At 39.2% G+C, this 56,830-nt stretch overlaps 1 protein-coding gene across 1 annotated transcript; it reads left to right on the top strand.

Moving 5' to 3' along the window:
* Positions 1 to 895: 895 nt before the first annotated feature.
* Positions 896 to 54,249, top strand: MYRFL (myelin regulatory factor like). Its single transcript, XM_089524130.1, has 25 exons — positions 896 to 941; positions 3,680 to 3,773; positions 5,136 to 5,203; positions 5,372 to 5,561; positions 7,152 to 7,240; positions 12,570 to 12,720; positions 16,775 to 16,970; positions 18,920 to 18,996; positions 20,997 to 21,107; positions 21,833 to 21,923; positions 29,145 to 29,345; positions 30,189 to 30,297; positions 32,756 to 32,865; positions 38,725 to 38,891; positions 39,414 to 39,477; positions 39,827 to 39,915; positions 40,777 to 40,845; positions 42,496 to 42,542; positions 43,356 to 43,527; positions 45,444 to 45,502; positions 50,374 to 50,461; positions 51,358 to 51,432; positions 53,247 to 53,355; positions 53,984 to 54,058; positions 54,163 to 54,249. The coding sequence occupies exons 1-25, from the start codon at positions 896 to 898 to the stop codon at positions 54,247 to 54,249; spliced, it is 2,634 nt and encodes an 877-aa protein (XP_089380256.1).
* The last annotated feature ends 2,581 nt before the right edge of the window (positions 54,250 to 56,830 follow it).

The raw sequence follows: 56,830 nt of genomic DNA, 5'->3' as shown, positions 1-56,830 counted from the left end.
CTGTTAGTGACTTACGCAGGCATAAGTCCCAACATATGTCTGTGTAAGTCATTTTCTGGCCATTGTGGAGGCCTGAATTCTCTATCAACCTTGCACAAAGATCAGCCTCCATCCCACTGCTTAACTGCCCCCCACCCCCACCCAATGCCAATTTCTTAGGAAAATGCAGAAGAGAAATGAACTGACCTCCTCCTCCAGGACCTCTGGACACTTCTTTCCTGTTTCTGTGCTCTCCATTGTCAAGTAAATTGGCATGGAGGGTGTAAATGAGCTGAAAGTGAGAATTGTGGGAGTGAAATGGGCAACATTTAATAGTTCCAACTGTATGGAACTTTACAGTATGTCTCCTGATCAAAGATTTCATCCATTACAAATCTATGAAGATTGCATTTACATTTTACACTGTACAGGGCTTTCCCCTTCCCTCCTCCCATATATCTATCCATAACATTTCTCCAGTTGCACATAAACACATGAGAGGGCAGGGCATTAAGGAGATAAGCAACCTTTGCTGCTTTTCTAATTGCGCATGTGTTCTATTGTAAAGTGAATTTGAGGGTAAAGGTCCTTAACAAGGAAGGAAGAAAACGTTTGCTGTGGTCCACAGCCATAGTTAGGGGGCAATGCTGTGTGTAACTTTTGTTCTAAAACTGGTGGAGGATTTTAGGACAAAAATCACAAACTCTCAGAATTAGTTGGAAACTCATTTGCAAGGTACTGAATTTTCTGTGGCAGCTAGTCAGTGGTTTCCCTATGGGAATGGAGCACGGTATTTCCGGGCAGATGGGCAGTCTTTTAAAAAAGCCTACGCTGTAATAACTAGTCTGGTAGGTCTGAGTACTATAGGCGGACTGTGTGAGAAAAAGCTGGGATTTGCCTGCTTCCTTTTTTGTTCATGGACGTGGTGGATGAAAATGAGGCCTTGCAGCAGTTCTTTGCAGGTAAGAGACTGCTGGTTAAGGAAGGAGAGCTTTTGGTTGGTGCCACTGCAGTTGGTTTCCTTTTGTTTTGTCTCATTGTCTCCTTGCTCCTTCCTTCTGAAAGATGAATCAAGCTGAGCATATCTTGCCCTGCTCTTCTGCTGGTGACGTTGTTAGGCACTTGACTGGATACTAAAATACCAAATGTATGTCCTGTCTTTTTCCTTTAAGAAGAACCAGTGTGGCATAGCAGTAGAGTGTTTTACTACAACTCCAGAGACAAGGGTTTGATTGTTCACTTGACCATGGAAACCCACTGGGTGACCTTGTTCAAGTCACACACTCTCAGCCCCAGAAAACCCCATGATAGGTTTGCCTCAGGGTCGCTATAAGTAAGAAATGATGAGGGTACACAACAACAACTTCAAGGAATTTGAAAGTAACTTAGCTTTTATGTTATGGATGTTAGGGTGACACACAGACCATAGAAACAGTTTAACCTAATAAAGGCCAAAGATGAAAGTACTGGGCATTCATAAAAGTGGCTGTATTTTCTGGACATCTACACAGTGCCATCATCTATTTGTAAGCCTCACATCTTTTCTCAATGCTGCTGCTTTCCCTTTTCTTGTAGCATGAAATCCAACTTTTTAAAAGAGTAATCCAGTGTTTACAAGTATACGTGTCCTTAGCATTACTCTTTTTGAGCAGTGACGAATCAGGTAGGTGAACCTATCTTCAGCAATCTTTAGCTGTCAGCACACATTCAATATAGCCCTTTGAAGTAGGTGTCATTTTTGTCATCTCATAGGAGCTAGTGTTGTGTAGTGGTTTGACTAGGACTTTGGAGTCCAGGGTTCAAATCCTGACCCAGCCAGCAAACCCAATGGGTGTCCTTGGGCAAGTCACACTCTCACAGCCTCAGAGGAAGGCAAAGGCAACCACCCCTTTGAACAAATCTTTTCAGGAAAATCTGGTGATAGTATCTCCTTAGGGTGGTCATAATTTAGTTGCACACTTGGTAACTACAAATGTGTTCTTGTAAGTCAAGGATAAAAATGCTGAGGCAGTGCCAGATAAACCTCTTGTGGAAAATGGTATTCCAGAGCTGATGGTGTACATGCTTGTGTGGTGCAACCCTGTGAGATAGCTTTGGCTGAGACTAGGTGATTGGTGTAATGCCATCAGATGAGTTCCAGTGAATCTGACTGTCTATTCATATCTATATTTTAATCAGGATGCCTATACCTTCAAGTGATGAATTGATCCACATTTGCCATTAAAGAATAACCAAGCCTACAATAAGATATTTGCATATATTTTTTAGAAAAGCTATTATATGCAAATTATTTAAATTGACAATGTTAAAGAAGACAATAAACTTATTGTTCAGCCTGGTAAGAGAATCTACATTTCTTTTCCACAGTCTTACAACATTCCTGTTAAACATCCTGAAATTTATATACAATCTATTGTACATTAGCTTACTAACATTGGAGCTGTACTGTACAGTCAGCTTTCTGTATCCATGGATTCAAAAATTCATGGCTTGGTAAAAAAATAAATAAATCCAAAATAGCAAACCTTGATTCTGCCCTTTTATACAAGGGACATCATTTTACTATGCCAATGTATATAATGAGACATTAGCATCCACAGATTTCTGGTATCTATGTGGAATCCTGGAAGCAAAGCCAAGCAGACACCAAGGGGCCCACTGTACTTCAGTAGGCTATTTTACACTGTGGACTTGACTTCTTCTTCATCACTACCTTAAACTGGCAACGTATGCATCTTCAAAATATGATTAAGAAGATGCCAGCCACAGATGCTTGCGAAATGTCAGGAAGAAAATCTTCTAGAACGTAGCCACATAGCCCAAAATAACCCACAAAAAACTATGTGATTAAGAAAGTTCTATATCTGGGAACCCTCCTAATTTTTTACTTGTGTGTAGCCCTAAACTTCAGCACCAATTGCCCTCATGCCAAGAAGGAGTAGTGGAGAGAATGGATATGGAGTTCAAGGAAGAGGTTTGTTGTTATGAATAAGAGACCGCTAAGTCACCCTGCTATCAACAGCCCTGCTGAGGCCTTGAAAATTCAGGGTCTATCCACCTGTAATATGGGCTCCTTATCCTACTGTCTTCTACCTTGCCAAATATTATTATTTTTCTAGCGAGTGATGACTTCCCATGACATGGCCAAGGTACAACAGTCTCAGTCTCAGCAGCAATATTTCTGTGTGTGTGTGTGTGTGTGTGTGTGTGTGTGTGAGAGAGAGAGAGAGAGAGAGAGAGAGAGAGAGAGAGGCTGGTGGGGGATCTCTCAGAAACAACCGCGGTGGCACCAATTTTTGTTGTTGTGTGCCTTCCAAGTCAATTCTGACTTATGGTGAACCTAAGGCAAACCTATCATGGGGGTTTCTTGGCAAGATTTATTCAGAGGAAGTTTGCCATTGCCTTCCCTGAGGCTGAGAGTATGTAACTTGCCCAAGGTTACCCAGTGGGTTTCATGGCCAAGCTGGGAATTGAACCCTGTTTTCCAGAGTTGTTCTGGACTACTTGTGGTGTTGCCCAGGTCTGGCAAAGAGCACACCACAATATTGTACATGGCAAATTATTTCATAGTGATGTGACTTTGAAGTTAAGCAATGGTTGGCTGCCAAATGGGAAATTGTCCTTTGCCATTTTCAATTTAAAACTGAAATTTGAAACTTATATGTTCTGGGGAACTCAATTCTTAGTTTTAAATCTGAAGGGCAAGATGTGCATGGAGCTCTGGAGAATGCAATGATGGACACACACATGCTGGAAGAGTTCATAGACTGTGACCTGGAGTTATCTGGAAAACTGTAAGTATGGGATATTATTTGGAAGCCTGTAAGTAAGCACACCATCCTCCTCAGCATTTTTCTTTACTTTCAGCTATTATAATTGCATATAGGACATCCCAACATAATATCCCATTACAGGTATACGTCAGTTAACAACGCAGATATCTTCCTGTGTATTCCTTCTTTAACAGAAAATCTGGCACCAGAGGCAGAAATAACATGGTACCAGGGAAGCCTTGCCTATGTGAATAAAAACATTTGAATCTTCTAGAGAGACCCTTGATGGCTTCTTCCAAAATGCATCCAGGGATGACCTTTTCTTTGTCCAGCCTTCACTTTTCTTATGATTTCCATTTTAGTGGCCAAACCTCTAGACTCAGTGTTGCCAATCTGGTGACTTTCACACCAAAATGGGTACTTTTCAGAGCCTTTGGTGTAATTTTGGTGATTGGTTTTAATGGTAATTTTGAGAGTTGAAATAAGTATTTGGTGAGATGGGAGGGATTTGGTGAGTTTTGGCCAAACGTCTGGGGAATTATCTTCGAGGCTTGTTGGCAACACTGCTAGTGAGGCAGGTCTAGATGTTTCCTCCTTTCTCTGTTCACACAGGCTCAGTAAAGGATTATTGAGGCAGCTGCTCTTTATCTTGCATTTTCTAGGCAGGCACACTCATTTATAGTAGGCCTGGCTAGAGCGGTATCCCATTCTTTCCCAGATCAAGCTTTATTGCATTGTTTACTGTAGACACATTATTGGAACTGGACACCAAAGTCTGTATTTTTTCAGTCTTTCTTCATCATTCTCTCAGTGCTGGTGCTGCTAAAAACCTTCCAGAGGGTTCTGGTGCCATAACAAACTACAAATCCCAGGATTCCACAGGATGAAGCCATGACAATTAAAGCAGTATGAAAAGGCATTAATTCTACAGTGAGATTTGCCTATACTAAAATAAACTAACAACTTGTGCTTTTTTGAAAACATGTTTTTCAAAAAAGAGCAACTCTTTCTTAATGTCCAGGTGTTTAGTACCACAACTTCCAGCAGGTCACTAGAGTGAAAAATAGGCTCTTGTGCTTTCAATGGTTGTATAGACGAGTAAATTTTAGCAGCCGTTGCTTGTCACAAAACCAGGTAACACAACCAACCCTTGCTGAAATTCTCTCTTTTGTACAACCATTAAAGATATGAGAGCCCAAGTTAGTTTTACAAGGTCTTTAGCCTTCTCTGTCTTTTGTGACTCACAAAACTACAAATCCCAGGATTCTGTAGGAAGGAGCCATGGCAGTTGAAATGGTATCAAACTGGATTATTTCTACAATGTAAATTCACCTCTAGTTACATAACACTGCAAAAATTACATTTCTGTAACTCCACTTCCAGGCAAAACAACCTACTTGATTCCCCACCAGATTCAGGATCAGAGCCATATTCACCACCACAATCCAAAGGTTGGTTGGTTGTGTTCTAATTTCTTGGCATTTGGGGTGTGATTTATTTTAATGTTTGTATCAAATAACAAACCTGGATTCACCTCCCCCCCCCCCCCCCCCAATTCAGTTGCATCTTATGATACTTCATGCTCTACTGGTCTGTGGCATCCACTTTCTTTTTCATAGGACTGGCTAATAAGCATCCTGGCTATTTTTTGGAGGCTGCTTCTAGGATGAACCTGAATGGACAAGTCTGTCCTGCTTACCAGGACTGTACTCTGAAGACTGGAAATGCCATCACTTCCTGGGCTAACTCTACATCTGCAAACAGCCTTGGCTCACATGGTGCCTCGCTTAGAGCCCCTTTCAACCCTAGGTAATGTATAATTTTTGTTTTGTTTTAAAAGAAGAAAGAAGGTGTTGGGATTACTACTAAAAGTCGTAATATTAAAAATAGATACAATGTAAATCCCAGAAATTGGAAGCCACAGGGAGACCAAAAACAGTCATGGTGCTCTTGGCCCTCTCCAACCAGGTAGCTCCCAATGCACTGGACTACAACTCACATCATCCCAGACAGTGCAGTTGATCTTCAGGGATAATAGGAATTTTAGTCCAGAAAGCACATGGAAGGCACCATTTAGACAAGGATTAATTTACTGTGACCCTGAACTTTATTTTTGGTGGCAAGAGTCTACTTTAGCCCATGAATGATGTTAATGGACCCGAGGATGGTGTCCTGTCTCCATATCTCCACACGGTGGCAGCATTTAAATATGTAACAGCTCACTCTTATGCATGTGGCTTATTCAGAAGTAAGTTTAATTGCATTAAGTAGAACTTTCTTGCAACCAAACATAAATAATAAATAATATTTTTTAATTTATATCCTGCCTCTTTGTCCAAGACAACCGGGGCGGTTTACAAGTTAAAATTGTGCAATCCCAAATCCCAGTATCCCCGCTCCAAAATAACAATTAAACAAGAAGAAACTCTTCTAGAACATGGCCACATAGCCCGAAAAACCCACAAAAAACTATGGATGCTGGCCATGCAAGCCTTCGACTTAACAATTAAACAATTCACAATTTAAAACATACTTTAAAATAAACAACTCAATCAATGGCGATAGTAGATTGAGAGGGATAATAGGTTCCGATTTTTGGTGGCTGGTATCTATTCAGGAAAGGCCGAATTATAGTCTTTCTCACTTTTTAGGATTTAAATACAGATTGCCTTAAAAAAATATGATGCTCCATTTCCCATTTTAGGGCCTCAGTTCTATTCAAGCTGGTTGTCTATTGCTTCATCTGTCCCTTTTTCTCCAGGGTGCTGCTGCCAGCTGAGGTCTTTATTGTGGAATTACTCTGCCTCATTCACAAATTTGTAACCCTCCTGTGTTTTCCCACCATTTGCTCTTTTCCTTTAACACTGAAAATTCATTAAGGAGAGAAAGATGAGAAAATGACTGCTCATTAGGATTGACAATGAGACTCAGCATGGCATAGTGGTTTGAGAGTTGGACTACAACTCTGGAGACCAGGGTTCATTTTCCAGCTTGGCCATGGAAATCCACTGGGTGACCTTGGACAGGTTACACTCTCTCAGCCTCAGGGAAAGGCAATATCAAGCCTCCACCAGACAGATCTTGCCAAGAAAACCCCGTGATAGTGTGAAGTTGTCTAACTAAAAAGATTGCATGTACAGCACTGTGTAAATTTACAGCGCTTCATAAATAAAGGTTAATAATAATAATAATAATAATAATGATGTTAGGATTAATTTGAGTATGTTAGAGTATGTATTTTTAAAGACGTTCATTTATGTGTTATGTGTTATGAATGTTATGAACTTTTTGTGCCAAGGATGCTATGAATGATGTGTTTTTGTGACCAATAAAATTTAGATTTTTTTTGGTAAAATTGTAATCATATTTTAATAATTGATAACCATCTGTTCCCCACAGCCTTTCCTTGACATCCAAAAAGAGGAAGCACTCTGAGATGTTGGAGGACTCTCTAGAATTTCTAACGTGGTCTGGAGATGTTGGGCAAAGTAAGTAAAAATGAAGAGGAGAGAAGTCACCCTTCAGTGTTAATATACAAAATTCACCTCATTTTCCTACACAGTCAGTCCTCCATATCTATGGATTCTGCATCCATGGATTCAACCATTCATGGCTTGAAAATATGTATTTTTAATTTTTTTTAAAGACAAACCTTGTTTTTGCTATTTTATATAAGGGACACTGTTTTACTATGCTATTATATATAATAGGTCATGAACATCCATGGATTTTGGTATCCATAGGGGCTCCTGGAGCCAAACCTCAGCAGATACCAAGGGCCCACTGTATTTGATAGTTAAAAATAACAGTATAGTGGATTTAGAAGATGTCTAAAAAGCACAACACATACTGCCTTGAGGCAAGATTCTGTCTGTCTGTCTGTCTGTCTGTCTATCTCTGGATTATCATTTGCCATTGCTGAGGTACCTGTATGACCAAGCTTTGATATACAAGGTGATTAAAAAAGAATGGCACAAAATCAAATAAGAACAGCTTTACTTTCACAACATTCTTTTTGAATCACCTGGTATTTGTTGATTTAATTTTGATTTGCAATTGCTCTGTACCATTTGTTGAAAAAGAGAGTTAAATTGTCATCTGTTCTTTGTCCAAGGGACTTCTTCACCTGGCTGGCACACATAGAGCCATAAAACAGGACGTGATTAGCTTCAGTCACTTTCTTCATTGCAAACATATAATATGGAATGTCACAGTGAGAGTGATCTTGTGGTTTGAGTCATAATTGTTGCTGTGTGCCTTCAAATTGCTTCCAATTTATGGTGACCCTCTGGAACCCACTGGGTGATCCTAGGCAAATCACACTGTTTCAGCCTCAAAGAAACTTCCCAAGAAAACCCAATGATTGGTTCACCTTATGGTCACCATAAATTGGAAAGTATTTGAAGACACACACACACATACACACCCCAACAACAAGGCAATCTTATCATGGGCTTTTCTTGTTCAGAAGGGGTTTGCTTTTGCCTTTGCCTTTGCCAGAGGCCGAGAGAATGTGATTTGCCCAAGGTCACCCAATGGGTTTCCATGATCAAGCAGGGATTTGAATCCTGTTCTCCAGAGTCCTAGTTCAGTGTTCAAACCACTACACCATACCAGTTTATGACTTTAGAAGAACAGAGTTCAAATTCCCACTTGGCTACAGAAACCCACTGAGTTTGTGGTTGGGCACCAAGATATTAATTTTGGCCACCAACAACAAGCTCATCATATCTTCACAGAAGATATTTCTTGTTGGTTTGGACCATATTTCCACTCTGGTCCAAACAGATTATGCAGCAATGCTTGTTTCCCCCATTTGTGTCTTGGCTGTTCCTTTGCTGCACAGTGCCCTCGAAGCAATCTGCAGGAAAGGGAGCAGGGGAGGGAGATGCTTCATATTTCATCATTTTGCTGCTTCTCCTTTGTGTCTGGTGGCTAGCCAAACTCTTCATTTACAAACTGAACAAAGAATTTGCAATCGAAAAGAGGGTTAAAGTGGACCTTGGAAAAAGTTACTTTCCTTGACTATGACTCTCAGAGCAGTGACTGTGACCATGTTGGTTGAGGGATTCTGGGAGTTATAACTCCTCCATCTAAAATGTCCCCAAGCTCAGGGTTAAAGTGTATAGAGACGGAAACATTTTCATAGGGCAAGCAGTGGGTATTAGTATTGCCTGGTCAGGACTATCATAGGCCCTGAGATTTTAGTGCCAAAAGTTAGGTCTGAGTGTCAAAAGTTGGTTCTCATTGGGGTCACCCTCTTTAGGGTGTCACCAGGTGTGGTCCACTTGTGATGCCCTTGGCCCATGCTTGTGCTATTAAGCTTGATACTTTAAGTATCTATCAGTTTCACAGAGTATCCAATTAAAATAAATAACACTATGTCTATATATTTGACTGACTGACTGACTCATATTCCATTTTTCTCCCACAATGGGACTCAAAGAGGGTTACAATACAGTCATCCTACATATCCACAGATTCCTTATCCATCAGTTCAAAGATCCATGGCTTGAAAATAATTTTAAAGTTATAAATTTCATAAAGCAAACCTTGATTTTGCCATTTTGTTTAAGGGACACCATTTTACCACGCCATTGCATTTAATGGGATTTGAGCATTCATGAATTTTGGTATCCACGGAGGATCCTGGAACCAAACACCAGCAGATACCAAGGGCCCACTGTATATATTTAAACAAAGTACTGTATATACTCGTGTACAAATCAACCTCATGTATAAGTTGAGGGAAGGTTTCAGGGTCAAAATCATGGATTTTGATATGAGCTCATGAATAAGTCGAGGGCAAAGCTTAGGGGGCTATAATTAAGGATGGAAAGGAAAAAATACCACTTCCTCCTTCTCCTTCTCTGGACCTCTTCTGACCACCTAACAACACTTCCTAGGTGCTGGAGGAGAGGTTTTAACACGGATTGAAAAGGGAAGCAAGTGGTGTTAAATGACATATTTCTTTCATGGGAAGAAGAGGCTTGCAAATTGGACTGGGAATCTCTTACACACACACACACACAGACAGAAAAACACATGCCTTGTCAAGGGTATCTTGGACAAAGAACAGCACTTTGAACATGTCCAGTCGTACTATAAAATTAGGCTCCTAGTCCTAGGTCTTCTGGTGCCTAATCTTTGTGCCTTGTGTTGGTGTCAAATAAACTTAAATGCAAGAATGACATGAACTCCTTTGCAAACATATACAGTTGCAGTGTTTGCTGATCTCTCTGTACTTTCTGAGCTGCAGTGATGCTGTGAAGTTATTCTCTCTCCCATCTCATAATCCCTTGGGCCATGGGAAGCTTTTCAGTTTTGCTGTTCAAAGTGGACCACAATCACTGTGGATCTATCTGACGTATTTTAAAGCAATATGCCCAGAGGCCTGGCATAGTTTTCATTACAAAGTAGAGAAGGGGAACATGTGACACTCCAGAGATTTTTGGACTGCAGTTACCACCAGCTATTATAGCTAACAATGAGAGATGATGAAAGTTGCAGTCCAACAACACCTGAAGGGCCACAGTTTTCCCACCCCTAGTCTAAAGCATTATTTATTTATTTTATTTTATTTTATTTTATTTAGTTTTGATGAACAGAACATTTTAAATTCAAGGATGTGGAATGTGTGGCCCTTTAGATATTGTTGGGCTGGCTCTCTCATCCTCACTTATTGGTGATAGCTAGTACTTACAGGAGTTGCAAATCATAGTAACATACGGATGGTTGTACAATACCACATCTCTTGTTTAGACATGCAGTTTTTCATTGAGAGAAGGGCAGTCATTCTTTTGCTCACCCTCAAGTGCTGTCCATATTTGAAGAACTAGAATTTGGTATCAATTGATTATAAAACCCTGAATGTCTGTTGACTGGACAGTGGGTGCGGTTAGTGAAAGTGCAGGAGAGGGAGCTGTCAGCCTCACTATCGTTCAGGCTGCATTTGATTTTGCCTCAGTGAACACTTACTGATGCCTCTGAGGAACCTTTGACTGTGCGTTTGCCCTGTCTCTACCATGAATTTTTAATAGTGAATCCAGATGTCTCAATCTTTCATGTAATTTTCTCACTGCTTCTTCTGGCGCCTCTCTCACCTTACCTCAGAAAATCTGTTAAGGAGGGAAAGGTAGTCTAGCTGCACAATGTCTTTTAATAGTGTTTTAATCAGGGGCATCACCAGGGAGGTATGGTGATGGAGGATGCACTGGTGACATCCTAATTGGGGTGACACCACCGCTCACCAAACATTGAAGGTGTGGAATGAGGTGAAGCTCAGGGAGTGGAGAATGGAGGCACTACCTCACAGTCACCATCAGCAAGTGAGGAGAGCATGTTCTCAGCCCACTGAGCCTTGGTGGCCATGGGCTCCTTCCTTTCTTCTGCATTCCTTTTACAACTGGCCAGCATCCCTGATAGATTTAAATGAAATTGATATAGACCACATGAATGTGATATAGAGCAAATGAAATAAAAATAATCATAGTGGCACACACAGCTTGAAAATAAAGTTATAAGTGCTGTAGTTTGCTGGGAAATGTGGAGGGAAGTAGAAAGAGAGGAAGGCTGCATGTTAGATGAATGGACTTTATTAAGGAAGTCACAGGTATGAGTTTTCAGGAACTAAGCAGAACAGCGGAGGACAGGGAGTCTTGGAGATGGCTCATCCACAGGGTCGCCATGGGTTGAGATCGTCTTGAGGGTGGTTAACAACAACAAAAATTCTCTTTACCTGTACTTTATTGCTTTTGCTTTCTTTCTTTTTTAAATGAGGGCATATCAGAGTCAAATCTCAAAAGTCACATAAGGAGCAGGGCTAAATTTACTTTATAACTGTATATTTTTTAGACTGTAAGCCTGAGGGCAGGGAACCGTCTAACTAAAAGATTGTTATGTCCAGCACTGTGTAAATTTACAGCGCTTTATAAATAAAGGTTAATAATAATAATAATAATAATAATAATAATAATAATAATATACTGTATAACAAGCCATAGTTTTCTTGTCACCTTTAAAAGTTACTTTTTAAAAAAGTATTAGGAATTTTATAAATGTTATGCCGTTCTTTGATCGATTCTACACTTCATTTTAAAAAGCAAACAAAATGTAAGTGATGCAATGAGAAACCCAATTATCTACTTTTTATAAAGCACTGTATCAAGTAATAACAATTACTTTTAAATTACTCTAATGGAAACAAACTACTATTAAAAAGCAATGTTTCAAGTCTGAAAATTCCATAGATTTTCACATTCATGTGGCATGAAAAATTTTCACATTTATGTAGTCTGAAAAAATACACAAAGTTCTGATGTTCTTAAAATCTAATGTTTGCATTAAAGATCTCATTATCCTGATCCTATGTGCTGAAGATCTAGCAAAACTGTGAGGAAGAGCAGAAGCTCATTCACACGAAACAATTACACCACCCTAATTTTAGTTTATCATGGTTTGATCATGTGGAATTGTGAGGTTTGTAGTTTTGTGAGGCACTGGAGTGCTCCAGCTGAGGAGTATAAACACTCCTTTCTAAACTACCAATACCATAATTCTATAGAATGGAATCAAGGCAGTTAAAGTGGCATAACAACACTATAATTGTGTAGTGTGAATGGGCCACAGGTAGTAGTGTAAGAACAGTTCCCTCCTCCAATCTCAGCTATATTTTAACACCTTATTTGTTTAACAAGTAGCATTATACTTCTAGGCAGACTCAGTTTCAGAACCAACAAACCGGACACCACCACTTTGACAAGTGAACTTATTTCTTTGCAGTGCCTATTAAAAGTTTTTCTTCTGATTTCTTTCCAGTGCCCATTAAAGATTTTTCTTCTGACATGCAAGATTATGACTGTGATAAACAGAGTGTGGGGCCTGTTGAAAAATGCTGTCAGTCCCTCACATGGCAGCCATATCAAAAGTCTTCCTGGAGCAGCCTGTTTAATCATAGTTATGAAAAACTGTAAGTGTCAGTCAACATCTAGCTCTTTCATTTTGGTGCTCAAGTCTCTATGGAGGGATTTGGGAACAAGTCACACAATAATTTGTCTAAACAATAAAGTTGAATGTATGATGTTTCTACTATAAATTTATTCCTTTCTGGGGGTCTTGAAAACATAGAAATGAGTCAGGGAGCTAACATAGTCATAGATGGCACCCTCACAAAGGTCATGGTTCTCTGGGTCCTTTGGCGGTGTTCCCAGGTAAACAGAGCCAAAGAGATTTAGTATGGCTCTATCAATCTACTTAGTGGGCTGTCCTTTTTATATGTTCCCTGCTTGCTCACTATGGAGGAGGAATTTCTCTTCATTTTGAATGAAAAGAAAGTGGGGCCAGAATGCATTCACGTGAATTCACTAGTTCAGCGAATTTACATGAATTCGAATTGCATTTGAACTGATATCCCATTGCCCGAAAATAGCTTGCCATTGTCCGAAATTGCGTGTGGTCGTCTATCACGCAATAAGGTTAAACTCCATGATTGCATTCTGATTGCCATTGGATTATACTTCCAATTTCCCTTGTCTGATAAACTCCTATGTCTGGATACACTCCAGTATTTCACAGATGAAAATTGGGACATGTGCAACGACTTAGGGAGCTGGGGATGTTTAGCCTGGAAAAGAGAAGGCTAAGAGGTGATATGATAGCCCTGTTTAAATACTTGAAGGGATGTCATATTGAGGAGGGATCTAGCTTGTTTTCTGTTGCTTCAGAGACTAGGACCCGAAGCAACGGATGCAAGCTGCAGGAAAAGAGATTCCACCTCAACATTAGGAGGAACTTCCTGATAGTAAGGGCTGTTCGACAGTGGAACACACTTCCTCAGAGTGTAATGGAGTCTCCTTCTTTGGAGGTCTTTAAACAGAGGCTGGATGGTTATTTGCCGGGATGCTTTGATTGAGAGTTCCTGCATGGCAGGAGGTTGGACTGGATGGCCCTTGTGGTCTCTTCCAACTCTATGATTCTCTGATTCTAGGCAATATCAGAGTGTGGTCAAGATGCCAAAAGGTATTAATGAGGAAGAACAAACATGCCAGAAGAGACATCAGAAGTTTGCTTTTGCCTGAGCCTGCTGAGATGGGCAAGATTGTATCTCTTCCTCAGTTCCAGAATCTTTTGAACTTCAGCTCCACAGTCCTTTACCATTGATCATGCAGGGCAGGACTGATCAAGGTTGTAGCCCAAAATGTCTGGAGGACCTAGAATAGAACAATGTCCTTGAAGACAGAGTTTGTGTTATAAATGGGACCTGAAGCATGCCCAGCAATATCAGAGTTTGTAGCAACTTTTAGGCCAAACATTCTGCAACACTTGGGGCAAATAATCAGTACATGGCTCATAACTGCTGTGACCAAAGAGTAGATGTGCACATCATTATACACTTATGGTACTGCCTTCTTCTTCTTCTTCTTCTTCTTCTTCTTCTTCTTCTTCTTCTTCTTCTTCTTCTTCATCTGCACTGGAATGTTTTTGAGCATTTCCCTGTTGTAATTTTTGTTCATTTTTTCTTTAATATAGAGATCTTATTATAGAAAGATATGAGGCCAGGGAGGAATCACTTAAATGTAAATGTTATGGGGATATAAATGAATTAATTTAATTTAAAAAGGCAATAAAGACATTAAAAGAATTAAATATTTACAGTAATGAATACACCGTTTATACTGTCTGAAACTTTGGTGTCCAAAAGAAGACACATTTCTTCAACCGTAAACAGAATAGGACTGGAGCTTGGAAGTTATTGCTCTTTAATATAAAGAAAAAAAATCCTTGATTGTATAACTAGTTAAAAGCAGAGCTTTTTATGATGATCTACAAATTCAGACAGAAGCAAATGAAATTGCCATTTTATGAACCAGGTTTTTGTTTGGTGTACTAAACTCTCATGAAGAAAGTGGTTCTCAAAGGAACCATTGGCTGTTTATATATAATCCTGAGACACCAAAAAGTTGATATAAATCTTTCCTAAAGTCTATACATTGAACCTTTCTAAACTCTAATGTCTGATTGAAAAGATGTGTACTGAAGAGCTGCCTTTTTTGGCCTATGCAGAGAGACAGATTACCATGGTGTCCTGTGACAAGAGATCATTGTTCGTTCTTTTGATGATGAACAAAATGACTCTGTACGATGAAGACTTGAAGTGTTGTGCTACAGCTTGGGCAATGATGTATTGCTTACTCAAACAGAGAGGCATGATTGACTAGACCTCTAATTCACTGCTTCTTTTTAGGAGATCTTTGACACCTTTGCCCCGAACAGAAGAGCAGAAAATAAGCAAAGTAGACTTTGCTTCTGTTTCAAGTTTACTTATGTAATAGTAGCAATCCTCATGGCGTATTTGCAAATGTCAATAACTGGGCACATTTTTGTGCGAAAAAAGTTCTACATATATTCCTAAATCTACCATGGATGTTGGAAGAATGAATGCTCAAAGAAGCTTCCTTATTCATGTATATGTATTTATGTGACAATATTTACAATATAGCCTCTGTCATTTATGGCTGAGTGGTCATCTACTGCAGGAATGAAATGGAGTTTGCATATGCTGAGATGACTGGGGACTATTTCCCATGAGTCCCCCAGTAAACATAGGCAATACTTTATGCATTGTTTGCACTGCTGATCCATCTCTGCTATCCTGGGATTTCAATCCATGAAGTCCCTTTTTGGCACTAACCAGCTAATCTCTACTGGTTAGATTTTAAAAGCCACAAAGGCAATGTTGAAGTTCACATTTAATAGCCTGAACTTCTCTCAGCCAGTATTAGCATCCTATCAGCAGTCTGAAGTTATAATCATTCCTGACAAGCAACTGTGATCTAAGACTGGCAGAAGATCTGACCCAGAATTATATTTAATCTGAGACAGAGTTTGGACAGAAAAAAAAGCTTTTTGGATTTCTCCCAGAAGGCCAACCAGATTGGACTGTTCTGGGTGTTTTAGTCCAAAGAAGTAACTTTTCGAAGCTCTAATCTAAAATCCAAACTAAGTGATTTTGCCAGCAACATTTTGAGCAAACACCACATCTGGATTACGAGTTGACCAGACACAAAGGCTTGCTTTCTGTTCTTTTGATTTGGCCATGGTCTAAATGAAGAGGTAAGGGAATTAGACATTTTGTCCCAGTCCTAGATTCTCTCCATTGCAAAACCATATTGCCTCTACCTTTAAAACTACAGCCTTTTTACTCTGTCTCTTCAGCAAAAACTCTTCCCCAAGTCCTGGTTATCACTTGCCTTGACTACATGACTACTTCTCTTTGTTTTTTTTTTTGTTTGTTTGTTTTTTTGGTGGTCTCACCTTTGTCCACTCCACTCACATCAATCATTGTCATCACCATCATTTCCCCTTCAAATTGGTACTTCACCTCTTCTGTGCAAACTACCATGTGTGAACATTAGGGATGGAGTGAATCTGGGGTGTGTGTCCAGGGACTAATTTCTGGCCTCAAAAACACTCTGTGGGCTGCACTAGTTCTACATATTAACTCCCCCCCCCCTCAAAACTGAATGTGACCAGAAGTCCACTAATATTTTTTTTATTTTGAGGATGGGGGAGTTATGGTGATTATGGTACCAAGCCTAATCTCCAATAAATGATTTTGAGTGAATGAATTGGTGACTATAAAGGTTAAAACCAGAAACTTGAACTGAGTCCCAAAACACTTCATAGGCAATGTTTTAGAAAAGGTGTTACATGGTAACGGGACAATGTGCAGTACCATTTCAGGGAGGCACTTTAGGTAATGGGAATCCCCTTCTATGTTTTGCGGTGAATGCTGTGATCTTTACCTCTACAAGTTTAAGAAAGCAAGTATATTTGTTCCTGGGGTACTATATCTATACATTTCTCTTGGTAAGGTAAAGTAGTTCAAGATATTCAAATTTTGAGATATAATTTTTAGATATAATTAATGTCTAAATTATTTAAATAATATATAAAATAGTATTATTTGCTATATCTGAAATATTGTTCCATTCACAGATATTTCTTGGTTCTTGTCTTTGCAGCCCGGATGTGGGATATCACATTGTAACAAACAAAGGATTTAATTTTTCATCAGCAGATGATGCTTTTGTCTGTCAGAAGAAAAACCATTTTCAGATTACAGTCTATATTCGGGTGGTTGGAAATCCAGAATTTGTCAAAACTCACTTGGGGTTGAAGCCTGTGGACATGTTCCATTTAAAAGCTTTTGGTATAAAGGTCTCTGTGTGTCTGTCTTTTCCTTCAATGGTTATGGTTGCATTTGTCTGAGATGGATTCCTATGGAAATGTAGGAAAATTGTGACTTTATCTTTGTGTTAAGGGATTTATTTAAGGGATCTGTAGGATTGATATCACTGGTTAAGTGTTCCATTATATCTGTAATGGTTGCTATAGACTGCTTTGGTATTTTTTGGTTAATTATTCTATGAATTGTGGGTTTTTGAATGTTTTTATCTAACACACACACACACACACACACACACACACACACACAGTATTAATTTTAGTTATAAATATAGTTACCAGTGATCCATTAACATTTGTTTGTTTGTTTGTTTAAACCCTCTTCAGAAATGCTGTCAGAGCGGCCTAAAATTATATAAATTGCACAAATAATAAGTTCCTATATTTCCTTTGACTCTCCAACGATCAGTGAATCTCAGCCTTGCAATAATATTTTAGTATGTTATTCATATTAGTTTTTAAGGGAAGGGGACATAGATCATACATAAGCACTGTTAAAGTCATAGACCAATCTCTGTAGTTGGAAGGAAAACAACTGCAAAGTAATAAATGCCAGTTGCAGATGCACACAGTAACAAAAAACAACAAGAACTGTTTTCAGTGGTATGTCAGTGGTAGAAATGGTTTGGGTTTTTTTAAAGCTAAAGGTTCTAAGTCCAACCTCTGGCATTTCTAGATATGATTGGGAACATCTTTGCTTGGAATCCTAGAGAGCAATTGCCAATCACTGTAGACACAAGGGTGGCAAGGGTGGCCCATGTGGGCCTCCAGGGCTTTTTAAAAGCACCCCCCTCCACGTGCCATCAAAATTTTGTGATGAATTTGGGTGGAAACCACTGGAGGCCATTTAAAACAACAGAACATGCTCCATTCAAAGAAATTTCCACAGTTTACTGATGAAATGCGGCAATGTGGTGGAAAGGATACAGCTCATAGTGGTTTCTAGAGAGACAAAATTGGCCCTCAGACCTGCTGAACACACCTGGGAATAAAAAACACTGAGCTAGACATTGGCTTTGGTGTAAGTCAACTTCCTGTGTTCCTTCCAAATGCATAGATGCTAATACAACGGTTCTCAAACTTGTCTCCATCTTTAAATCTACATGTGCATGTTGACCCCCCCCCCCCCCCCGCTCGAGGTAGTATATAGGATTTTGGCTTTGGAAAAAGCAAAGAAAAAGGATAGGGAGTTTAACTTTGCTCCTTCCAAAAACAGATGAGGGATTTCCCCTTTAGAAAGAGCAAAAGGAAAGGAAAGGAAAGGAAAGGAAAGGAAAGGAAAGGAAAGGAAAGGAAAGGAAAGGGGTTTAATTTTGCTCCTTCCAAAGACAGAAATCTCCAAAGCCACAAGGATTTGCTTGGAAATAGCAAACAGAAAGGAAAGGAGTAACTTTGCTCCAAAACCCCACCAGCTGTGGGATTTTCCCTTTGGAATGAGCAAAAAGGGTTTTAATTTTGCTCCTTCCAAAATGAGAGATGAGGGATTTTGCCTTTGGAAAGAGCAAAAGGAAAGGAAAGGAGTTTAACTTTGCTGTTTTCAAAAACAGAAACCTCACCAGCCATAGGTTTTTGGAAAGAGCAAAGAGAAAGAAGGAGGAACATTGTTCTACCCCTTCCCAAACTGCCAACACACACACACAACTCCCAGCTTCCAAACCCCATCCTAATATTCACTTTCTTCTCTTCCTTTCATTCCCTGCCACTAGTCTGAGCTGAAGGGGATGCTGAAAAAGCATTACAAAGACCTCCCCTCTCTGGAGGGGCAGCAAATCCATGTCTGAATTTGGAACACTCCTTGAGAATGCCATGGTCTCCTGGGGAGGACTGCCCATAGGAGCTAAGGGATAAGCTTCAGGTCTGGACATCTTTTTATACTTAAAAATTCTGTCTGAAAATATTTTTGTTTTTTATTACATGTATAGGTGGATGCTCCCAATCAAGTAATTATTATTGAACAATCTCAGTCTGACCGAAGCAAAAAAAACCTTTCTCCTGTTAAGTAAGTGAAAAAGCATACCATTTCCTTAGCAAATCTGTATGTACATGCCTACATTTCCCCCAGGTTTAAAAAATAAATAGGAATGATGTAAAGGAAAATACAAGAGTAAAAAAGAACAGACTAGACAAAACCATAAATCCTCTCAAAAAAGCTCAGACTTGCTGCAGGTAAGATTCACTCTCAAACCCTCTGTTCATTTGCTGAAATGTATGTTCTGTAAATAACAAGTATGTGCACGAATCAAACCAAACACTTTTTCTCCTGGAAGGCGAGAGTGATTTCCACCCTGGGCCATTTTTTAGTCCCTGACCTCCCAACTTTGCCATCATAAATATCTGACTAACCGTGGACCCTCAGATTCATTCTCATCAACAGCTAGCTCTTTCTGTTTCTAATTTTTACCAACACACAGATGAAACGTTTGCATTTGCCACAGTCTGAGTGAAAATTCAATGGCCTATATTGTGTTGTTAGTCCTAACTAGACTAGAACAATTGAATTGGTGGAATTTTTCTACATGTTGACTCATCATTCAACAGTTGATTGAATAGGTCTATTCTGATTGGGTCCAATCAACACAATACCAGAAAATGTATGCTCCCATAAATGATGTGATGAAGTTGAGATAAATGCAATGATTGGTTCAATTTTTAGTCTTGTTTCATTGTTCACGTTCAGCTCAGCTTTGATTTGACCTTTCCTGATGATAGCTGTAACCCAACACAGATTTTGGTGAGCTAAATTTTTATGATGAATAGTTCCCAATAATGTTTCCTTTCTTAGTAAAAGGTACATATTAACTGTTTATTGAAACTTATAAGTTTATCGCATGGGGCTTGGAGAACGGGAAAGGAGCAGAACGGAAAGGGAATGGAATGGAATGGGGAAAACACCGCTGATGCCGCTGGGAGTCCCCAGTCCGTTCCCCATCTGTCCCAAAGCAGCTAATTTTGAAGAACGATTCTGAACAGTTTTTCAAAACTGGCTGCTCTGGGATGGATGGGGAACAGATTGGGGACTCCCAGCAGCATCAGCGGCATTCTCCCCTTCGATAACATGCGTTTCTCCCCCGTTCCATTCCTTTCCATTCCCTCCTGTTCTGCTCCATTCCCATTCTTCAAGCCCCATGTGATAAACTTATATATTACTATCATAAATTGTTATCTTGATTTTTGAGGAATCTATGCTATTGTTTACATTTTGTTATGCTACTCCTAGTTGAGTTGAGAAATTCTGTTCAGTATATGGATATTGGGATTGTACTTTGGAAAAACCACCTTCCCTATACTGCCTGAAACTTTGAGGCACCTTGTTGTGTTTTTATGATCTTCCTTTCAGAACATGGTGCATGCTCCCTGTACATCTTATTCACAGACAGATTCATTCTTCTATGATACTTCTAGGAGTGTAAATCTAGTAGTAAACAAGCCAGGTGGTGAGTGCTACTTTGGTCAAAGCAAAACAGCACTTTAAAAAGGAAAACACTAAACTTCTGGCCAACAGATTTGAGTGAATAATTGGAAGGCATATACAACAGGGTTCAAAAATGGATGCAGGGGCTTCAAATGGATGCATGTTGTTCAGATTGTAATTAGAGTGTTTTTATAATGATAAAATAGAGTGGCTACTGTTCCAAGCCATAGTGTGGAATGAAATAAACTTTCCTCCTCAGGAGCATTTAAGGTGTGGAAGATGTCAACTGGGTGATGGAAACCAAGAGATAAGGAATTGAGAAAATGAGGTGCAGGCATAGAAGATTTAGGAGTACAATCAATTACAAATGGAAACACAAATTATGAAAATAATTGTTGTAATGCAGAGCAAGTAAAATTTTATCTGGCATCATTCGTGCAATTGATTTGGCATATCTGACCACAAACACAACCTGTAGATGGATGAACATTGAGAGATGCAATGGGAATAGGGATGGTGGGAATAAAGTGGGAAGCAGAATATCAAATCTTAATACTGTGAACTTTTCTTTCTCTTTTTTGATATAGACTCCGTTTACCAGGAGACCAGGTAACTAAGGTAACCATGGCAAGATTGCACTTTAGTGAAACAACAGCAAATAATATGAGAAAGAAAGGAAAGCCTAATCCTGAGCAAAGGTGATTGTGTGACAAAAATCATTTTACCCATTCAAACTATGTCTTTAAGCAGAGGCTGGATGGCTTTCTGTCTGGGATGCTGTGATTGAGATTTCCTGCATGACAGGGGGTTGGACTGGATGGCCCTTGTGGTCTCTTCCAACTCTATGATTTTATGATTCTAGTTCTTAATACATTTAAAACTCTTTCCTAATCTCCTACTCCACCCTTTCCCTCTTATATAAAAATATTTTACCTCAAACCCCACAGTTTACTAACAATATGTTTATGTATCTGTGCTTCAATGAGCTGTCACTATTGGTGATAGCGCTACAATTTCTGTTTTTCTGTTTGGATGAGAAAGAGTTGGCATCAAGATTGGCACAGTCCCCAAATGATTGATTAGTACTGAATATCTAAGATTGGCATGCTAGGCAGGCTAAAATCCTTCTGTAGAGCCTAGATATTTCTAGTATAAAAGAAATATTGAGCTGTACCCATAAATGTATACAGTACAAGAACCTAGATCCATGGAAGGAGGTTGTGGGGAGTCTGTTGTGATCAGTAAATAAAGCAATCTTGATTTAAATGAAATGTAAGTGATGGGCTATAATATGTCTAGGGAGAGCCTTCACAATTTTTAAATTCAGTGCTTACAAAATAAATATAGAACAGTGGACTTCCTTTTGTAGCCTGATCAATGTTTTTTATGAAATGATCTAACTTTTTTAAAAAAATTTTTTTAGATACTTCATGCTAGTGGCTGGATTATATGCTGTCAGTCAAGACCAGTCTTATTTGGTGGCTGCTCATGTCTCAGAAAGGATCATTGTCAGGGTGAGTCCAAGCTAATATTGCTTAATAAAAGAAAGTGGGGGAAGAGAAACACGTATTCCAAACATGAAGGTTATTTCATGACACCTCAGAAGCTGTCTATATTTCCAATACATTTTTTCTGCTGCATTGTATCATTGGGTATCTGAGATTGTCGTTTTCAAAATTTTGTGGGAAAAGCTTCTCTGGTGCTCTTTTCACAATATGTTTTGTCTTTTTAATGTTATGCCTATTTGGCCTTTTGATACAAATAACAGAAGACACATCTATCAATGGTAGATCTTGTGTGCTTCTAGATGAGGCTTTTATTGTGAGTTCACCTTGCCTCAAAGACAGAATTTTATGGAAGGTTGTGTGTTCTCCATTGCCGTATTTCATTTGTAACTTCCAAAGCATTTAAAAACATTTTTGAAGTGAAAGCATAAATCATTTTTTAATAAACGAGTTTTACAATAATTTATTATTACTACTTTCAAACCTAAGCCCTCTTTCACAATATGTTCCTTTCCCATCATTTTGTTGCTTATGGAACTGCACTGAGCATCAGTACAATTTGTTTCCATTATGATTTTTATCGCAAAGAAATCCTCTGTATCCCATCCACATCAATGGATGGATCACAACAGAACACTTTTATAAAATTGTTTTGTCTAGCCTATCTTCTCATTCCTCTCATCTCTTCTCTGGTCTCATCCTCTTTGCAAACTGTTGTGAGCATGATTTTAGATGTTTTGGACATGGTGAATCTTTCTGTGCTCCTTTCCTCGACGTGTGCAGAGTGATGGCTGACATGTTTTTGACTGTTTCTTTTTCTTCTGAAGACAGTCAAGTTGATTCTTTGAAATGTGGCTCAGCACAACATAGGAAACCAAGCACTTTTGCCTGATTCTACATTCTAGTTTTCAGAAAGAAAGTGTGACATTATCTAATTATAATGTTTGGCTTGGGTGTAAATCCTCTTAAAAACATCTTGTTTTTGGGTATATCCCTTTCCTCTGCAAAAAAAAAAAAATGCACCTTCTTTTCTGAAATGGAAAAATTAAAAGAGAGGTGGAGGACTAGCACAGAAAAAATACAAAAAAGCTAAACTTAAAATACTTTGAAATTCTAGAATTCTAATTAACCTTTTTAAAAAAGTGTGCATTCAAGTATACAAAATGTGTGCACACATTCTCACAACACTTTATATGAAAGGATAGGTGGACAGAGAAAGGTCAAGGAAGCACGAAAGGTGATGTGCATCATGGAAAACTGTGGGAGCAAAGCACTAGAGAAAATGTACACCAAGATTTATGCTTTTGATTTGAATCTTTCTGGCTTCCCTTTAAGAGGAAATATAGATGAAAGGGAGATAAAATATGGGGTGATGATTAGCAGTGGCAATTTTCTCTGGAAGCCCTGTAAAATTTTCTTAGTGACCTGTACAAAATATGTATTAAAAGTTCTATGTGGAAGCACAAGCACCCACTGTCACATTATCTCTAAGGAGGGAAAGATAGAATTGTTGTGCAATTGCCTGTCTGAAACCCTAAATCTTGGCTTCAAATCCCTTCTTCCTAGTGACCTTGGAGCCTGACTTACTTCATAGAGTTATTCCCAGAATAAAATGGTTTAAGCCACATTCACATTCTGAGCAGCTTAAAGAAAACCGTTGTACATAGGTTTAAAAGTGGAAATGGCAATATTCTTGATTAAATAAAATCGTGTGAATCTGGAATTCGTGGTTTGTGTGACAAAGAGCAGTGTCTGCTTTCTAAGGGAGAAACCCATGCTCCATTTTCTCTGTAGACCTGGAAAAGCTTAGAAGTCTACCTATTGAGTTGTGGTTAACAGGCATATCAGATCATGCTCCAATTGTGAGATGCTTGGCTTTGCATACCACAGATGGCAGGGACTGTTTTTTAAAAAAACAAAACAGTTTTTGTTCCTGATGTATACCGAGCTTCTGGATGCTATTTGCTTTGATACAAACTGGGATGTGCTCTATTCTTTAAAAATATAGGTTAATACTGTAACAAAAGGTTAGCATTTGTCTTGTGATATTACAACTCCTGCCTCACCTCTGTTATGCACTTGCCCTATTCGGTGGTGTAATGGAAAATTTTGAAGTTCAAGCACTCATCCTGGCAGTACACATAGGCATGTCCCTAAGGAAAACCCATCCATAAATAAATAAATGCAAATCTCTTGTTTCATGCTGGCAACATGGTTCTAGCAGTTTTCACTTCAACCAGGGGTAGAGTGTTTGTACAGCCAATGTGTCTTAATTACCCATTCAGGACCAAGTCACACTACACTTTGCATTACAACAGAGGTAGTTCATAACAAAATATAATTGATGGGAAAATCCATCCTCCTTCCCTTGCCACATGGACATTGCAGTAATGCTTGGAGAAATCTGAGATGGGGGTTGCAGCTGACATCCTCTTCCTTACGAATCAGAAAGTCATGGGATATTGTGCCCTGGAAGCCTTAGCTTCATTATAGCCCTGGCCTTATTTTCCTGACTGGTAACAAGTTTCAGAGGTAATCAGGATTGGCAGATTAGGATACTCTCTGGCCTTGAGATTTCAGTGCTAAAACCTGAGACCTCACAGAGTATGGGGACTGATGTGTTACAAAGGCAATGTTACAAGGGGCATCCCACAGTGAGATTGCTAAGCATGATACATTAAACATCAACCACAGCTGTACAGAATGTGCCATTCAAATAATAAAAAATACCAAGTCTTAACAATTAAGAAAAAATCATGCACACAAACACACACATACACGTTTCAAAGCTGCACTGTCAGAATCTTTGTCCTTGCCCTGAGGACTGGAGAACAGTGGCCATGCCCTGAGATCTGGGAATACTAAAGGCAATGCAGCAGTGCCTACATCATATTCCCACACAAGTCTATTCCCACTGTAGTAAGTCCTACTGAATTTGGGGCAGTTATTCCGTAGTAAATGTACTCAGGATGACAGGCTTATCTTCTTTTGAGTGTGGGAGCCCATGGAATATTGATGCAAATAACACTGCTATGTTATTTACAAAACCCAGAAACAGAACATATTGGAATAAAATCAGCAACCTTGGAGCAGGAAGCATATTTGCTAGCTTGCTTCAGATTCTTTAGGAATCCCTACTGGCCGGCTCTAACATTATGCAGTCTGTGGGACTGTGGCTGCCTCAAGCGGTATATTTTTTGGGGTCATGAAAGGGCAACCAAGGGTTAGTTATGCTCATTGTTCCTGTGTTTTTACTGGAGAGGGGGATTCTGGTGGGATTTGTTGCTTTATTGCAGTAGGTGTCTATCTGCATGAACATTCCATTTGTTGTTCTCCCTCAGGCAGCAAAATGGCTTGGGCCAGCTGTGGACCACGTCCCCCAAAGGTTTTTCCCTTCCACAGCTGTCAGTCTCTTTCTTTAGGCCTACTCAAACAATACACTTTGCATCCGTGTGCACTGTGAGAGAAGACAGCAGGCTCTTCCACCTGCCACAATGTGCATTCAAGCGCAAATCTGCAAGCCTATACTTCCAATGTTGCTGATTAGAGAAAGTGCTGCCCATGTTTATAAGCACATTGTAGACATGTGTGACTCCCACCATAAATACATTAACTGTATATAGAGCTTGATAAAGTTTTTTTTTTTTTACTATAACTCCCAGGACCCCCTAGCCAACTGTATTTGATTATTTAAAAAAAATAATAATTGAGGTATTTATATCCCACCCTATATTATTAGATCTCAGGGCAGCATATAAGCAAACTCAATTTAAGCAGATAAAACAATTTAAAACAATAAAAACAATTTAAATAAACACACATTATACACTATGACAGGTTAAAACAGTTTAAAACCATTCACATAACTATTTAGAAGTATATAATTTAGGCTCCAAAGGTTTTAATAAACACGCAGGTTTTTTTACTGGTGCCAAAATGAAGCCAGCCTTGAACGGGAGAGCATTCTGCAACTAGGGTGCACAGCTGAGAAGACCCTATTCCACATCCTCACATAGTGTATTTCTTCTAGCGTTGGGACAAAGAGATGGTCTGCTCCAGTAGACCCCAATCCTTGGGCAGGCATATCTAGGGAGAGCTGTTCCCTCAAGTACAGTCAACCCTCCACATTTGCAGCTTTGACTTTTGTGGATTTGATTCTTTGCGGATTTGATTAATATGTTCTCTCAGGAATCTCTAGGTCCTCCAGTTGTTGACCATAAAGGTTCTCCAGAAGTTGGGTGTAGTGTCACCTAGAGATTCTCTCTAGGCATTTGTAGGTACTCCAGTATAATTCTATGGTCAACCTGTGGTGGATGTTGACTATAGAATTGTGTTGGGGGACCTAGAAATTCCTAGAGAGGTGTTTTCTTACGTTAAAAAACAGTGTTTTTAAAATATGCAGGTTTCCCACTGTGCACCTAACCACAATGAATGTGGAGGATTCACTGTATTGTGATCTGTTTAGGGCTTTAAATATCAATGCAAGCATCTTGAATTCAGACCAGAAGCATATTAGCAGCCAGTTTCCTATGTTGATTATCAGAGTTATTGTCCCCCAAAGTAGTTTTTTCAAGCTCTGCTTCTTTTTCATGGAGGATGAGACTTGTGTTGAACAGGACTTTGGCATTTTGGTCATTTTTGGAAGTAGAAGCCCTGGTGGCACAGTGGTTAAATGCTGGTACTGCAGCTACAAGGTTGTGAGTTTGATCCCAGGCAGGGCTCCAAGGTCCACTCAGCCTTCCATCCTTTTGTAGGTCAGTAAAATGAGTACCCAGCTTGTTGGGGGCAATTGGCTTACACATTGTAAACCGCTTAGGGAGTGCTAGTTCCCCGATAAACAGTACAGAAATTTACTTGCTATTGCTATTGCTATTGCTAAGTGCAGGCCCACATCGGGACAGTTTGTATAGCAACATCCCTACAGAGTCCAAAAGTGTGGGTGGCAGTGTTGTCATGCAAACAATTATTAGCAGTTTTAATCTGTACCAGGAACATCTCTGCTAGGTCTTTATTTTGTAAAACCACACCCAAGTATTTTGAATTTCACCAGGAATAGAATAGAATCTAAGAGGTGGGGTAGGTGTGACAAATAATGTTACAGTTAGGATTTCCAGTTCAGGATCATCGCAGACCCTGAGGTTTCTAGAATAAAATCTGAGGCCTAGAGATGAACCATGGTGATGTCATTAGGTGTTATGCATTAAATGTCAATTACATTCATTCATAGTTTGTCAGTCAAACACACCCACATAATATTTCTCTTTTTGCAACTTAAGGCAAAAATATTTGCTAAAAGGGCTGCTCTCAGGTCAAGGTGAAAGGATTTTAATCTTTCTCACTTACTTAGGAAGATGAGATAAAGAACATTTCACCTAGTCTACTTACTTCTATGAGAAAGCAGAAGCAGAGCAGAATGGAAGTGGCCAGGCACCACAATGAGTGGAAGAGAAGCAAGAATTTAACCCCGGAGAGTCTGTGAAAGTTGCAGCAACCAATCAGTTAATCATTGGAAACTGTAGCAAGCTGCTGTTAACAGCTGAGCTGGAGAACTGCATACAGCTCTTTCTTCTTGCTCAGAGCTGAGCCTACCTAAATTGGAAAATGTGCACCCTTGTCTCCCATCTGGAGATGATGCACAAAAACTGGAGACCAGTCCCTGAGAACTGGCAACCCTAACAATAATTCCTACTGATAAAAAAAAAATCTCAGGGGGTCAGGCCCTGAGAATTGGAAACCTGGCTATAGTTTTTGATGATGATGATGATGATGATGATGATGATGATGATGATGATTCAGGACTTCAAGCTTGTATGCCCTGGTTGCATCTGCATCTTCCTAATGTCTGAAAAGTTTCCCCAGCCATCAAAGCCATGTTCCTCTGCAAAATCGCAGGCTAACTTTAAGGACATGTCAGTCAATCATTTCTGAGCCTAAGCAAGTGATCAGCTTAACAAAATATGGTCAACCAGCATCCTTAATAATATCATGTATGTTTGGGGAGAAACTACTGAATTAATTGAAGTGAACTGGGTCTTAGTGTTGCAGATGGTAATTTCCCAAGAACTGCTGTTTGCAGTCTTGCATGTCCCTAGAGCTATGTTGCAAATATTATATTCATATGATCACAGCAGTTCTCTTGTCCCAGTTAAAAGCAGAATTCCTATGTGAGCTTAAACAACAAAGGGTTTCATGTCCCTTGGGCAGTTGTTGTTGCTTTCAAAATTTGATAAAACTATTTGGAAAAATACCCAGGCAGTCATTGGCAAAGGTCCTGCATTGGGAGACATATTGTAAGGTTCACCTATGGCAGAACTATACCTCTCCCCTCCCTCTTCTGAAGGACTCACTTTCTTCCTATTGATTCCCACAATGGAGGACCCCAGGGGTCATTATTATGCATCTGGCTATGCTCACATAACAAGACACTTCTCATTTGCCCTCCGTTCTCCCCTGGCCAATAAATGGCCATGTCAGAGGAGAGGCAGCATGAAAAAGGTGGATTTTCAGTGGGTTTTTTTTTATTGTGGAAGAGAATTCTGATCTTTGCGAGAACAACAAAGACCTACTCAGCCTTATATTAGATTGAACTATGTATGTCATTAAAAGGATGTTAGACAACATTGATAATTTATGACAAATTAAACAAAGTTTATTGTAGTTAATTTTCCAGATCCCCTCTCTCATCCCCAAGCTACACATAAATAATCTTTTCAATGTGAAAATAATTAGTATATTGATTGGTTTCCAAACATGGAAGAAGATGCAAATCCTCTTCTAATGAGTTTGTATGATAAGATGATAAACAAACAAAGTCATGTAGCAAAAACAAAACAAAAAAATCTCTGTATAAACAAAATATTTAAGTTTTATTTAATAGTTCCAGTCTAGTACCAGTTAGTATACCCATATATGTTTTGGCCTTGGAAAATAATCCAATATCTATGAACAAGACAGCCTAAACCAGGATTTAATATATCCTTTCAGTACGTATGATCTATTGGTAGTCCCTACTAGAGTAGACCCATTGAATCAGTGGGATTTACCTACATGTGGACTTACTGAATCCATTCAAGTTGGGACTACCTCAGTTCCTTGAGTTCACCTTCCAAGAAAACTCTGATGTTGGATCCCAATGCTTCTGCGTTAATTTATTTTTGCCTGGTACTAATTTTACACCGTAGTAGACCAGTCTCTCCATCCATGTGCTACTGACTTTAAAATGCTTTTCAGGCCTCTAACCCTGGACAGTTTGAGAATGACAGTGATACATTCTGGCAGCGAGGGCAAGTTCCTGAAATGGTTATTTGTCATGGACAAGTAGGGATTAACACAGATACACCAGATGAAGCTTTGGTTGTTTGCGGAAACATGAAAGTTATGGGAGCGGTCATGCATCCATCTGACAGTCGAGCCAAACAAAATATCCAAGAGGTGAGTGCAATGGATAAATAACCATAACTACAGCAGCATATATGATGTCTAAAAGAAACAGGGATTTTTCAGTGGAACCTCATCTCTTTTGGATTCTGTCCCTGAAGATGCGCATCCAACTCTTTCTTTGGCTCTGGGCCTTGATGACCTTGTTTTTCCAAATGTCCTTATTGTAACTCAGTAAGGAGGGTGGAAAGTCCTTCTAACTCTTGCTGCTTGTGCTTGCAATTGTGGGTGGAGCTTTAAAGATGGTTTTAGTGCAATTGTATTTTAAATTGTTTTTATGTGCTTACTTGCAAATTCCATTTAAAAAAAGCTTTGCTCGTGAGTTAGCAACTAGTAAAGTGCCAGTCAAGCAGAATGGGTAGAAATCCAGAACACTGCTTTCTAGGATGTCAGGCAACTTGTCCCTTTTGTCACAGTATTGTCTATTCAGGCCTGTGCTTAGAAAAGTTACTATTTGGACTACAAGTCCCATAATCCAAGTGGCCATGGTGGCTGGGGAGGCTGCCATTTAGAGTGCCAAGTTCATTGAAAGAAGGGCTGTTTATCCTTTTGGGGTGTGTGTGTGTGTTGAGAAAGAAGTAGGAGTAGCTGGGAGTGTGTGATAGTAAGTAGCACAAAATGACTGTAGTGGTGAGGGTTTATACAAAGCTACCATTGGATAAATAGCTTTGCGTTCATTCTAAGATGTATTGGCTATACAGGAGGCATACTGGCTAATATCAATATGGAAAATTAACTGCAGCCATCTCAGACTTCCAAAGTATGTGTACATTAAAGTCATTAACATGAATAGATGTTAAATATGTTAACATTTAAAGTCTTGTTTTGGTCAATTAGGTTGATACGCAAGAGCAGCTGAGAAGAATAGCGCAGATGAGGTTGGTTGAATATGACTATAAGCCTGAATTTGCATCTGCTGTGGGAATTAACCAGATCCACCAAACAGGTACTCAGTCAATAAATCCCCTATCCCAGAGTTTCAGGCATATATAGATCTCACATACACCTTGGCCTCTTCTTCACTTGTAAAGTTCTTTACAATCACTTTTGTTTTTAAACATACACAATGATTAAATTAATTAATAATTATTGGTATTTTATACTGCCTTTGACATGGATTCCCCTGCATCCTCTGAAAGAGGGCTTGGAGTACCAAATCTAAAACTATATTTTGAAGTGTCTTATTTCACATGGCTTAGAGAATGGATCTTACTTGAAAATAATGATCTTTTCAAACTAGAAAGCGATAGCCTGCTCTTTAGTTGGCACGCCTATCTTGGGTATGATAAAGTCAAGGCCAATAAGGAATTTAACACACATTATATCAGGCAAGCATTATTGAGGATTTGGAACAAGTACAAATTCAGAGTTATGCCCAAAATTCCCCCCTGGTTTTTGCCACAAGAGGCTATCCAAAGGATTGAAACAAGGCAAGCTACTAATTGGTTAACATATGCGAAACTTTTTTAAAAAGACAAACTTGGCAGATATGAAATTTAAACACAGAAAGAGTTAAATAGCAAGGGTTATAAACTAGATTGGTTTGGACATAGGCAAATTTTTGAAAGGTTTAAAATAGATCTTAAACTACAAGGAATAGATTTGCGCCTAGTGGCGCAGTGGTTAAATGCCTGTACTGCAGCCATTAACTCAAAACCACAAGGTTGCGAGTTCAAGACCAGCAAAAGGGCCCAAGCTCGACTCAGGCTTGCATCCTTCCGAGGTCGCTAAAATGAGTACCCAGACTGTTGGGGGCAAATTAGCTTACTTGCTAATTAGCTTACTTGCTGTTCACCGCTATGATCTTTGGAATAGCGGTATATAAATAAAACAAATTATTATTATTATTATTAAATCAAAATGAAAGAGTGAATATAAACATTAAAGTGTAAATGTAAGGAGAACATACTAAACTATGGTATACATCCAATTTAGTCCCAAACGGGAAGATCTATTGAATTTTCAGAACTCACATATGCTTTGATTTACCAAACTCCCACTGATTCAGTGGTCCTACTGTAATTAAATCATTGTTATTTAGGCCTAAATGGCTCCTGGGATCATAAAATACACTGTAAAACAGTGCAATTGTACCTTAACACATGAGAATAAATATATAAATTTTCCTGGCACTTTGGTTGGGCACTTTTGGCACATTCCACAATTTTAATGCCACCACTAAGCAGGAAGGTCAGGCATCAGCATAAAGTACATAATATGTGGGCTAAATCATGGTTTGGGCTTGGGAGAAATAATTCAAAGAGCCACACATAGACCAACACCAGGTCCTGTCTAACATTGGAAGGTAAGCAGGCTTAGCTCAGGTTAGTACCTGGATGGGAGAAAGCTAATGAATACCGGGTGTTATAGGTTATATTTCAGAGGAAGGAAGTGGCAAAACCACCTGAGTTTCCATTGCCTCAGAAAACTCTATGACATTCAGGGGGTTACCATAGATGACTTGGAGGCATGTAGGCAGAGACAAAGTGAAGCATCTGGCTTTGTCCCTGTAGGCAGACAAAGAAGATTAAGATTAAGTCCCTGTGCAGACCAGACTTAACGGCTGGGTTGGGGATGGAGTGTTCATATGACACATGTCCCACTTCTGCCCCCAGGGCGGCATGCCACCATGTGCCGTACCGCAGGGCACACAGTGTCATGGTGCTCCTCTGACGCTGTGTCCGCATGACACAGTGTTGAAGGAGCACTGTAATGTCGCAGCACCATGGCTATTGCACCCTTTCCAGGACGTAAAAAGGATCCACTTTTTGCGGCTCCTTTTTGTGCCCTGGAAAGGCCAGATCGGGGCTGCGGTGTGCAGTTGCCATGGCCTCGATGTGACTATAAAAGGGGCATCTGCACACACCCCAAATCACCTGCTGAAGTCTGCTGGGGTCCTCCAGAGGTCTCAGATGATGATACAATCATTCTGTGTCTGGCTACAGGAATAGAGCCAGGCAATCCCTCCCTGTTCTCCAGTGGTGATTAGTGGCTGTGGGAGACAGAAGCAGCTCAACAGTAAGGTTGGAGAGAAGAACGGTTGGTCATTGTGAAAGGTGGAAAGGATTATCAACCTCTGCAATAACAACAACACAAGGCATACATACATTATCGCACATTGCATGTTTCACATTGTGCCTTGTTGCACATACTGTAGTAAGGGTGTATGTGCTTGTTCATTGAGCATCAGTGCATAATGCGCATTTGGTTGTACAGCAGTACAATATTATAAAAAGATGGCGTAGTACAACTGAGACATAAACTTATGCAACATCTTTGATATACCATAGGTTCTTTGCTAATACTGACCTCTTTTGGTTAGTCCAGGAAAAAGTACAGGAGTTGACCTCTGTGGATCTTTGTTCTGCTCTTGATTGCACTCATGTCTGTGTTTTTGTAAACAGGAGTCATTGCGCAGGAAGTGCAAGAATTTTTACCCAGAGCTGTGAGATCTGTTGGGAATGTTATATGTGAAAATGGAGAAAAAGTTGATGATTTCCTCATGGTTGATAAGGTAATTTTTTTGCTTTTTCACGACACTTTTTTTTAACAGCACAACAAATGAGGTTTGAGTTCCCTTTCCTATTCCTTTACTCCCCTTTTGGCCCAAACAGGATCATGCCAAATTGCCAGCAAACTGAAGACTGAGCCTGGAGTGGCTGGCCCTGGCATGGAATGGTTGTTTTTATATTCTGGCCAGGATCCTGTTGGGCAGTTATGAACACATAACCAAGAGATACACCCTCGTGATTACAGGTTGAGTCTCTCTTATCCTGAGTTCTGAACCCCAAATATTCCAAAATCCAATATTGTCCACATGGGTGGCTGAGACAATGAGAATTTTGCTTTCTGAGGGTTCAGTGTACACAAACTTTGTTTCATGGATAAAATAACTTAAAATATTGTGTATAAAATTACATTCAGGCTATGTCTATGAGGTGTATATGAAAGATAATAGAAAGCAAGTAGCAAGTACATTTAACGAATGAATTTTGTGTTTATACTTGGGTCCCATCTCCAAGATACCTCATTATGTATGATATGCAAATATAGGCATTCCAAAATCCTCAAAAATGCAAAATCTTAAACACCTCTGCTCCCAAGCATTCAGATAAGGGAGACTCAACCTGTGTTTTGCATTCATGAAAGCTACATAGCGCCTAATTTAGGGGCTATATATAGGGACCAAAACAAAAGTTTTGTTTTTAGGTATGTTGAGGATGACAGAAGAATCAACATTTCAACCGCATAACACAAAATATTAAACTGGGAAGTAGTCATCTGATCACTTCTCCCGTTTTGTTTGACTTTTGAGCCTGTTGTGGTCTGTGGCAGGTGTGTGTTTCTCCTTGTGAGAGATTTGGCCCCCATCCTTATTAGGTTGTCACCTCTATCATAATTTTGTCTTATCCAGAAATGTAAAGGCACCCCTTTTTTGACAGGATTTAAATAGGTGTACTAAAGTCTTAGGGCTGCTCCAGATGGGACAAAGGTATCAGGAGGTTGTAGTGTTTTTTGCTGTTGTTCTTGGTTGCTTTTCATTAAAAAAATAACCGAAATAATATTTCTTTTGTCCTGGACTATTTTCTGGTAATTCCCAGCAACAGTGACATTTTATTCTAATTCTCAACTGAGTTTCTTTTTAATTTAGAGACGTATCAGAACAATATGTTCCCTTCTTCTCTCCTTTCTCTCTCTTATTTTTGCACTATGCCATGTCTCTAAAACAAAGAAACCCAATTTAAAAAAAAAAAATCAGAGGAGAACATTTTCCTGTCAAACCAAAGGATCACTTCAGCAAACCATAACCCAGTTTAAACTTTTGGAAAACCATTAATGTAGCTCCAATAAATGGCTACAAACGGATCTCCAAAAGAATGGACCAGCAGGCTCAGGGACTAGCACCGGTCTGTGACAACTACTTTAAGTGGCACTGCTTTAAACCAGTCTAGAAGAACCCTTAGAGTGATTCCGGATGACACTTTTATCCTACTATTGCCTGGCTTCCTTCAACAAAATATTATGGGGTCTTCATATGACCTCCAGTTGAACCTCCCTTTTGTTTTTCACTGCTTCTTCAATCTTTTTAACCCCTCTGGGAAAAATCCATTATGAGAGAAAGGCTGTAATGGCCACACAGTGCCTTCTGATGGCTAGTTTGAGTAGCCTGCTATTTATAAGTGCCCTAAATTGGTTCCAAGCTTTGGAATTGCATTGGATCTTTCAGCTAAACAAATCTATCCACCCTCTTCTCTTTATACAGGCTATCCTTTTATTAGCATTTGGACATGATTTTGACGTTCAAGTAGGAAAGTGAGCGGATTTGTTCCATTTATTCAAAAGGCAAGAGACCAGATCATGAGTTTCATGGCTCCAAGTACTGTACATAAGTGTTTTGAAGATAACACTTCAGTAAACAAAGTGTAAAATGTCTTCTATCTGTTAATTGTGTAGGATTACATTCTGCATAGGATTTGTTTATGCTACATATTGCATGTGGTGGAAGATTGTGGCTACCAGCAAAACATCTCTGTGTGCCATTTACAATGGTAGTTCTGTATGTCTTAAGCATACTGCAGTAGTTTAACAACAGATAGAACAATAGCAACTTTATTCAAAGTCTAAATGGTGGCTTTCATGTTACACATTAGCATGGGAAAGTAGTTCAATAAAATGTGGGATTTATACATAGTATGATGTTATGGGGTATTTGCATATTCTGCCCCTTCCTTACTTGGCCAATATGAGTGGCTGCATTTCTAGGTAGAAATAAGAAAATATACTTTTTTTTTTCCTGATGAGTAAGACAGAGTAGAAAGCAGTAGCAAAAGGTAATTTTGCAATAAAGGCACTGCTTATTCACAGTCTATATGTAACCAGATCTTGGGAAGTTACTTTTAAAGAACAATAGTTATGGTCACTTAAGGTTATAGTTCCAGGATCCCAAGCAATAGTTACTGGTAGTTAGCAAAATGCTTATCATTGCTTTATGGATCCTGAATCCAATTGTTAGTTCCAACCAGACTATTTCTGTGAGTGAATATTTATGTATGTTCACTTTATTCAATGATGATGATGATTTCCTATCCACCTCTCCCTATGGACTGAAGTGAGAAAAAACAACAGATTAATACACAACATCAATTAAAAACAGTTTAAAAGGACAAATACATATTAAAACAATCAATTCATATTTTAAAAAATTAATTTAAAATTCACAATTTAAACATCATCTGGGTAGGTTCTAATTGGGATTTATAACAACAATAACAACAACAACAACAAAATATTTATTTGCATCCCGCCTTTCCCTTTCGAGGATCTAGGTGGGTAACAACAGTCCAATATAAAATTTAAAAACAGTAGTAACATGATCCCAATCCCCTAGCTCTCCCTCCTTCTGCTAAAATACAAATAAAACATCATACTATATAATAACAGTAGCAGTATCACACATTACACCCAGCTGCATAGAGAATGCAGCTAAAATTTACTTGTTAGTCTTGCTTTTTAGCTATTTTTTTATAAAGCAAGAAATAATACTACACACTGTTAGCATGCAGTACTACACACAACCTCCTCCCATCCACATCATTGTCCCCTCAAGACCCATAACTATATGAGGAAGCCATATAAGGTACAGCATGAGTCTATCCTTGAATTGTGTGATATTCCTTCACACCACCATTTAGCAAGGCAACACCCTATAACTATAAATGTAACTAAGAAGTTACTTTATACCACAAAATGAGGGAAACGTGGTACCTTCCAAGCTCTGTAAACATTTATGAAAAGAATCAGTATCCTCAGATGTAGCAGACCGTGCACTGATTTCTATGCCACTATTGTGAGGTATGCTTTAGGGCTGAGAGAAAGATATTATTCCTTCTAGGTTGATAAAATACCTACTTCCCCCAGCCTGCCTCCCAATATTTTGGGCTACCATTGCTCTCAGCCTCCTCAGCCTTGTCAGTGGATTGTGGATGTTCTAATCCCTCTGGAGGAAAGATTTCAGGGTTTGTGAATTCTAGTATAAACTGATGTAACCACACTTCTTGAATGAATGAGCAGACAACAAAGCCATTAGCTTTACATTTCCAAAATGTCCTGACATCATTCATAGTTCAAAAGACATACTAAAATATATTATAAAATGTAGATATTTGACAGAAAAAAGTTGAAAGTACCAGATTAGTCTGGCGGACAAGACTTACATAGATGTATTTATGGGTGAATATGGGAGAACACAATGTGCACCAGAAATAGACTGACTCCCCCAATCTTCTGCCTACCCTCTGATCTCTTTTGAAGTATTTGTATCCAAATGGAGCATAATGTTGTGATGTGGTTGCTTATCCATGTGTTCAAATTCACCTAGCCCACATTCACTCAACCTAAATTTTAATTCTTTTTGGAGGGAGGGAATTATATGAATTGCTCCCGGTCATAGACAAGAAACGAGAAAGCAAGGAAAGCAAATAGGCTTTTAAAAAATGATGATGACTGTTTGCCCAGCAGAGGGCTTGGAGTTAATTTGGTTGTGTCTGTGTAAATCTTGCTTTGGCTCCTTCACATTCTATTCCTGATCTTCTATGGAGGGTGTAATCTGTTTGGCTTTGTTTGGGTTTGTAACAGCCTTGATGTTGACTCAAGAGATGCATCACTGAAAGTGGCATTCACACAGAAGGCCTGCATGAAGACTTCAGCATATTAGCCTAGTCTGGGAGCAGACGCTATGCAATTATAGTGCTATTATTCTACTTTAACTGCTATGGTTCCATATCTGAGGAGATATTTAGAATTCTTTGCCAGAGAGAAAGATCTAGTTTCTTGCCAGTCTACAAAGCCTAGTATACTACAGGATGCAACCATGGCAGTTAAACTATTATCATGGTGCCATAATTATGTAGTATGAAACAATCCTAGGACTGGGGGAATCTACTTAGCTTTTCATTAGAACCTTGAAGTCTGAATGGTTACTTGGGAGCTTAGGAATTTTTCTTTTTAAATGACAACTCCACAGACCACCATGGCTACTAACCATGATGGCTGACAACTTTGGGAGTTTATAACCCCTCCACACACCCCCTCAATAATGCTTGGGAGGGATGCAATGTATACTTAGAACTGGGGCACTAGAGTAATCTGTTTTCATTGTCAACAACTGAGCTCACAATCCTGTCACACAACAATCCATTCTTGGCTCTCTCTCCACATGCTTCCTTATATCTCAGGAGCAGAGTTACCTTTTGGACTACAACTCCCTGCAGGAATTCTGGGAGTTGCATTCCAAAAAAGCAACTTTTCCAAGCTCTGCTCAGCACTCTAATTTAATATATGAGGGCAGTCTCTAAAGACAATTGGGAGTCTAACTAGAAATTTCCTAGAGATGTTCCAGTAGATCCTGACCTGTCTTTTGCCTACTCCATATCCCTTCAGTGCCTTTTAAAATTGCTCTTCTTAGCAAAAATTAAAAATAAATGAAATTAACATTTCTGAAATAGCATAAGGGATTCTCTTCTTCCATCTGTCTTTTTCTCCCTTGGGTAGTTGTGCTGGACTTGCAAGATAAATGGTTCAGCTGAGCTTCTTTGCACCATCTGATACGCACAGAACGTACAGTATAACAGGGAATTCTGGATCTGTTGATGGGGAAACAGTTTGTAGAGGAAAACATTTAAAAACCTCAGATGCCTGCCATGATATATTTAGTATTTGGGCACAGCTTTAATTCAAAACAAATGTTTTAGTATGGTGGTGCACAGTGTCCTCTCATTAGTTGCTGTTTTCTTGCATGTGGGCTCACTAGCAATTTATTGTAGACGGCACATAATTTATGTATTTTATATCTGTACGTATACTTGTAGAAATATTTACTGATCCAGCAGAATGATCTTCTGTTTTGAATTAACTTGTGTTAGTATTTCATGTATTTGAGCACGCTTCAGGGTGGAATTGAATAATGAGACATGAAGATCTGTATGCAAACATCTGAACAACAAGTGGATCTGTTCCCTCTGCTGCCTGGCAAATCACTTTTGAAACTGTGAAGAGTCTCAAAAGCAGCTTGTGCTACAGCATTGCGGGAGGGGAGGTAGATTTACATTTTAAACAAACCAGAATAAAAAACATTAGCACTCACTCAAGGATACTCACAAAACCAGAACTCACAAATATTACTTTTTGGGCTCTACCCCCCCAGAATCGTGCAGCCAGTGGCCATGGTGGCTGGGGGATTCTTGGAGCTATAGTCCAAACTGTTTCCAAACTTTGCATAAATCCTTGTGTTAGCTTCAAGTAACTGTTTGGATCCTGATTGTTTTTCACTTCTTGTTGATCAGCAGAATTCTCCCATCTTTGTACTATTTTCTAGGACCAAATTTTTATGGAGAATGTGGGTGCTGTGAAGCAGCTCTGCAAATTAACAAACAATCTCGAAGTGAGGATAGAAGAGTTGGAAAGGTGGAATAAAACACTGGCCAGGTTGAAACAGACAAATAGCTTTAAGTCTTCAACAACTGCTGAAAAGAACCCAATGAGGTATCTAGATTTTTCAGTGTGGGGTACATTATATATCTTGACAAACACTATTTCTGAACAATTAAATGCCTGAAGATTGAGCAGAATCACTCTGACAACAAAACCTTGTAACAGGAATATTTTCCTTTTTTTTTAAATGTTGTGATAGCATTACTGTTCTGTTGTGTCACATTGCAGATTGCATTACGACAACTTTAATTAAGCATTTCGATGTTCAAAATGGAAAACCCAGTACTAATAATTTCTTGGGATTGCATGTTCTGAAAAATTTATTTTGAATCACATCCCATTTTCAAGTAAATGAAATGTGCTCCAGCCTTCTCTTGCAGCTTCTATGGACTAAATATGAATTTATATTTCTAAGCAATTTTTAATAATATTCATCTGGTCACACTAAGGATACACTTCCCCTGCTGTGAACATTCACCTTTGCTAGTTTTCCATTCTAACACTCTGCTTTTTTTATTTCTCAATTTACAATGAGCTAGAAAAATAACATACTTCTCTCCCACTCTATTCCAGGAAATTTAGCGAAGCTGGTTCTTGTTTACCATCAAGAAAATCAATCCCTACAAAACCTAGCAAGGTGAGAAAAATTTAGAACGCAGATTGTGAAGTGACTCACTCTTTTTCTTTTCTTTTTGTCGTGTGAGGCTTTTGAAAACTGACAGTTTTTAAAGAAAGGACATTAAAAGAGTTATACACCCTTTTTAATTGTTGTGTTTTTAATTTTATTATTTTTTCTAACTGTTTTGTATTATTTTAATTATTTTTACAAGAATTCTAATGTTGAAGTCGAAGGCTATCATGGCTGGCATCCGTAGTTTTTTGTGGGGTTTTCAGGCTATGTGGCCATGTTCTATAAGAGTTTATTCCTGACGTTTCTCCAGCATCTGTGGATGGCATCTTCATGGCCTCCCTTCCCTCTCCTTTAGGTGTGTTTTCCAGCAAAAAAAAGGTCATGGTCCAGCTATAGGATATTCCAGATAACTGTTATTGCGTTGGTTGCTGTGATGGCCCTTTGGTAAGAAAAACATACTAACTAGATGTAATGTTTGTTGTTTTAACCAGCCCTTTGATATAAACCAAACATAGTTATCACTTGTATTGGTGTTGGGTGCAATTTATTAAAATTTACTAAGAGGCTGTACAGACCGTGTTATATGCCAGCCTCAGGGCAGAGTGGGGGTGTGGCATCCACATGATGCATGTCCTGACACTGCCCTGACACCGGTGTCATGCCATGTGCCCGACTGCATGGCGTGTGATGTCATGGTGCTCCTTTGGCGCTGTGTCCAGCTGACACAGTGCCAAAAGAAGCTCCAGAAGGTGCCACCACAGTGGCAAGGCACCCTTTCCGTGGCACAAAAAGGAACTGCTTTTTGCGGCTCCTTTTTGTGCTGTGGAAATGCCAGATTGGGGCCGTGGCATGTAGTTGCAGTGGCTCTGATCTGGTGCTGAAAGGGTGGCAGCAGGCAGCTCCAAAGGGGTGGTCTGTTTAGCCCCTTATACACACATGTTGTAAATATTCTTTTTTTTAAAATCAAAGTATTTTCTTTCACTCTAATCATGAATACTGATTTAGTTATTTTGACACACAAGGCAAAGAAATCACACAAGCATCTCTTCCTCATCCCTGCCAACCAAATAACAAATTAAATAATAATCTGAAGCCCTTTCAAGACTCTCAAAATCTGCTGCCTGAGCCAACCATCTTATTTTATCTAATGGTAGTGCTGGCCTTTAGAACATGAAGCTATCAATTGGGCTTCTTTTCAGGGAAACAATAATGGGACCCTTTCCAAATCCTCCCCACCACCCCCCCCCCCGTTCCTCTTGTATATGAGCAGAAATCTCAGTTTGTGAAATTAACATCTCATTGCAGCGTTATGACTATATGCACCCTTTATGTACTGAGCATACCGGAACAAGACATTGTCCATTCTGGACCCAGGCAAGTGACTGATCTATTGCTCGTGTGGGTTTTAATTCCTTCCTTTGTGTAATGCTCTGGATAGATAGCCACACATTTACAGCATATACAGATTTACTCAAAAGTGGTGGCAGACTGCATATTAAAAGGACTGGCAAGCCTCCAAAGGGATAGAATTCTGCTCTTGTGTGAAATAAGGGTATAAAGAACACTTGCAAGGTTTCTCATCCTTAACGAAAAAGAAATTGCCGAAGGGCTTTGAGTTTCTTTACTATTTGGGGCTGGTTTTTTTAAAGTCAATTTTTTTGGGGGGGGGGGGGGGGGTTGTTAAATATTTTTTTCATCACAAGCCCTGAAGTTCAAAGCATGTTAATTTTTTTAAAGAATTTCTTGTAATCTTGCACTATGGGAAGAAAACTATTGAAATTATTCATTCTTATATCCGTGTGTGTGTGTGTGTGTGTGTGTGTGTGAGAGAGAGAGAGCGCAAACACACAATAGCAATAATTGTTGCTGTTAGCTGCTGTATTTGTTATTGTAGCTCTCTCTCTCTCGCTCTCTCTTTAAAGAAAAAACCAGATGACATTTCTGTTATCTCAGAGAATTCAGTGGCAATTCTCAGTACCAGTAACATTTTATTTCCATCCAGAGGGTGGGCTTTTAAAACATTCCAGGATATGTTGCAGCAAAATATCCCCAAAGGACTGATATGGATCAGTCTGTATGGGAGTGGGACCACCAACAATATAAACGTGTACAGTAAGTTTTGTGGTGTATGGTTCTCCCCAACAACATTTTATTGAATTAACAGAGGGCAAAGTGAAGCAGGAGGAACAAAGCATGAGATATTTCTGAGGTTCAAAATGCAAGGAAGTCAGGTCTGAGTACATGCAAACATAGCTATTTTATATTGACTAGATAGGATTCTTCCAATACTTTATATGAAGAACAGGGGGCTTTATGGGGACAACTCTATGTACATAAACATAACAAGAGCATGCCATTTATGCACACCTTTGTATACTCAGATAGGTCTTTTTGAAGCTTGGAGCTGGTAAGAAGGTTGTTCCATGAATGCCATTGTCCATCTTCTTTCAATCCATCCTGAGAAAGACAGTCCATCTAAATTCCCCCTGTCCTCTATTTAAAGCTTTGCTCCAATTAATATAGGTGAAATTGGGTCTTTATATTGTAAGTGGAATTTATGCACACCTTTGTATGTAAAGAATGATGTGCCTTGACATTGGATAATTAGGATTCTTCTCCAGAAGGTTGGTTCTTTGAGGCATAGGAACACCATTAAAAAAAATACACATCCAGGTCTCCAGAATCAATGGTGAGCTGCAGAGATCTGATGATTGGTCAGTTAGTTACAGGGTAATGAGGTTTGAATGATAATTAGCCAGTTGACTACCACACCAAATATATTCCTCCTCCTCCTCCTCCTCTCTCCCTTGCTATTCTTTTACAGACTATGTGTGTGAATGTTCAGGGGGCACCAAGAGGCTCCAACTGTCAATATTTTCTGGGAGAGCACTTTCTTCTTTGCACTAGTGTGGAAAATATTCTTGTCTAACAGATTTGAAAAAAGACTGTCAAATATGTTTATATATCTATGCTGCTTTGCATTGGAGTATTCCTCTCTAATATTGTTTTATCACTCTTTCTAAGCATTTCAACAAGTCGGACAACAATCTCTCCATCCACCACTCTGCCAGGTACCATGATATCAGCTCTCATGTCTGAAAAATGTCAATAGTGATTAAAAGCATTATTGGTATATTTGAAATTGTCCCATGTGAATCTAAAATGGGTAGCTGCAGGAGTGTAGCTATTTTTTTGGGGGGGGGGGAGGAGGAATGAGGGCTTTGTCCTTCAAATAAGATTTCTGCCTTCCAAAATTAAAATTTTCAAAATTTCTAGCATTGTAGAGAATGAGACAGTGAAAATCATTCATACCCAGAACTCTTGGACCTGCTGGGTTTTTATTCAGTTGGTACTTTTGCCTGCCCCTTTTCTTTAGATGTCTAAATGGTTTTCTCAGCAGCAGCGTGAAGTTATTGCAGTGCTAGGAATTTGGGGTCTGGAGGAACATTTCATGGGGGGGGGGAGATTTAGTGTTATTATTGGAGGGCAGTGCCCTAATTGGCCCCTCCCGATAGCTATCCCCTGCATGTCTAGCAAAGAATTTTACATCATTGGAATTTTAACTTGATTTGGGGGTTTAGAGGGAACTAGTCCTTATGACAGAAGACACACAGTTAAAATCATCATTGCCAATGTTACATTACAGAAAAATCAACCTGGAGCTTAAAAATAAATTTCTCCTTGCCAGGATGTATGCTGCTCCTTCTGTAGAACAGGAGCATAAACAAAGAGATGGAATAATTTAACTATTTCAAAAAATCTTGTAAATATGAGTAATTTATATAATATATTCAAGTTTTAGAATTAGAATATTTTGACATAAAGTTCAGGTTTATTAAATATGGATAATTACAGGCGTTACTGTTGGATTTCTCCTGTCATAGTGACCATCACCAGATACAATACAGTGCCTTCAAGTCCAAGACCAACCAACATCATCCCTGAAGTGAATTTCTGTGACATTTTACCTTGCCACAGAACACACTGCTGTCCAAAACACCAGGCAGAAAGAAATGAGCTGAGTTACTTGAAGATGAATGCAAAGGAAGAAAGTAAGTAAAATCAGGAATGGTTGTTGTATTGCTACTGTTCAAGAGACAGATGAATATACTTAATGTTTTTGCAATCATGGTAACATTTTTTTCAGAGTGACTATGACAATCATAATTGTTGCTCAAGAGAGATTTTTCCATGTGACTGTGGAGAGAAACATAGCAACGAAAAAGAGAGCATGAACTGGCTCAGAATTGCAAGGTGCTGAACAATCAATCAGCTCTAAGATAATTTTCAGGGGGTTAAACATATTAAGGTTGTAACAGGAAAAGCATCATCTTAAAAGCTAACATTTTTATGGCCTAATCTCTCATGGACTACAGTCCACTGCAGTTGATGAAGTGGGCTATATTCTATGAGAGTAAATGCAATACATAAACTTTGTTAGTCTTTAAGGGGGCATATGACTCTTTGTTATTTGAAGAGAAGACAGCCTCAACAACTGCAAGTACAGGTACTTCTTTCTTGCTTTACCTAGACACCTAGGTAAAGAATTTCAAAAAGCATCTCATGGTTTGCCAAATTTTATGACATTTTAAAGGGAGCCATTCTCTTTCTTATGGCAACCACTTGGTAGGAAAACTTATTAAGGTAATACTGAAGATCTTTTCCCCTGTGGTTGTACCCTGGAGGTTTAGATTTGGGTTGGCCCTACCATAAAGCAAAATGAAGCAAGTGCCACAGGCAGCAGATGCTAGGGATAATACTTGTAGCCTCTCTGCTATTCTTAGTAAACTCTCCAGCTGTTTTCCTCTGTTGAAGGATAGTGCTGTGTAATCAGCACAACTGTCCTGGGCTGTTTATGCATACTATTTGCTGCTGTTCAGTCAGCTTTTGCACATGGATTGGGCAGACATCTTGTCCTTAGGATAACACTTTTTCAAAAATGTAAGCAAGTTCATTTTGAGTGAGGCTTCTGCTTCTTCCTATGCCATCAAGAAATTCCAAGATTCTCCAGAAGTTAACTTCAAAAATGGCAGTAAGAAGTATGTCAAGTACAAATTTCTATAGCCCTGTTAGGTTTAAATCAATTGGTTTAAATCAATGCATGAAGGAGGGAGCAAGCTAATAGTGCCCGTTCAGTCATTGATGTCCACATGTGGAAAACAGTTGCCTAAAGAGGAAAAGTTTTTCTGTGAACAAAGGCTTTCCACACTATAAGAATAATGGAGGGGGGAGGAATCACTTTTCTCCATCACATGGAAAGCCTCCACATGTAATACAGGTTCTCCCTTTCTGCTGTCATTTCCCATTGAGGGGAACAACAATTGCAGCGGGGAGGAGGACTGGCATAATCTCTACCTAATATATTGATTTTAATTGAATAGCACAATGTCTAAATAGGAGCCCTGGTGCAGTGGTTAAATGCCTGTACTGCAGCCACTCACTCACAAACCACAAGTTTGTGAGTTCAATCCCAGCCAGGGGCTCAAGGTTGATTGAGCCTTGCATCCTTCTGAGGTCGCTAAAATGAATACCCAGCTTGTTGGAAGCAATTGGCTTACCGCAAACCACTTAATGTGATATGAAGCAGTATATAAATGCAGCTGCTATTGCTATTGGAGTTCTTCAAGCAGAAGCTCAACACAGCCCTCTTTCTAGTTTTAAAATTTTCCTGATAGATCTTTCTAGATTGAGCACAGGGTGAGATCAGTTAGCCAGTATCACCCTGCCAAGCTCAGATTCTGTTTCCCTTGCTGGGGAATCTGCTCCAGAGGAAATGGACTGTACAATTTGGGCCAAGAGTTTCTCACAAGCTGTATTGATCGGCAGACATCTTTCAAATCTGTCCTTTGTTGGCATTCTAGGAAAAGTCACATGGAAGCTCATTTTTCTGTCTGTTGATTTGTGGGTGATTTAATCATATAAGTGTTTCAAACTGTGAAGACACTTAAGGTGATGAAACCTTATTTTCCCCTCAAAGGAAAAGAACTGTCAGTACAAAACTGGATTGAAAAGCCTGACCATGGAAATGACTGTGAGTGCCACTTCATTAAAAATCCTTCCAAAGCACTTTTATTACTTTATTAATTCAAGGTTGGGGAAATGTTTTGTGCCCCTCTCAAAGGGCTGCCTTCTCTTAGGGGCAGAGCTTGGAAAGTTACTCTTTTTGACTATAGCTGTCAGAATCCTCCTGCCAGCATGGTGCTAATTAGGGGATTCTGGGAGCTATAGTCAAAAATTTTACTTTTCTATGCTATCTTCATGGCAGTAGAAGGAAGATATATACTGGTGAAACCAGAACTACTGTAAGAATAGTGGGACCTCTCCATCTCTTTGCAATCGTTTTTTTTCCTAGCACCCCTTTTTTCTTGCTTCTTCATGCACCCTGGGGAGGAACAGATTGCTTGAGCCAGATATCTGAACAGATAGTTTGCAGAATATTTGTGAAATTGGGCTGTGAATGACACTGAATTAGGTCAGGCACCAGAGGTTGCCCAACCCTGCTTTGAAATGTCAGCTATCTGGGTTAGGGTGGGTGCGTATATAGTTTTTTGCTAGGAACAGCTTCTGTATCTATCAAGTATCTGTAGGTGATATCATAATTTTCTTGTTTTGAAGAAATGTATTTGACCTGGTTTGCTGTGCCTTTTCCTCTACTTCATGTTACTAAAGAGAGCAGGTGAGGCTTTTGTTGAAGGAAGGAAGCCCAGTTGGGTTCTTGCATATTTCTTCAGCTCTCCTTCCTATGTAGGCTCATTATGCATTCATGTTACATGAACATTTTTTTTAACTGCAATGCAATGCAATGCACTATTTTAGGTGCATATCCTGGCTGTAAAGTCAAGAAAGCATAGAAACAATGTTAGTGGGTTCAAGGGCCAATTTTCTTTATTTAGGAGCCTGTAGGGGCTGCAGGGATTGTCAAAAATCCAGGAACAAAACAAAAAGTAGGTAGATTTTAAATACATTTTCATTAGGTTTTCCATTAGTATACACCAGCTGTACACATTAAAAGTGCACAATACACAGTACAAAAACCAATACACACTATACATCCGTACCAGCTAGACAGATAACCCTAAACATGAAATACTTTTTCTCAGTTGTTAAACTGAGACATAAATATAAATATATTAATCTTTTCTTCCCAATCTATACATAGTATCAGTTAATACTGATTATGTTAATGTTCTAGTTATCTTGCCTTTTCTCATAGTCTTCAATACCCCAAGCCTAGGAGAATTATCAATCCTTTTTTCTCACAAATATGATGTAAAAATAGTTCCCAGTCTTTTAATGTTTTTCTACAACTTCTCTTTAACCATTGTGGTCAGTTTGTCCATTTCAGCCAATTTAAATATTTTAATTATCCAATCTTCTATTGGGGGTATTTCCATCTTTTTCCAAATCTGTGCATACAGTATTCTAGCCACCAAAATAGCATGGAGTATTCTGTAATTTACAGTCTTAGTATCTTCCTCTGATATGTTCATTGGTAACTTAGTTCTAAGGATTCCTTGCAGCTGCCTCCATATCTGTAGTTTTTGATGTTAAACTGTATCATATCTTCAAAAGCAAGTAGTTTTTGATGTTAAAGTGTATCATAGCTTCCAATTGTTCTGATTTGGCAAGGACAGTCCTGACTAAACTTTTTAAAATTCTAAGCCTGAGGGCAGGGAACTGCCAAACTAACAGTCTGTAAACAACTTCAGCTTTATGGCTGAAGAGCAGGGTATAAATACACTAAAACAAACAAACAAACAATCTTTTGTTATTCCACTTTTTCACCTACTTTTAAAATGTCCCAGTTCTAAAATTTCTCTCTCCCCTCCTTCCCTTCCTCTTTGTCTTCAGCTCCAATTGCAATAAACTGAGTTTAAAGTGTAAACGTAGTTTGCACTCAATTGACTCAGTAGAAACAAAGCAATGGAACCCCCCCTTCCCAGTAGATTCAGGCAAAAGCAAACTGATGTATCCTTTCCAAACTTATGTCTCCTTCTTCTTAATAATTTCCCCATCTTGGATATATTCTGAGGTTGCATGACCACACATGTTCCCAGTTTTCATCTGTTAAATTTTGAATGGTATGAAACAGTTTCCAGTTCTCCTCTGTGGGATCCTGGGAGCTGCAGTTCAAATTCCAAACTATGCCTAACTGAACATTGAATTAAACAAGGGCTAACACTAGCACCATACTTTTCACAAGCCACATGCCATCCTGTTTGAAGAATACCATGAAAATGTTTCTGTGTAAAACATTATGAAAAGTCACAAAAGTGCTGAGAACAGTTCTGCCCCATGATTTATACATGGTTGTGTTTTAAAACCCCTACAACTAGTCATCTTTTGTCCTTGCTTTTAAAAACTCACCAGCAGCTGCTCACTATTAGTTAATTTTACTCTAAACCAGGGCACAATATCGTGTGTGTGTGCATGCAGGCAGACACCTTCAAGTTGCCTGCCAACTTATAGTAGCCCCATGAATTTAGAATTGTCCCAGGCCCTGAGGTTTCTGGACCAGCCCAAAACCTGAGTCCTAGGGATGGCTCTGGTGAGATCATTAAGCATTTTGCATTAAGTACCAACCACAGTTGCTCACTGCTTGTCATTTAAACACATGCACAAATTATTGGGGGGGGGGGGGGAGGAGGGAGAGATTAAACATGCTTTCCTGATCAAAAATTAAGATCAAAATCTTGGCCAAAGTGGCTAATAAATGGCTAACGAGCAGAATATGATTTCTCAGTTACTTAGGCAAGTGGAGATAAGGAACATTAAATCTACCCTACTTATTTCTAGCCAGAAGGTAAGTGCAGAGCAGAATGGAAAGTGAGCCCTGCCACCACAACTGGGAGGGAAGGAGGAAGCTAACTCAAGTAAATTCATAGGCATTTGTTGTAGCAACAAAGCAAATAAGCCTTGTGAATTGTAGCAAGATGATGCTTTTCTAGCTGTGCTTGAGATTTGCACACAACCTTTTCCTCTTGTCCGGAGCTTACCCTGCCAAAACTAGAGAATTTGCACTCTTGTTTACCACCTGAAGATGATGAGTGCAAATGGAAGACTCAGGGCCAGATTAGAGTGTGATGCAGCATCTAAAAAGGCCAATGAGATTCTAGGCTGCATCAATAGAAGTATAGTGTCTAGATTGAGGGAAGTAATAGAGTCACTCTCTTCTGCTTTGGTCAGGCCTTACCTGGAATACTGTGTCCAGTTCTGGGCCCCACAATTCAAAATAAAAAATTGCGAAGCTGGAGTGGGTGTAGTGGATGGCAACCAAAATGGTGAAGGGTCTGGAAACCATGCCCTATGAAGAGAGGCTTAGGGAGCTGGGTATGTTTAGCCTGGAAAAGCTAAGGTTAAGAGATAGGATAGTCCTGTTTCAATATTTGAAGGGATGTAATATTGAGGATGAAGCAAGCTTGTTTTCTGCAGCTCCAGAGAATAGGACCTGGAACAATGGATTCAAGCTACAGGAAAATGTTCCACCTAAACTTTAGGAGGAACATCCTGACAGTAAGGGCTGTTCGACGGTGGAACAAACTCCCTCAGAGTCTAGTGGAGTCTCCTTCTTTGGAGGTCTTTAAACAGAGGCTGGATGGCCACTGTCGAGTATGCTTTGACTGAAAGTTCCTGCATGCCAGGGGGTTAGACTGGATGGCTCTTGTGGCCTCTTCCAACTCTGTGATTCTATGACAGTCCTATCCACCAATGTTGCTGTTTTTGTTGCGGGCCTGTGTTTGCTGTATTAATCCCTTTTCCCCCTTCCCACCAAAGTCTGAGCATTGGCTGTTGTTTTTCCATTACCCAATTACCTGGCTACCTTCATACTATGTGTATAAGGTATATGTAAACCATAAAATGAATTTTATGTTTAGATTTGAGTGCCTTCCTGACAAAATAGTCCCTCCCTTCCTGACATAATATATTACAGGTTGAATTTCCCTTATCCTAAATGCTTGAGGTAACAATTCTAAAGTCTGGTGGTAGCTACTTTCCTTGCATAAGAAAACTCTATGAAATTCCTGGGGCCACCATAAGTCAGCAGGTAACTTGAAGGTGTGTGCATGTGCACCCACCCATCCACACACAGAGACACATGATATTGTACCTAGGTTCAGGGTAAAAGTAACTGATATATTAAGCACAAGGTGAGCAGCTGCTGATAACTTTTTAAAATCCTACAAAGAGTTTGTATCGCTCAAATCCATATTGGGACCAACACATATGGGTGGATGAGATTTAAACCTCCCTTTCTTCTTTTTCCTGTTCCCTGCTCTTTCCTCACAATGATTTGAATGGAATTTGTAGACAGGAAATCTCAACTCGCATGTTCTGTGTTTATCAATGTCCTCACAGCAATGTGTGATCTTCAAACCTCCCACCAACAGCTGTTTTCCTAAATTCACTTCTCCCTAATTCAAAGAACAGGAAAAGCTCCCACTGGTGACAATCTTTGTAATTTCTTATTTTGCCATGAGGCAACTTAACCATGTGTTTCTAAAATGGCAGTGTTGTTATGTGTTACCTGAACTGTTTCAGATTTGAAATCTCTTGGGTGGAATGTGAAGAAAAGCAGTTATAGTATTAGAGAAAACCTTGCAGGTTAATGGTGATGACTGTAGTCACATTTAATTTCCCACTGTTACCTCCTATTGTAGTTCTTGCAGGGATGGCAACATGTGGTTTTTAAGTATAGGAGGGAGATGATCAAGCAGAAAGCATTTCCCAAACCTGTACAACAATTTTCCCCTGGAAATCTATTGCTCTCCTAATGTGATATCATTAGTACAATCTTTGTCTTATACTTTTTTTCATTTCTTAAGTGTCTTTCTTGCCCAGCTTCTCTGCTTATGAAATAATTTTGGGGTTATGTGTACATGTGCAATTTTTTTTTGTTCTTAGGGACTGATACAACAATCAGTTCTATACAGATCTTGGAAACACAGCAAAAAATAGACCATCGCTATTGCAGAAGAAACTTACAATGTGGGCAAGTGAATTGGTTTTCTTATGTTTCCTGTGTCTGATGCAGAAGCACAAAGCAATGAGTTGGGCTAACAGGCTACTACAGCAATCCAATATCTATAATCATAAAGTTGGAAGGTGCCCTCTGGACCATCAAGTCCAACTCAGTAGATCTAAGGATTATACAATTCAGAAGGGCTATCCAAGAACCATGTCCAACCCAGAAGAGTTTCTTCTGCTTAGTTACTTCTATAATTTTTTTTCAACTAACCAAAAACCTGTACTGCATGCTTTGGAGACTTATCTGCACAAGTGGATGTGCAATTTTTTGGGCAGGCTAGATTTTCCACATCTTTCACATTTCATTTCAGCTAACTCACAATAGGCAGGTTTGGATACGTTTTGCTTTTCTGCTCATTGCAAGCTATTGTTCAAGTGTTTTTGAATCAAATTTCTGTTCAGTTTTCTATTGCAACACTACTCAGTTAGTGCTAGTCAACAAATCTTGTTCAAACACTTCATTAACTTACTATTGTGTTGTTGTTGTGTTCCTGGAAGTCATGACTGACCCACAGACCCTATTGTGGGGTTTTCTTGGAAAAATTTGTTCAGAGGTGGTTGCCTTAGCCTTCCTCTGATCTTGAAAGAATGTGACTTATCCACAGTTACCTAGTAGCTTTCCATAACTGAGCAGGGATTTGAACCCTGGTCTCCAGAACTGTAGTCCAACACTCAAACCACTACACCATTCTGGCTCACAATATTGTGTGCATAGCTGAACTATTTCATATTACTCTTCCTCATTCAAATAACTGACAGGTTTATTGTTCTGTTCCATTCATTTTCATAAAGATTTTCACTGTTATTATTATTTGTCTAGACTTTCCAAGTATCAGATATTGTCACTATTTATTATTTTAGGTCTGGAAATTATAGTTACATTGTTCCCCTTAACAAACATACACCACTCAAGGTAAAAATCTCACTGGAAATCAAGTAAGTACAAGATAAAAATCACATGACAGTAACTAATGAGAATTATGATAGTGGTGGTAATAAAAATGATGGTAGTGGTGGTAATAAAAATTGTGGAAGCAGATTAAAACCGCCCAGTATTACTTCTTCAAACTAAGTTTTGAGCAGTTGATGTGTACAGAGCCCTCTCTCACTCCTTCATCATTTCCTAAGACACTTATAATGACCCAAATTTAAAATGAAGTAGCATTACCTTTCTGATAGGCTTTACACTAGGAAGAAAAAACTGTAAGCCCTCCAGATGCTTTAGACAAAGTGTCCCACATTCCCTTGCCATTGACCATGAAACATTTGGAGTACCAACAGTTCCTTAAATGCCACCATGGTCTATTTTTACATTATATCATGTCTGCATAGCAGGTAGCAATTCAGCAGGTCAAGACGTTAGATGAAAACCCAGCAGAGGGACTGCTGCCATCCCTCCTTTTGATGTCACCAACAATGGCAAATGACAGCTGGAGGGAGTGCATCTCTTATGTAGAACTAGATCCTGGAGCAGTGGAGGGGTCTCTGAGTGCAACTTTTGCCCTGTCTGACCCACCTCAGGCAGCATTATGGGACTGCCTTCGGAGAGTGTTTAGAAATTTCAGCTGATCCAAAGAGTTGCAGCCAGAATGTTGGCAGGGTCTGGCTACAAGGATCATACAACTCTTTTGTTGCAAGAGCTCCATTAGGTAGAACTCAGTCTCCAGGCACAAGTCAAAATACTGGTTATGAACTATGAAGTCCTGTACAGCGTAGGTCCAGTTTATCTGATAGACCCTACCTCCAGATGCCTGGTGTTGATTTGAGATCTTCTGGGAATGATGTTCTCTCTGTCCGATCTGCCTCAGAAATACATCTGGTGGAAATACAGGAGGGGGTTAGGGTAGATGCTCCTAGGCTTGGAACTCCCATCCTAGAGAGGCTAGACTGGCACCCTATTTATTGTCCTTCTGTAGGCAGAGGTTTGTTTGTTTTTGTTTTTGTTTCATCAGGCCTTTAATAATATGCTGTATCGTCTAAATTTGTTGTTTTTCTTTTTTTTTACTGGGCATTCTTTTAACTGCTTTTAATTCTGCTGATAGTTAATTATATTTTAACTTTAGTATAATCACCATCACCATCTTAAGAGGAAGTCCAGAAGAAAAATTCAGGAAAGAGTTCTTTCTATTTAGTTACTGTGCAATCCATTTTCTATTGAAGTCAACAACATAACCTTCTTTGACTCTAATGGCGCTAGTCTGAATCTTTAAAGCTGAATCATATGTTGCATTTTGCTGCTGATATTTAGATTCTGTTCGTACTGTGTTTGCATCAGCAGTGCAATGAATAGGGAAGGCACTTAAGTAGAGCCATCCATCATCAACTCAGATACTCACAGAAGTTGACTCCAATGTTGATATTACTATTTTAATATTGTACTGCATTGCTCTTGCAGGTAGTTCAATCACTAGAGCTGTTAATAGAAAAGAAACAGCAGTTTATTTTGCATGGGGATTTTTTCCTTGTCCTTCTATTGCTTGTACAATATTCTAATTTTAATAACATCCCCCTATCTCTATTGTGCTTTTCCCATATCTCTGTGATGCTCTCTGAGCAACCTTAATGGTTAGAATTAACTCTGCTTTTCAGTGGACTTCTCCCCCATTATTTCAGCATTTGTCATGGGCACTTCGCTTATTTTAACTCATGTGGATATTTTAGTTCCACTGTTGTCTTTCTTAGAATCTAACCTTTGTCAGAGTACTGGAATGGAGCTTTACAGCTTTTCATGTTATCCTGCTTTCTTGAAGTACAACAGAACCATTGATTGTCTTTCAATGCAAAATCACATTTGGAAAACCTTGCTTATATTATCCACCACCCCATCATAAGAGTGGATCCTTTCAAGAAACCACACAGGTACTATGTTTGGTCAACTTCTGTACTGTTCTTTTGTTTATTTTATCTGTCAGTAAAGAAAAGCTTAAAATGAAACACAGAACATTTGATCTTAAATAAAGCTGGGTTAGGAGACACAAGTCACAAGATCAACTGTGTAATCTCTTTTCAAAGTTAAAGCAGTTCAGATATTTGAAATGACCTAGCAAAGATTTGTAAAAGTTACGTGTTTTTTTTTTTATATGCTCAGACTAAGGATTCAGGACTAACTGTGTCTGGGAATCCTGTCCCAAGCTCTGATTTTGAACCTTCATTTTCTAAAATTAGCTGGGTACATTTCATGTGACTGTCTTCAGTTTAAGTAATGATGACTGGAATCTTGTTGAAAGTGAATGAAGCCCTTATGTGTGAAGATATGCATACTTAGGAGCTGACCTAGGGCTGCTTCCATGTGACATTTTGCTATAATGGAATAATGTCCATGTAAGGCTAGAGGTTAATAACATGTTTTGCCACACAAGCATTTGCCCACAATAGCCATGTGTTTTAGAAAATGCTCATGGATGGAGCTTTGAGACATATGTATGCCCAGCAAAATAAAGATCCATGTCAATATTGCTGTCTTATCTTTCTCTCATTTGTGTTATAGGGCTTCCAGCACCTTTGGGTTCTTCCTGTGGCTTCCTTGTATGAGAGTGCATACCATTTTCGTGTTGCAGTTCCTGTGAGTCTTGGTTTCAAAATGGAATTCATAGTAAAAGAGAAGAAAAATCATTTAGTGATAACAGTGCCTGATCTTAATTCGTCTTTGCTTGTCTGTCCCAACAGGACTTTGCTGACTGTTCAACCGATCCTAACTATGCTGGGATATTTTTCACGGACTATTACTTCTATTTCTACCGCAACTGTTTCTGAAAGGACAGCTTGAACTCTTTTTGAAAGAGGAGGGAGGGAAGAGAAAACCTCTTCGTACTGCATAGATTTTTGTTTGTTAACACGGCTTTGTCCTTCTGTTGGGACAGATGCCATATTGCCCTCTCTTCTGTGCTGGAACTGGTTGTAGTTCCAGGCCTCTTCAAGACTTTGTTTGGTGCTGAACACTGACACATGCTACTGCTATAGCATAAGTTTTATTAGTGTTAAATGATGCAGCAAATGGTACACAGTGGAATAACTGTCCAGCCTTTTTACTGATAGGGTACAGGATCTCCTGAAAGCCAATGGCAGACCTGGGCCCCTAAGAAGTGAATTCTATCCAGACTATTCCTAGCCAATAATCAAATTCTCCATCACTGGCTATTTGGTACTTCTGGTGTGTACCCCTTCCAGGAGGAGGCTGATAAGATATGGATTCCCAAGAATTATACAGTGCAGAAGCAAACAAAGTGCACAACGTGAACCAACTCTTTCCCCCAACCATAGCTGTGAGAATTATGCCAACAAGTTAATAAGAGAGGTTAATTCACTACCCAGTCTGCTTTCAGGCTTCGTATCTTCTCCCAGCTTCAAAATGGTAAGCAAATACAAACAAGTATGAAAGTCACTAGTACAAATTATTCCTTTTCATACCACTGGAAGGCTGGCCATAATGCTAAAAAGGACTCTATAATTCATCTGCCTATATCTAATCTGCCCATCTAATACCTATATAGTGTCCCAACCAACAGAGGAATACGAGATACCTTTAGATGTTACAGGGAAGTAGCACACTAGATGTAGCTGGCTCAGCCTCTGGCAATCTCTTCGCTTCCCTAGTAACCCCATCCACTGCTGGTGTTTGTTATCTTATTTTTTCTTTCTTTCCTGATGAGTACATACTGGAGTTTCATTTTTAATATCTCTATGTCGGAAATAAGAGGAACCAAATAAAATGGAAGCCATTGGTGGTTTGTTTTAAATGTTTATAATCACTGCTAGTAACACCAAACGATTGTTGACAAAGAGAACATTTGAGCCAACTTCAATATAAGTTGATTTCAGTCCATAAGACTCATTTGGCTTAAATCCAACTATCTGTCTGCTCCAGTTTGTGGACTGGGCCATAATCATCTGTTTTAATGGTGGTATAGAACAGAGTAAACTGAATGGAAACAATCTTATTTTTCAAATGTTTCTCAACAAGTTTAACTGTCCTCTAACTAAACAGAGACAATTTGACTTCTAATGGGATTTGGACCACATATAGGACATTGTACTCTTGTAAACCCATGTTAAATCAGTCTAGAAGGGCAAAAAAGATCATGTCAATTAAGCAGCAAAACAATGTCTACTGATTTAATCCATAAATGTCTACTGAGCGCATACGCTTGCCCCCCAAAAACCTAGGCTGGGAATCCTCAGCTGATGCAATCAGACAAGTCTCCTATTTAAATGTGACAGGATGATTTTGCAGTGGCATTAAGCATTGTCAGCTGGCAATTTGTCAGGTTATGAGAATGCACCAGGTGCATGTTGACTGATTATGTCAGGATGGGATTTGTGCAAACCCCTGGATATTGTTGGAATGCACCTCCTAGTATCCCTTGAAAGCATAGTCATGAGGAATGCTGGGAACTGCAGTCCAGTAACATCTGGAGGACAACCTCTTATCTCTGTCCAGCTGAGCCTGCTGATTTCCATATATGCATGAGCAAACATTTGATACTTTTAGTTGAATATAAGTGTGTATGAGATTTTAGCCTAAGAGGTTGGATGGAACCATTACGGCATAACCATGTTGCAACTGTAACCCCAAACAGAACAAAGAAAAGGGATGTTTTCCCCTTTGGACTAAACCTCCCAGAATCCTCCAGGTGACATATGGGAATTTTGGCCATATAGCTCCCCAAAGTAGCTTTTCCAAACTGTGTACAGAAAACCTAAATATTAACATTAAGGTATAATACAATTTCTGTTCCTAACTAGAGCTGGCAAATTGAAGCAATGGAATTTAACATGAATCTTGATTTACTTTTCAGCAGTTGATATAATAAGTCTCTTTACTAGTTGGGATTAGATACTGGATTTTGGCTTTCGCACCATGATGCGCACCCAAAACTCCTCCAGAAAGCACGAGTAGGACAATGCTGTGAAGTGCATACTGGTCAGGAACTCAAATATTAACGTGATGCTAAAAAGAAAAAAAAGCTAGGTGCAAAGCAAAATGGGAAATCTCCAGAATGAATAGGTTCCGTATACTGGACAGCAGACTGACAAGAATTCAAGAAATTAAAGAAACTGGAACTTGACTAGCCAGCAGGAGGCCAGTGAATCTGTGACTTTCCAGATGTTGCTGGACTTCATTTTATATCTGCCCTAATTAGTCCAACCAATGGCTAAAAAGAGAAGGAGCTGGAGTCCAACTAACATCTAGAAATTGCCTGCTTTCAGGACAGTGATGGTACTCCACTCCATTCATGAAATGTAGTTATAGTTTGAGCCAACTGGCAACCTGCAGATAATTAAACACACATCAATCTGCAGTTTAAATTCAGTTTCTGCATGTGATTCATCCCAT

Source organism: Sceloporus occidentalis, unplaced genomic scaffold, assembly GCF_023333645.1.
Source record: "Sceloporus occidentalis isolate IW3139 unplaced genomic scaffold, rSceOcc1.0.p SCAF_5, whole genome shotgun sequence".
Taxonomy (NCBI): Eukaryota; Metazoa; Chordata; class Lepidosauria; order Squamata; family Phrynosomatidae; genus Sceloporus; species Sceloporus occidentalis.
Note: the sequence above shows the minus strand (reverse complement) of the source record. Positions and strands in the feature narration are given on the sequence as shown.

Coding starts and splice junctions, on each gene's coding strand:
- MYRFL (XM_089524130.1), top strand. CDS start 896: ATGGACGTGGTGGATGAAAATGAGGCCTTGCAGCAGTTCTTTGCAG. Junction 3,774..5,135: donor CTGGAGTTATCTGGAAAACT/GTAAGTATGGGA, acceptor CTCCACTTCCAG/GCAAAACAACCTACTTGATT. Junction 21,924..29,144: donor CAGAAAGGATCATTGTCAGG/GTGAGTCCAAGC, acceptor AATGCTTTTCAG/GCCTCTAACCCTGGACAGTT.